The sequence below is a fragment of the Ceratotherium simum genome, chromosome X (assembly GCF_057802395.1).
Source record: "Ceratotherium simum simum isolate JZ-2026a chromosome X, ASM5780239v1, whole genome shotgun sequence".
Lineage (NCBI taxonomy): Eukaryota > Metazoa > Chordata > Mammalia > Perissodactyla > Rhinocerotidae > Ceratotherium > Ceratotherium simum.
The window spans coordinates 116,924,117-116,982,610 of NC_141940.1; the positions used below are offsets into that span (position 1 = coordinate 116,924,117).

At 39.7% G+C, this 58,494-nt stretch overlaps 1 protein-coding gene across 1 annotated transcript; it reads left to right on the top strand.

The window, feature by feature from the left end:
- Positions 1 to 32,303: 32,303 nt before the first annotated feature.
- On the top strand, positions 32,304 to 56,544 carry AP1S2 (adaptor related protein complex 1 subunit sigma 2). The gene is made up of 6 exons (XM_087426382.1): positions 32,304 to 32,439; positions 34,597 to 34,775; positions 41,532 to 41,640; positions 42,264 to 42,401; positions 46,468 to 46,562; positions 55,063 to 56,544. The coding sequence occupies exons 2-5, from the start codon at positions 34,597 to 34,599 to the stop codon at positions 46,510 to 46,512; spliced, it is 471 nt and encodes a 156-aa protein (XP_087282508.1). The 5' UTR covers positions 32,304 to 32,439; the 3' UTR covers positions 46,513 to 46,562; positions 55,063 to 56,544.
- The last annotated feature ends 1,950 nt before the right edge of the window (positions 56,545 to 58,494 follow it).

Consider the following 58,494-nt stretch of genomic DNA (forward strand, 5'->3'; position numbering starts at 1 on the left):
TTGTATAATTTCAGGTGTACATTATTATTTATCAGTTTCTGTATAGACTGCATCGTGCTCACCCCCAATAGTCTAATTTCTATCCGTCACCATACATATGTGCCCCTTTACTCCTTATGCCCACTCCCCAACCCCCTTACCCTCTGGTAACCACTAATCTGTTCTCTTTATCCATGTGTTTATCTTCCAAATATGAGTAAAATCATGTGGTCTTTGTCTTTCTCTGTCTGGCTTACTTTGCTTAACATAATACCCTCAAGGTCCACCCACATTGTTGCAGATGGGACCATTTTGTCTTTTTTATGACTGAGTAGTATTCCATTGTCTATATATACCACGTCTTCTTTACCCACTCATCAGTTGATGGGCACTTGGGTTGCTTCCACATCTTGGCTATTGTGAATAATGCTGCAATGAAGAGAGGGGTGCATAAGTCTCTTTGAATTGTTGATTCCCACTTCTTTGGATAAATACCCAGTAGTGGGATTGCTGGATCATATGGTATTTCTATTTTTAATTTTTTGAGACATTTCCATACTGTTTTCCATGAGGCTGCAGCAATTTGCATTCCTAACAGCAGTGTTTGAGGGTTCCCTTTTCTCCACGTTCTCTCCAGCACTTGTTATGTTTTGTCTTTGACCAAGGTCAAAATTTACCTCCTGTAGTTAAAGGTTAGGTGGATAGTGATGGTGCAATTTCCCTGACGCAGGGTCACCAACCGAGCTTTGAGCACAGCTTAAAGATAATTTCTGAATATTTTCAGGAGCAGCCTTGAGATTGTTTTTCTTGCTCTGGCTTATTTCTAATATGTGTGCAGCACTTACAATGCTTCACATGATCACAGGAGATAAATTTGTCCTCAAACCTTGGATCTGGAAATGTGGCATTGGAGCAAGTAATTGGCTTTCAAGATGACAAAACTATCTCTGAATTTCCACCTGCATCTCAGCTTTCATTGCATTCACACCAATTTCAGCATCTTCACTGGAGAAAAATGATAGAGGTATCTTTCCAGCAAGTCATGGAGAAAATACTTGCAGCTTCAAGGCACATCAGTCTGGTTAACCGCTTCGGCAGCTTCTAGCAAATAAACTACCTTCACAGCAAGTAACCATCGGTTGTTAATAAGCCCTGCTATGTTGGTATCATTATCTGCAAAGCACAGAATTAAGGTTCCTTTGTCCGAGTAACATTTTTTAAAAATATTTAGTGTTGCTTTTACGTCTTGCTTGACCTACAGTTTGGAGAGCACTGTCGACAGCACCTTGCACACTGTTAGGGAAGGAGTTCTTTATTAAGAGCAACGATGAGTTCAATTAGTGCTTTCTCAATTCTAGTGATCCCCAGGGATGCTGATTTGATAGTTTGGGATAGGACCCAAGAATTTACATTTCTATAGAGCTCCCAGGAGATGTAGTTGCTGGTGAGGGGCCCACACTTGGAGTAGCTCTGAGTTAAATAATAACCTTGTCCCCACCCACTCTCTTCAATTGTGGGTCTGGGTTGCTGAAAGGGTGTCCGTCTGCTTTTCTTATTTGCCAGTTTCTAAGCTTCTTTTCAAGGAAACCCTTCAGCCCTCTGTTCTTTCTTTTTTTAAACAGCTTTATTGAGAGATAATTCACGTACCATACAATTCATCCATTTCAAGTATACAATCCAATGGTTTTTAGTATGTCCACAAAGTTGTGCAACCATCACCAATATTTTAGAATATTTGCATCATCTCAAAAAGAAACTCCATATCCTTTAGTTATCACCCCCACCTCCAGCCCCTCTAGCCTGCCAGCCTCTGGCAACAGTAATCTACTCTGTCTCTATTCATTGCCTATCGCGGACATTTTATAGAAATAGAACCGTACAGTCACCATCTGTTCTTAAGTGTTTTCTTGAAGGGACAGGACACAGCAATATTTGTCATGACTGAATATGATTCGACAAACAACTCTGTCGGGCACCATTCTTTAAGAAACGAGGCTCTTAGGATGACGACTCTTCCTGAACAGGGTCAGGAACGTTATTTGGATTTTAAAGGTTTACTATTTACTGTTGTGGTGGGATCTACTTATTTTACGTGGCCACCACCCTGCCTTCTGAGAAGGACCTATAGTTTCTTTTGGGGGACTCCTCTTCACTGCTCCAGCTACAAGCACCCCCCCTTAGTCCATGTTATGGACTGAATGTGTCCCCCCAAATTCATATGTTGAAATCCTAGCCCCCAGTGTGAGGGTATTAGGAGGTGGGGCCTTTCAGAGGTAATTAAGCCATGAGGGCAGAGCCCTCATGAATGGGATTACTGCTTTTATAAGAAATCTGAGTGAGCTTGCTCTCTCGCCCTGCTCTCCGCCATGTAAGGACACAGCAAGAAGGTGGCCATCTGGAAACCAGGAAGAGGGCCCTCACAGAACCCAACAATGCTGGCACCCTAATTTTGTACTTCCCAGCCTCCAGAACTGTGAGAAATAAATGTTTGTTGCTTAAGCCACCCCGTCTACAATATTCTGTTATAGCTGCCTGAGCTGACTACGACAACCCAATTCACAGGAGAGGGAATATGACCTGAGCTTGCTCTGTCAGAGGAACTTCCCTGGACATTTTCAAATCAGCCCCAAGGGAAGGGAACTGTTTCTTTTCAGGTATCTGTGCTGGGAGGAGGTGAGCCCTTGAGCTGCCATCAACCAGGGTTTCAACATCCTGGTTGAAACCTGCAGAGAGCAACAAAGACAGGGAGGGAGGCAGAGTCTTGAGGAGAGGAGGATCCCCATCTTGTCCCCGAGGTCCCCAGGGCCACCCTGCTTCTTGCTTCCCCAAGACTTGGTTTGTTGGTTCTGGCCTCTATTCTAGAAGTACACAGTGGGCCTCAGGCAGGCCTGAAGGCTCAGACCCAGAAACTTATGGTAAGTTAACCTTTAATGTCACAAGTCTCATGGCAAATGAGGAATGTGCAAGGATTGTTTTGTGCCCATTTCTTATATTTGGTGAGCAGGCAAGCAGGTCGTCAGGCTCTCCAGTATGACTGAAAGGGGCTAAGAGAGTAATAAGACCTCAAGAGAAGAGGCGGGTGAGAGCTTCTCCCACCCAGTAAAATTCTCACTCTGTGCCCACCATCCTTAAAGGGATCTCGGAGGAATCAAGGACGCGAGCTGCATCATCTCCTGCTTTGTGAGGCTGTTGAGTGCACTAAGTTTCTGTATCTTTTGACACTAGAGAAAATATTCCTTTAACTGTGTCTTTGGGCATCCTTCCATCAATCACATCACTGTCCCACTGAGACAAACCATGGAATGAATTATCCCAAATCCTTCCAATAAATCCCTTTTTATCTAAAGTCCTTTTTGTTTGCTTTGTCATGTTTCGAAAAGTTCCAACTAATATAACTACTGAGGCTAAGAAATTTAGTCCTCATCCTGCTTATCTAAAGATAATGTACTAACTATACTTTTGGGCAAAATATGACTATATATAATTGTTGAGCAGAACATCACGCACTAGCTGTCAATCCCAGGGGAGCAGAACACTGTATACTGGTCACCAATCCCGGAGGAGGACTCCAAACACTTCTGCCCATTGCATGTTTGTGTTAGAGTTGCCAAGGAAAACACAAAACAGTCAAGCACTGGCTGAAACAATGCTTTACTCACATAGAGAAAAGACAGAGCAAGATCAGCTTCAATAGTGGGCATCAGTCCCCCATGGCCAGTGGGTCCTTGGGGCAGCCAACACAGGGCAATTGGCCTATACACACCATGCTGCAGGAGAAGGACCCTGACCCCTGCCCCTGAAGTCTAAAATACTGAAAGCTGGGGGTGTACCTGTGGGCCGTTGACATACATGCTTAAGTGTTGAGGAATACTCATTCAGCACGAAACAGGGAAAGATACTCCCACACAAGGTAATAAACCCAGCACAGGCTGTGTGGGCTCTTTATCTCTTAATGAGGAAGTGTTCCAGGCCCAAGACCCATTCTTATGTAGCTGAGGTGTTGAAAACTGGGCACACGAGACTGCCTTTCCCTACAATAACCACATCCACTTGGAAACTTTGGCTTGCAAGGTACAGAAAACCCAATTCAAACAGAATTGGCTCACATAACTGATCAAGTCCAGTCATAAGGGCACCAGCTCCATTTATTTGTGACTCTTTCCTCTGCCTTCTTACGGAATACCATCACCATTTTAAGACTGGCATTCTTTACGGAAGCCAAATGGGTGCAGATTTTGTCTCTCCTGACGTTAGACTCGCTCTAATTGAGCAAACTCAGCGTTCCTGAAACAAAGGGGAAGGGATTAAGGCAACCACTTGTTGGGAGAGGCAATCTCAAAGTCATCACATTGACCCAGGCTGTTTTGACTTCATTTAGATAACGGTTGAACTTCAATTATGTACCAGGTATTGTCGATGAATGAACACGGCTCTGCCCAAAACAAATTCAGTCTTCTAGTCAATACACAAATAGTTACTTTGATTAAACTATCAAATGCTAATTTAAAGGTAACCCAAGAAACCCAGAGGAGGGTACTTAGCCTAACCTAGAGTGTTATAAAGAGTCCCTGGTAAATATTTTCCCTGCTCTTGAAGGTATATCCACTCAGGACTTCAACTCCACACAGACACTCCAGGAGGGTAAAGCCCAACCCCACAGTATCCACTTATCCCTGGCAGGGACTGGCCCTCATGCCATTCTAAATATGTTCCAGAAGGAGCCTTTGCATAACTGTATTTTAGCCAGTTAGTGGTTTTCTTGTTTCCATTTTCAGCCACTTGTTTGTTCTCTTATTATATTCTCTTTCATTAACTTCTGACAGTGTAACAATCCTATCCTGCCCTCCTCCATTTGTTCTTACAGCTCTCCACCCTCTCCACCTACATGTGAAAACTTAATTTTCATTTTCCAATGTATGGAGACACAGTAGCACTTTTCAGAGCAAGTCAGATGGTACTGGGGAGGGAAGAACTGACATTTATTAAGCACCAACTATGTGCCAGTCACGAGAGTAGATTTCTTTTTTTGCACCCCTTTAATTCTCGAAGAAGTCTGAAACAGACATAGTATCCCTGTTTTATAAATGAGAAAAGTGAGCCCCAGAGAAGGTGTGTTACCTACAGAAAGTTATACAACTGCTTAGTGGAGTGGCAGAAATCTACACCCAAGACCATCTGATCTCAAAGTTTTTCCAAAGCTATGTTCTCTTCATTACCCAGTGATTTCAATTTTGGCTGCGACAAAAATCATCCGGTGGGGCCGACCTCGTGGTATAGTGGTTAAGTTCACGCGCTCTCAGCGGCCCAGCGTTCGCAAGTTCGGATGCCGGGCGCGCACCGCCGCACCACTTGTCAAGCCATGCTGTGGCGGCCTCCCATATAAAGTAGAGGAAGACGGGCACGATGATAGCCCAGGGCCAATCTTCCTCAGCAAAAAGAGGAGGATTGGCAACGGATGTTAGCTCAGGGTTAATCTTCTTCACACACAAAAAAATCATCTGGAAAGTTAAAACATACACATACACAGACACACACAGACACACACACACACACACACACACACACACATGAAGACCTTAGCCCCACTCCAAGAGATTCTTATTTTCAACGAGTAGGGCCAAGCCATCAGTATTTTCCTTCAAAGCTCCTTGGATGATTCTCATGAAAACCCAGGGTTAGAACAAACTGTGCTAGAATGTACTGCCTCCCAAACCATATCAATAAATTTCACGAAACATAGCAGAGGCTGGACAGCACTTCAATCTTGACATCTAAAAATAGCTAATAGTGGCACCAATACACAATATTAAAAGAAACTCAGGGTAATTTCACCTAGGATGCTTCACTCATGCAAAGTGTTTATGTTAGGCCTGGGACCAAGATAGCACAAATCAAATCCCAGAAGCCTGCTCTTGACTTTGCCTCTGAGCCTGCATAGGATGGTTGACTTCTCAGCACACGCCACACGTGCCCTGCCCCATATGCCCTTGGCCCAGCCCGGGTTCGCCCGCAGCTCCTGAGGAACACAGTCTTGTACATGCCGACAGCTCCTTATCTCAAGCAGCTACCCGTGTCTCTGCATCTCTGCCCAAGGGCTTTCTCTAGCACCTTTAGAGCTGGCTCAGCCTGGGCACAGGGTGGCTAGGAAGTGCCAGGGACTTATTACCTCCAGGGGCAGCCCTTAACCAATGAGCGACAGAAGCCTGTGGCTAAATAACTCAGCTTCCCCATCCTCAGTGGGACAATTCAGAGGCTGCTCAGTTCCCCTGAGCTTCATTTGCACATGGTTATAATTACTCATAACTCACCCTTTTCGGTGACTTCCTCCCTCACCAACAGTCCCCACTCCCTCACTTGTGCTTCCTGGGATCACCTCCTCAGTTTACTCTCTGCACCCAAATCCTAGTCTCGGGTCTGCTTTGGAGGAACCAAAGTAGAACAGCCTCCAGGTGTCTCATTTTAGCCTCAGATATAAATAAGCATTAAGCCAACAATGATACTAATTTATACATGAATACTACTTTACAGCTTACAAAGAGCTTTCACAAACACTATCATTTTGATCACTAAAGGAAGAGAACATTTCCTAACACCATCACAAGAGGGTTTTGGGATGGATGCAATGGGCTTTAATTTCTTGAGAGAAAAGTATCCATTATCATAATAAAGACAGGCATGGATTAATTTTTCCCTGTATGCACATGTTCTGCTGACTCTATTTGACTCCATTAGTGGATTCTTCACAAGAAAAATGATCTATTCAAGCAAATATTAGAAATAATTCTATTCTTTTATACAGGGGATGCTCAAGCGATTAGTGCAACAATGTTAGTGGTTTTTCTTTTTTCCTTTTTTTTGAACTTTTATCATGAATAGTCATTCATGCTTCATTATGTAAAATTATATGCTAAAAATATGTGTTGTGGAAACAGTTTTCACTGAGATAAAAACAATTTAACATGGGTCACAGACTAGGGATAACAGAAATTCAATATTTTTTCTATCCTCCTATAATTCAAGTAAAAACAAGATAAAAAGGGGGAGATCATTGGGGTTGCACCATAAAAAGTAATATATCTTTGCCATTTCTCTGCAACATACAAAAGATTCTGCTGGGTATTACAGCTTATAGCAGTCTTAGCTGTTGAAAACTTTAAATAAAATTGACTGGCTCAAGGAAAAGCTATTATTATTTTGAGAATAAGAATGAGCAAAAATGCACAGCTCTCTCTCTGAGTCTAAATCCCTAATGAAATGGATAATCCCGCAGTAGAAGAACTCAACTGAAGCTATTATTGTCCCATCTGTGCTGAGTCAGGGCTGGCCACCTTGCACTTTTCTTCTCAGAAAGTAGGGCTCCTTCTTGGTAGAACTACAATCTTTTCTCTACAGTTTGGACCTTTTTACTGCTGGTTGGATTTCTATTATTGGTATGTCAAGGAGTTTTAGAGCATTTCCTCAAAAACAAGATTAGAAGTTTTAAGTTTATATAGGAGGGTACCACATTAACTATGTAGTTAAAGTTCTTTTAGTTTTATATTTACTTTTCAAGAAAATCGAGATGATTTCTTAAAATGTCTAAGCTATAATATCCACAAATGAAGCCTTGAACTTCCAGTTTTTTCTCTTAATCCGTTGGCCCCTGACCTTAATTAAAACACACAATTTCATTAATCTTTTGGGGTCAGGATTTGGTTCCAGTGGTCATGACAAAGTGGGGTGCAAAATGGGTGTTTCCTCATAGAGATTGATAATGTAAAGAGGCAAATTGCTTCTCAGGAAAAAAATAACAAAACAGGAAAAAGTGCTGATCCTAATTGCATGACTGAGGAGGGGGCAGGCCAGATATGGAAGCAACGTCTGCCTAGGCTCATTGAACAGAAGGGCGTGCCAAATGAAGAGGTAGGAATTTGGGGACACTTAAAGAAGTTTGAGGGGAAGGAAGCAGGTGGGTAGAAAAAGACACTAGGAATCAGTGGAGCCTCCAGAGAGAAGCTAGATTTGCCAGTAACAGTATATTTGACCTCCTCAGTATAGTCATAGTTTCTAAAATACATAAACTATTCCTGTTTTAGCCATCAATTCCTACCAGAACATTCTGGGTAGGGATGGGGAGACTGGAGAGTTGGGCTTGGTCTGTAGTCTAACGTTTTTATTCCTCATAATAATAATAGGGAGACGTTCACATATTAATTAAAATGGCAGTAGTGTTCGAGATCATGATGCTAATTATTACTGCAGGCTTAAGGATAAATTGCAAAAGGGTAAAATGTAAAAAACGTATATTTTGGCCTGTTTCCCTGTGCTATTAATATGACATTACCTTCTGGAAGTGGGAAGATGTAATGCTCTTTTCAACACTTTTCTTCAGGACTTTTCATCTTTACCATTGGTTTCTGGATTGTGGATGGAAATCAATTTCTTGGAAAAATTTGAAATGCATTCCCATCTTCTTTGAGGCAGATTTTTTTTTTTTTTTTTAAAGATTTTGTTTATTTTATTTTTTCCCCCCAAAGCCCCAGTGGATAGTTGTGTGTCGTAGCTGCACATCCTTCTAGTTGCTGTATGTGGGACTCGGCCTCAGGATGAACAGAGAAGTGGTGCCTCGATGCGCACCCGGGATCCGAACCCGGGCCACCAGCATCGCAGCGCGCGCACTTAACCGCCAAGCCACAGGGCCGGCCCATGAGGCAGATTTTTATCTAAAAGAGGTGATTATTTGTTATCAGCATTCCAAAAACGTTTGTTTATTGGGATTATTGCCCTCAACTGTGCTTATTTTTATAACTTATCAAATACCAATATTCTGATCTACAAGCAACTTCAAGAGGAAAAAACGAGCTTGAAATGGATAGTACTGAGATTAACAGCCACGGCAAGTCTGATGTTTCCTTCCTGAGGACTGTTTGAGACTCAGCTTAGTTGTTTTAGAATCATCCAATAGCCCCATACGGACTTGAATTTGATGTGTGTTGCTCATGAAGATGTCATCTTATCCAGATATAGCACTTAAATTTTACCCTGGGTTTTGGAACAATTCCTGTTTTCCTCTTCGCTAGGGTAGATACATATTTTTGATATATGAATTTGTGTTTCTGAAGTTTTAAGTAATCAGTTAACTTAAGTTCAAACTCTACCACATAACGCAGATTACTCGTTTGCGTTTTCAAACACCAAATTCTACTTTAAAATCATGCCTGCTGCAACGTTCAGATTAGTTTTCTCTCAACACTTGGAAATTATAATATTCTTGGATGTTTTATTTATCACCTTTCTTTCTCCTACTGCTGTTTGCATGTTGAAGGAACAGCGCAAGCCAAAAGACTTGAGTTTAACTCATGAGAACGTTATAAATGGTGGTGATTGGAACTGGACAAGGAGCACAGATCTTCTTAGGTCACTTTATACAGATTTTTTTCTGGGTCTGTCTAAGAGTTAGGTCCTTTGATTCAGCTAAAACTGTCAAAATTAAGTCCATTGTGAAAATTCAAACCTTAGGACACATTCTTTACTTGAAAATCTGTAAGTATTATGCTACCTGTCCAGGACCCCAGGAGAAAATCTGGTGAACAAGACTTTGCAAGAGCAGATTCAAATTTTCTAACGCATGTTTCCCAGGTGGAAACAAATCACTTTTATTACCTTTTTCTTATTTTTCATTTGTAATTTGTGGACTCATAAATATTATACATAGTTAAAAATTGAATGGAATTCTATGATTTACTTTTTCATAAATTTTTAAGAAAGTAATTGGCTTGTTCTTTGGTGCTCTCATGATATTGAACGTGAAAAATATTATATAAGCATTCTGATGGATTTTGAGGTTTTAAAAAATTTATGGTGAGGAAGTTGACTTTGGAATAATATAATTTCTGATTTGGTGTCTAAATTGTACTTTTTCTACTCCCACCCCCACCCTCATATACATCCTCCATTCATTAATTGCATTCTGTATGGCACCTGGAGGGGAACATTCTTAGTGAAAGCTGCTCCTAAGAGTGGAGGAGAGATATCAGTACATCAAGCAAAATGTTTGGTAACTGGTGGTTTTTGAGTTTGCCAATTTAGAAGGAGATATATTGTTGAAATTTTAACATTCATCTGTTACGGGATGTTGGAAATAAATCCAGCACTTTTTGTGCTCTTCTTGGTAGGCCACTTGGGTAGCCTCTGGGTTCTTGTTAAGAGTGCTAGTAGCTATTTTCACATTGATTTTTCTTAAGCAGGCATTTATTCTTTCTAGGTTTTTTTACTCTTTGAGGGGAAAACTAAGCCCTTAAAATTAATCTCGGATTAATATATATATTAATGTGTTAACTCGCCTAGAAAATCTCTGAGTTTTTTCCAGAGGTGACCCATCTCACCCACTCTGAACTTATGATGTTGGAGTATTTAGACACAATTGCAAAAAAAATAAAAAGAAAAAAGAAAAAAATCACAAATAAACATCATCTGATTAGGTTTTACTCATCTTTCTGCCTTGCTTCAGTCTTTCAAAATCCTGATTCTGAATTTGGTATCCCTTCCACTCAGATGTCATCTGAAAATCTGACCAGTTTGCTGTCTCAAGAGAGATAGACAGTCTGCTGGATGGGCCTGTGCCTCCTCTCAGGGAGCCTGCAACAGGCTGTCTCACAGGAAGGACTTCAAGGTGTTCAGCTGAGAAGGGTGGTTGCTGTGTGCAAATTCCAAGTGCCTCACATCCAAGATGAGGATGATCCTCACCTTAGCAAGGCCATTCCACTGACCATTAATTCAAGTCTTCCTAATTCCTGATGACGCACTCCCGATAGGGTGCCTCTTGCCCCTCTTAACTTCTCTGCAAGCACAGAGGAGCAGAGTCCTTCTCCTGGAGCCAACCCTTGGTGCTCCTACTGTGCCCTGCTCCCAAACACTTCTCTATGGAAAGAGAAAAGTTTGGGAAGGAGGTACATACAATGTTTGTATGACATTGTCTGTCATACATTTCATTGGCCCTCCTCTGTATTTCCTCAATAAACCTGTTTTACCCCCGCATTATGTACTGTATATAATATTTGTCCCTGGGGCCAGCCCCGTGGCTTAGTGGTTAAGTGCCCGTGCTCCACTGCTGGCGGCCCGGGTTCAGATCCCGGGCACGCACGGACGCACTGCTTCTCTGGCCATGCTGAGGCCGCATCCCACATACAGCAACTAGAAGGATGTGCAACTATGACATACAACAATCTACTGGGGTTTTGGGGGAAAAAAAAAAAGGAGGATTGGCAATAGATGTTAGCTCACAGCCAGTCTTCCTCAGCAAAAAGAGGAGGATTAGCACGGATGTCAGCTCAGGGCTGATCTTCCTCACACACACACAAAAAAAATAATAATAATAATATTTGCCCCTGCCCTGGGATTTAATAGCTGGCACTCAACGTGGGGCAAACACCACTTGACCCAATGCTATGGTCTTTTGGAAAGACAGAAGTGATTACCTGGGGTGGGCTACATCTTCCCGGAGCTGTTGGCAAGTCACCTGGCTGAGTTGGAATGGTCAGTGACTAAGTGGTCACAGGGTTTATGCCCAAAGACTGCAGAAGCAATGGAGCAGGGTATCTTCAATGAAAGGAAAGCGTGGGATGATAAAGCTGCCCATAATTCATCCCCTGGTATCTTCTCAGCAGTTTGGAGACCCTCTCAAGCCTTAAAGATGACAACGAGGGTGTGGTAGACAGTATAACGGCCCCTGAAGATGTTTGTCCTAATCCCCAGAACCTGTAAATATGTCACGTTACAGGGCAAAGGGGAATTAAGGTTGCTAATCAGCTGACTTTACGATAGGGAGATTATCCTGGATTATTGCGTGAGCCTGATGTAATCACAAAGGGCCTTAAAAGTGGAAGAAGGAGGCAGAAGAGTCAGAATCAGATTGAGTTGGAAAACCACAGAGCTAAGGGAGGAGTCTGTGCCAAGGCTAATAACTCCTGCTGTCTGGTCATCACCCAAGGCCAAATCAAGCAGTCCCTGCAAGGCTTGGGAAGCAGCCAAGTGGCTCCTGATCACCTCTGGGGATATCATCTCAGGACTCGTTACCCACGTGTGCACGGAGAGCTCCACAGAGCTGCATGATTGGCTCAGTATTACTTCTTGGAGTCTGCTTATTAACACAGTGCCTTCTCTGACCTCTCACTAATTGTAGAAACCCTACTTAAGGCCAGTTAATTTCTGCTCCTGAAAGGAAGCTTGTGTTTAGAGCCCTAGGAGGAAGGTTTGCAAGGTCTGAAGAACTGAAGGCTGAATGAGTGCTAGGATGTAAACTCCCCTGGTGGGCTTCCAGCATGAAGATATTCCTCTCACCAGGAGGCCCTTCCTCTGACAGACTGCCCAAAGACTTCCAGTTCCCACTGTTACCGATAGATAGGGTGCTCCATGACCCTTCCAACTTCTCCATGAATGTGTGAGGTAACAGTGGGTAGGGTCTCTAAAACTATAAAACTCTTAGAAGAAAACCTAGGGGTAAATCATGACTTTGAATTTGGCAATGTATTCTTAGACAGGATACTAAAAGACAAGAAAAATAAGATATATCCAACTTCATCAAAATTAAAAACTTTTTTGAATTAAAGGACACTATCAAGAAAGTGAAAAAACAACCTACAGAATAGGAGAAAATATTTTTAAATCATATATTTGATAAGGGTCTAATATCTAGACTATGTAAAGAACTCTTACAATTCAACAACAAAAAGACAAACAACCCAATTTAGAAATGTGCAAAGGACTTGAATAAACCCTTTTCCAAAGAAGATGCGGAAATGGCCAACAAGCACATGAAAAGATGCTCATCATTAGTCATTAGGGAAATGCAAATCAAAACCACAATGAGATACCATTTCATATCCACTAGGATGGCTATTAAAAAAAAAAAAAGAAAAAGCCAGAAAATAACAAGTATGGGTGAAGATGCATAGAAATTGGAATCCTCGTACATTGGTGAGAATATAATATGGTATAGCTGCTGTGGAAAACAGTGTGGCAGTTCCTCAAAAGGTTAAACATAGAATTTCCATATGGCCCAGCAATTCCACTCCTGGGTATATAGTCAAAAGAGTTAAAAAGAGATGTTCAAACAAAAACTTGTCCACAATCATTCATAGCAGTACTATTCACAGCAACCAATAGGTAGACACAACCCAAATTTACATCAACCGATGAATGGATAAAAAAAAAGTCATATATCCATATAATGGAATATTATTTAGCTATAAAAAGGAATGAAGTGCTGATACATGCTACAACATGGATGAACTTTTTTTTGGTGGAGATGCTAGGGATCGAACCTGGGGCTGGATGAACTTTGAAAACATTATGTTAAGTGAAAGAAGCCGGACAAAAAAGGCCACATATTGTATGATTCCATTTATATGTACTATCAAGAGTAAGCAAATCCACAGATACAGAAAGCAGATTAGTCATTGCCAGGGACTGGGGGGAAGGGTGAATGGGGAGTGATTGCTTAAAGAATACAGAGTTTCCTTTAGGGGTGATGAAAAAGATCTGGAACTAGATAGTGGTGATGGTTGCACAACATTGTGAATGTACTTAATACCACTGAATTGTATACTTTAAAATGGTTAAAATGTTAAATTTTGTTATGTGTATTTTACCACAATAAAAAAAAAACTAATTAAAAAAAACAAAGCCATCTAACAGAGTGACATTCAGAGTGGACAGAGTGTGTCTGTCCGTCTTGTCCACGAAGATACCAAGACCTTGCCAAATACCTTGCAGAAATCTCTGTACGCTATTTGTACCACACTGCTTTGATCAACCAGCCTAACATCATTAGTGAAGGTACAAGGAAAAGGAAATCCAATGACTGACAGGAAATTCTTTGTGACCCTACCATCCCAGCTCCTACAGCTCACTAATTTCCTGTGTAGGTGCTTACAAATCATTCTTTCAATATTGTCATCAATTTCCTGGGAATAACATCAAGCATACTAGACTGTTATTTTTGGTATTGTCTCATGTTTCAGAATTAGGACCCCCACACACACTCCGATGCCCTTCCATTCCTCTGGCTTTTCTACTTTCCAATCATAGGAATTCAGGGTCTCATTTGTAAGTTTTCTGTGATGGTTTATCATATTCACCTGGGCCCCAACCCCAGTACTTATAGCCATCTTTTGTCTGTGCCTTTTTCTTCTTCTTTTTTTAATCTTACCTCTCACCACTCTCCTCTTCACTCACTTACTCCAGCCATGCTAGTTTCCTTCTGATTCCTTACATCAAATATGCCACACTTCCTCCCACCAAGCTCTAAGATTTGGCACTCTCTGTTGTCTCTGCCTGGAAAGCTTATCCCGCAGATTCTACTGTTTCATTCTCTCACTTTCTTAAGATCTGTGCTTAAATATCACTTTGCCAGGCAGGCCTTCCCAGACCACTCTATCTGAAATAGTAACCCCCACAGCCCCTCTCTGGCATTTCTCTTTCTTGCTGTTTATCACCTCCTGACCTATTTGTTTATCTGCTTATTGTTTATCTCCCACTGTCACTCCTGTCCCCTCACCTCCTGGCACTTCTCACTACCTGACATATTTATGTGTTTATTTTTGGTTTGTCTGGCTCCCCTGGGATATCATGGGCACTCAGTATTATTTATGTAATAAATCGAAGTTGGCCTTCAAGTCTCCCCTGACCCATTGAGTCAATCAACCAAGAATTATTGAGCAATCTTTATATGCCAGGCATTGTGTTAAGTCTCTGAGACACAGAAAATGAAAAGACATGATCCCTGCTTGTAAGGAGCCTCTGGACGAGTAGGAGTGGACAGACAACAATAAATCATAGGAGGGGCCATGATCTGGGGAATGTCAAGGAGGTGAAAAGGGCTGAGGTTTTCTGAAGGCTGAGTAAGGTTTCCACAGGTATGTTCAAAGTCACTGAGGTGGGAGAGAGCTCATTAAAAGAACTTTATATTCTGAGGCTGGAGCCCCAGATGCAGAGGAGAGAAGGGTAGCACTTATCATCCCCTGATTATTTGTTTACGGCTTATCTGTCCCCTTCTCTCTTTCTCCTTACTTCTTGGGCTCATCACCTCCTGAGCAAGCCCCCAGAGCTTGGCCCTGAAGGGCCACCAAGCAGAGTTTGACACCTACAAGTGATGGAGCATGTGGTCAAGAAGACAGAAAGGGGAAAACGAGGCAGGGAGCCCAGCAGCTATGCTGTTTGTACAAAGCCCTCATTATTCCTGCTTGCAGATGGCCGCAGTACTTAAGAGAGCTGCCAAGTCAGATTAAAATCAATCAAGAATGTAGAATATGGGTCTTAGGTTCAACAGACAGAACTACTGGCGAGGGAGTAGTTGCTATACAAAAGCCTCCCTGTTTCAGCATAGGTTGGAGCAGGGCAGTGTTCAGGGAAAGGCTGGTTAACCAACCCAGCATGTAATTGAGTCTGTTCTTTTCTCTGTCCTACTAATGATTCATTAAGCAGAGTGTACCGCTCACTGTGATCCAGACTCATGACTTCAAATCAAACAGAGGAGGCCAATTTCTGCAAAGTACAGGATGGAAACAATCAGTGCTCTGGGCTTAGTTAGGGTAGGCTACAGATGCAGGGACTCTGCAATTGCTTTTCTCTGTTCAAGGCATTTTGGAAAGCTATAGCTTCAGACCTAGATGCAGAATGGGTAGCAGAAAAAGTCTAGACTAATGAAAAAAACACGCCTTGGCCTTGGTTACCATCATGCCAAATTTTTTTTAACAAACCTATAAATAATTATGAAGTTAGGACATTTTAGCTGTAGTTAAATGATTAGATTAGGGAAAGAACCGGACAACCGGCACCAAATATTTTATTTTATTTTTTTTATTTTTGTGAGGAAGATCAGCCTTGTACTAACATCTGCCAATCCTCCTCTTTTTTTTTGCTGAGGAAGACTGGCCCTCAGCTAACATCCGTGCCCATCTTCCTCCACTTTATGTGGGACACCGCCACAGCATGGCCTGACAAGCGGTGCGCACCTGGGATCCGAACCCGGGCCGCCTGCAGTGGAGAGCGCGCACTTAACCGCTACGCCACGGGGCCGGCCCTGGCACCAAATATTTTAAATAGAAATATTATAGTGTTAAAAAATTAAATTTTATCTCTTACTTTAAGAAGAACTGAGAATTGTTGGAAAGTTACTGTGCGAAGAATTAATAATATTCACATGCCATTGTATATCTACTATGTACTAAGCATTATGAGAGGTGCTTGGCACACTTTTATTTCATCTTCAGAATAACTTTCTGAAATATATATTATTAACCTCATTTAACAGATGAGGAAACTGAGGTTCCAAAAGATAAAGCAAGCTGACTAAGGTACACAGAAAAGCCGAGATGTAAAGCCTGGGTCTGCCTGACTTGAAGGGCATGCTGTTTTGTATGGTGTCCTGAAAAGCTCTTTCAGGCTTTTGTGGCCCACATCAAGTATCTTCCAAAACAAAGTCCTGTTGGAGAAAGAATAAGATGAGAATGAGAAAAGTATTTTTACTTAATGTGAATTTGCAATGACGGAAATCACAGTACGGAGGTACGGTTTCCTTAGTAGTTGTGAAAACGCATGATTCTCCACTCAAATCAGGAGATATCCACAAGAAATAAGAAAGCAATTGAAGGAAAGACTTTTATTTAAGAGGAAAGAAATCACCTCAATTCAAGGTTAAATCATGAATATAAATGAAGTATAAAATAAGAAAGCATCTTCATGAGAAACACAGAGAAGCTTCAAGAAAAGAGTCCTTTTGTTGAGGGCTTGTGTGTTAGGCATTATGGGGGAGATCCAAAGGAAATTCTAGATGCTGCCCTTCTATCTCATTTGTGCCTGACTATTCTAGACTTCTGATATATACTCACGAAACATTTCATTTGTTTTGGGTGGAAAGAACACCAAAACGCACACACACAAATCCCAAAACAACAGCAGACTTGAAGTGGGCTTTGCAGGATCCCTGAATTGAAAGGAGCGTTAAGGTTCTAAGTGTTCAGCCCTTCATGTAGCAGAGGAGTCCTCTCCGCCATGTCATTTGTTTGAACATCTGCAACCACTGGGAGCTCACCTACTTTGATTCCAAACTCCTAATTATTAGTAGTACTTGTTTATATTTTATCTGAAATCTACCACCCTGTAACTTTCATCCATTGATCTTGTGTTCCTCTTGCAACTAAACAGAATTCTGTCTTATAGCCCATCTCTTTCAATGCTGTAAGAGAGCCATCCTTTTTCCCCTAAATATTTTATTCCCTGAACTAACCATCCTCACTCATTTCGGCTGTTGCTCATATGTCATGATTTATAGCACTATATGATATGACTCCTATGAAGGAGTTCAAGTTGGTCTACGTCCCTCATGAAATATGTTTCCCAGAATTGAATATAATAAATCAAAGTATGGTAAGATTGATTATCAAAAGCATAGAACAGTCAGAACACTATATTTCTACTTAAACAGCCCAAGATTACTTTTTTTTTTTCCTTTTCTTTTGTAGCCTCATCACGCTCTTGGCTCTTACTGGCCTCAGGCCACTAAAATCTCCAAGTCTTCTTTTCCACATGCTGCTATTTAACAGGGTCTCCCTGTATGTTTATATATATCCTTATATCCTCCTCCCTATATCCTCCCTATATCCTTAACTTTGGTTCTAAGGATAGAACACTAAAGCTTTAATTTCATTTTAATAGAGATGGCCATTTTTGCATTTATTTATGCGTTTATCCTGCCTTCCAAAAGATACTAGCTGAGACATCATCCCTGGGCCAATGCCAGTTTGGAACCTGCTTTGTCATCTGATTTATTCACACTCCCTCCCAGCTTCTTGTTCTCCATACACTGATAACCAGGTCCACTCAGCCTGTATCCAGGTTACTTAAAAAGGACGATGCTAGGAAAATAGCACTGTTCAATATAGACCTTTGACAAAATTTGCCAGATTTGACAAAGATATATCCATTAATCAGCATTCTTAGGAAAGTGGTTATGGTGCTAAATTATCTTATCATCCACCCAGTTTCTCCATCTTTTCTGCAAGGATGCCATGAAAGTCTTTGAAAAATGCCTTGCGGAAATACAGAAAACTCTATGTCCACAGGATTCCTTTGATCTACTAGTCTAATAAACAAATCACAAAAAAAAACCAAGGCCTGTCTATCAGGCTGTCTTTTCTTAGTAAATTCATGCTGGTTTCTTTAAGGATTGCCTTTGCTTTCTCTGGGAGTTCACACACCACACATTTGATATTCTCTTTATTTTTTTATTGAGGTAATATTGATTTATAACATTGTATAAATTTCAGGTGTACATCATATTTTGCCTTCTGTATAGACTGCATTGTGCTCTCCACCAATAGTCTAGTTGCCATCCATCACTGTACACATATGCCCCTTTACCCCTTTCACCCTCCCCCCACCCCCTTCCCCTCTGGTAACCATCGATCTATTCTCTGCATCTGTGTGTTTGTTTGTTTGTTTACCTTCCATATATGAGTGAAATCACACTGTATTTGTCTTTCTCTCTTTGACTTATTTCACTTAGCTTAATACTGTCAAGGTCCATCCATGTTGTCGCAAATGGCACAATTTTGTCTTTTTCATGGCCAAGTAGTATTCCATTGTATATGTATACCACATCTTCTTTATCCATGCATCTGTTGATGGGCACTTACATTGTTTCCAAGTCTTGGTTATTGTGAATAATGCTGCAATGGACATAGGAGTGCAGATATCTTTTCAAATTAGTGTTTTCATGTTTTTTGGATAAATACCCAGAAGTAGAATAGCTGGATCATATGGTAGTTCTGTTTTTAATTTTTTGAGTAATCTCCATACTGTTTTCCATAGTGGCTGTACCAATTTACATTCCCAGCAGCAGTGTATGAGGGTTCCATTTGATACTTTCTTTTTTTTTCTTTTGCTGAGGAAGATTCGCCCTGAGCTAACATCTGTGCCAATCTTCCTCTATTTTATATGTGGGTCACCACCACAGCATGGCTGATGAGTGGTGTAGGTCTGCACCCGGGATCTGAACCCGCAAACCTGGGCTGCCAAAGCAGAGTGCGCCAAACTTAACCACTACGCCATGGGGCCAGCCCCATCCGTTTGATATTCTTAATGGAGAATTAATACTGAAATCTCTGTTAACATTTGCATCACCTACTTCTCTCCATTTTTGAAAACCAAGACATTTGCCTATCTCCTGTCTTCAGGAAGCACTTCTATTTCCCATAGATTGCAGATGATATTTTAAGGATCTCTTTTGAAAATTGTTTTCATATTCTCAGATATGATTTGTCCAAACCTGAAGACTTGTTTTCTTTTAGTTTGCATCCTTGGAATGGGAGTGATGGTGATAGAGGGAGAGAACAGTTTCCCCGAAGAATGGGGGTACTGTTTTTAGAAGGAGTGAGGGATACTGGGCAAACAAAAGAGATTCCACTGCAGCAACGAACCTTCAAGTTCAAACATCCTTCAGCAAGGTTCAGTTCTCTCTAACTAGACTTTCTCGCGTTAGTGTTACAGGTCTCTGCTGTTCTTGCAGTTTAGTCTTTGATTGCTCTGTCCCTCCTCCCAGGTTTTTATGTGTCTCTTACAGTCTGAGCTCCTCAGAGAGCCTCAGTCCATTTCACCAGCACATTTAGTCTCTTGGATTACTTCCTCCACTATTATTAATAAGGGGCTATAGTCCCTTCATACAGACGACAGTCCCTTATGCTTATTTGTAATTGACATTTCCTGGAGGCAGATGTGTTCATTTGCTTTTATTGCTTTTAGCAGGCCCCGATCCCATTTTCACAGTGTCTGTTACTAACGTGGTTGAAAATTAGCCCAAGACCAGAGACGATGAAGCCATCAAGAGCTTCCAAGGTCAATAGGCTAGGAAATAAATTATTCCATTATCAGGCTGAAAACTGAATTCTCGTATTAACCTTCCTAATTGTTTGCTTACCTTGTTTTTATACTTTCTAAGTAAACAGGAACAAAGCCACTTGCTGCTGTTCTCATTAACACTAATGATCAATAAGTAGAAAAAATTTTTTGCTGATTCTTATGTTTCGTTCAACATTATATATGCTTAATTTAGAGCTTATTAGAGCATTGCCAGTTTTGCTCATTATCTCCTCTACAAGATGAATGTGTTTCTTAGGCAAGCAGTTGACATGAAGCAACAATGACTGACTCAGTTTTTGTAATTAAGCAAGGCTTTCAGTTATATTTACTGGTGGGGGCGGGGAGGGAAGAAGCAAGTATTAGCATTTAAGGTTGACTTATTTTAGATACTCTCAAGACAAAGAGGTACTTATAACAATTTCAGCACTGAATTTAATGACCAGAGCTGTCTTGGTGTCCAAAGGAAGTGTTTGCCTTCCATCCTCCCCTAAGCTCTTTTGAGGTTCTTTCTACCCATTAAAATCATGCTTTGAAATGAAATCCCCATACATGCTGAAACATGGACGAACCTTGAAAAACACTATGCTAAGTGAAGGAAGCCAGACACAAAGGACCACATATTGTATGCTTCCATTTATATGGAATGGCTAGAATAGGCAAATCCATAGACAGAAAGCAGATTAGTGGCTGCCGGGGGGTGGGGAGAGAGTTTGGGGGGTGACAGCTAAGGGGTGTAGGGTTTCTTTCTGGAGTGATGAAAATGTTCTGAAATTGATTGTGGTGATGCTTGCACAACTCTGTAAATATACTAAACGCCATTGAATTGTACACTACAAATGGATGAATTGTGTGGCGTGTGAATTATATCTCAATAAAGCTGATTTTTAAAAAATTACTCCCTACTCCTTCTGTTGCCATTATCTACCACTCCCTGTCTTTCTTTGGAGTCTTTAGCAACTGGCTCAGTGTCACCTTTTCCATCAGGTCCTGCTACCATCCTGAATGACTTTGACATCCACATAGATGACCCACTACTCAACACCCAGTGGAGTCCTGTCTTTGATCTTCTGCGTTCCACTGACCTTCACCTCCTTTCCACTTGGCCACCTACTCTGCCCTTATTTGTTGCATACCCTACCCAACCTCCCAACCTCCCCACCTCTTCCACCTCTGAAACAATGCATTCACATATGTCTCTCAGAACACAATGTCCAATACTTCCTGTTGTCTCACTTAGTTGCTCTAATTATAACCTGAACTTAATAGGCATAGGGTCTTCTTCCTTGACCCCAATACTTTGCCTCTTTCTGCTCTACCAGCATCCACAACCTCCCTCCCTGCCCTGAAAATCCCTGCTTTCCTTGTCTGGCTTGAATTCCATGCCTCATCACTTCAGTCTCTTATCCTTCTATCTCAACCATCTGGCAAATCGCAACCCTCCATCAATGCAACTAATTACAGAATGACCCAGTCACAGATCTCATCTCTACTGTACACTCAGTGCCCTCAGTTATCCTTTCATACTGCTCCAGAAGCCTCTCTCCAGTTCTCCAAGGTTTCTAGTAGAAATCTACTTCACACTTCTCAACCCATCTCCATCTCCCTCTTAAGCCCAGCAGATAACCTTACCTCCTCCTCTATGTCAGAGAGGAAGAAGCTCCTTCCCTACCACCAACCTATGTGCTTACCTACATCCTTTTTTCCTCCCCTACCATTCATTTCTCTGAGCAAAATGGAAGAAATCCCCCTTCTCTTATTTAGTCTCTCTACCTGTGTCCTGGCTTGCATCACCTCCTCACTACTCAGCGTCCTTGTAGTATTGAGTGTTTACTCCTTTCCCCCATATCTTCAACCTCTCTCTCTCTACTGACTCCTACCTGTCAACATGTCTTTCTATTCTTAAGCAAGAACAGCACCTCTAACTTGATGCCATGCCCCCCTCCAGCTACCTCTCTAACTTTTTCCTCCTCTTTAAATACAAACCTCCTAAAAAAGCTGTCTCTACTTCTCCCTTTCCACTTTTTCCTCTATACACTGCAACGAGCATTTCTACACATCACTTCACTCAAATCACTTTTTTGAATCCAGTGAGCCCTTTCTGTTCCTACTTGAATTCTCAGCAATATTTGGCACATTTGACAACTTTCTCCTTCTTATCAGGATCTCTTCCTTTAGCTTCATGACTCTACACACTTCTGGATCTTCTCCCCTGCTTTTGACCACTCCTTCTCAGTATTCTTTTGAGGTTTTCCCCCTGCCGGCCCCCTAAAAGTTAGTATTCCTGAGCTGCGTCCTGGGTATTTGTATAAAAGCGATCTATTAATGTGTAACAAATGAACACAAACTTAGCGGTTTAAAACAACATTCATCTATTCTCTCTCAGCTTCTGTGGGTCAGGAGTCCAGGCACTGGCTTAGCCAGATCCTCTGCTTAGGTCTCACAAACCTAAAGTCAAGGTGTTTTCTGGGGCTGTGTTCTCATCTGGAGCTCAGGTCCTCTTCCAAGCTCATTCAGGTTGTAGGCAGAATTCAGTTCCTTGTGGTTGTAGGACTGAGGTCCCTGTTTTTTTGTTGGCTGTCAGCTGGCTTCATTTTCACCTCCTAGAGGCTACTCTCAGGTCCTTCCACATAGTCCCCTCCATCTAAGCAATGAAGAAACTCCCTCTCATCAAATTCCTCTTATGCTTCAAATCTCTCTGATTTCTTCTACTAGCTGGAGAAAACTCTCTTCTTTTAAAGATTCCCATATGATTAAATTAGGCCCACTTTTATAATCTCTTTATTTTAAGGTCTACTGATTAGTAATCTTAATTACATCTGCAAATTCCCTTTGCCAGGTAACATAATTATGGGAGTAACACCAGCTGGGGAACGTCATGGGAACCATCTTATAATTCTGTCTTTCACAGTACTTTTTAAAATAATTATTATTGTTATATACATTCTTCTGAAGTGATCTCATCCTCCTACTCAGCTTCGTTTACCAGCTCTATGCTGATGACTCACAAATCTCTAGCTACAGCTCTAACCTCACTCCTGAGCCTTCAGACTTGTGTCAACAACTCCCACTGCCCATTTGGAGGCCCCACAGATATCTGATTTTGGAGGTTGAAAAATGAGTTCATCATTTCACCAGCAGTCTGCCTTCTGCCTGGGTTTCTTCTCTCAGGAATCATCCCCCAGTATCACCCTTGACTTTATGCCCACTCCCTTTGCCCCCACATCAAAGTAACCTACACCCATCAATCCTACCTCCTAAACTCTCTCCAATATATCTCCTTCTCTTTATTCCTTACTCAGGCTACCTTCACCTCTCATGTGAATTATTCAACAGCTTCCCAATTGGTCTCTTGGCCACCAGTCTTGACCTCTGCAGTGGACATTGTGGATCTGCTTGCTCAATATCTATTCCAATCTCCTTGTAGTGTTCCTTCCAGAAAGTGAAAAAGTACATTCTTTAGCTAGGCTTCTGGTTGTGATGTAGAATCCAACAATCAGGTGCACCCATGCAAGATTTGGAAGGGGGAAGTGATATATCACGAAGAGGGGGCCTTGCTTCTGCTATTTCTGCTGGCAAGCATGGTTCTGGAAGCACTCGGCTTTCAGTGGCAGTTGTAAAGGGAGTCCAGTGACCAGTCCCTAGCCACATGAGTGAAAAAAGGCAGAATCCAAGTATCCATTTTGCTGGCAACAGCTTCCTGATTTCTCAATCACAGCACAGGGAGTATAGCCTTGATGCCAGCAGTAATGGAGACAGCTTCTTAATATTCCAGCTCACTGATCATAACAGACATAGCAGCTCCCTGACGGTAAAGGTCTACAGTGTTATTCTGGAAGGTTTTCCTGGAAACTCAGCCTAGATTTGCTCTTCCAGCTCTTCCAATCATTTTTAGACTGCTTCTATTTCTATCAGGTAGAATGGTTTATTTTATCTGCAACTAAACTCTGACTACAATATACCCTGCAATTAACCACATTTCATCCAGAGTGATCTTTCTGAAACTCTGAAACTCAAATCCTATAATGGCACTGCTTTTGCTTAAAATCTTTCAATGTCCCCCAATATCCTTATATAAAGCCCAAATGTTTTAATCTTGTTTGAAAGGTCCTGCATGATCTGGTCCTCCTATCCTCCGCAGACTCGTCTTTACCCAGCTACTCTCTGGCCACGCTGACTTTCCTTTCAGGTCCCTAAGATAGTCATGCACTCATCTCTTCATCTTTGCATATGCTATTCTCCCTGTGTGGAACACTCTTGCTCTGTCTTCTCTTGGCTAACTCCTATTTTTTTTCAATCTTGGCCTAAAGGCTGCGTCCTCCAGGAAACCTTCTCTGACCCCACCACCCATCACTGCAGCCCACCAAAACTCTACATTAGGCCCTCTCTCATACACTCCCACAGCACCCTGGCCTTCCCCCTTTGAAACACTTACTCCACTGAAGTGGGACTGCCAATTGCCATATGAACCTGGTGGAAGGTTCCATGTCTAAGTTGTTCTCTATTTTATCCCCAGTACCCAGTGAGTGCCTGGCTCAGACTTAGGTGTACAAATTTAATGAAGTAATAAAGAAATTGAAGCATTTTAAGCAGAGGATCTAATCTCTATTGGACTTATGTTTTAGAAAAAACATGCAGGTGGCCATGTGCAGACAGAACTGTAACGGGATCAGGAGGAGGGAAGGGGCTGAGATAGAAGGCCCAGTTTGTTGGTCTGACCTAGTGCAATATTAGTGGGGAGGGAAAGGAAGAGGCTACTTTATATGCTATGGCAGGGGGAGGGGGCAGAAAAAACTGATAACACTCAAGTAGTAATGAGACAGGAGCTTATTAAATCTTCTTTTGGCATTCCAATTCTATTTAATTAACATTTTTTGAGTGTCTACTCTATGCAAACCATTGTATTAGGCTCTGTGACATATAGATTAGTAAGATACTAACCCAGTTCTGGAGATTACAAGGGTTTCAGTTGGCTAGTGGAGACACAAATAATTTTAATACCAGGCAGAGAGATCACAGGAGGAAGAACTGAGTTTATGTTTTGAGGGACTGTGTGTGTATGGTTTTTCAGTTTATTTGTTTGTTTGTTTTTGCTTAATGACAATGGGCTAGCAGTTGATGGGCAATAGACAGCATAGTGCGGTGGAAAAAACACTGCCTGGAGATAGAATATAGGGGTCTGAGTTCTCTTGCTCATCTGCCACTAACTAAGTAGTATGATCTTGAACAATTTGTTTAACTTCTCCAGGGCTTAATTTCCTCACTTGTAAAATGAAGTTTTTGAGTAAAATAACCTTTAAAATTCTATTATTTTGCATATTTGTTGTATTTAAAATGTGTGTGCTATTTCTAAGTATTTTTCAAATCATTCAATTAGAACACCCATGTAGGGGCCGGCCGGGTGGCGCAAGCGGTTAAGTGCACACACTCTGCTTCCGCGGCCCAGGTTTCACAGGTTCGGATCCCGGGCGCGCACCAACGCACCGCTTGTTAAGCCATGCTGTGGCGGCGTCTCATATAAAGTAGAGGAGGATGGGCACGGATGTTAGCTCAGGGCTAATCTTCCTCAAGAAAAAAGGGGAGGATTGGCATCAGATGTTAGCTCAGGGCTAGTCCTCCTCACAAAAAAAAAACACCCATGTATTCTAAATAGTGCTTTTGGATAAATGTTTTAACTTTGTCCTATAGTATTTAGAAGAGAAAGATATAACCTGGTCACAAATAAACTATAAACTTGGGTTTCTTGATTCTAAGAGATTGATGATAATACTATCTGTTTATGACAATTAGGGACAGTTTACCGGAAAGTGCCCCATGCCCCCATGTCTATTTCCTCAGCTTTTTCAGCCATATGATTTTTTTAAATTTTGCCTTATCTATTGCCTGGTACAAATGCTAGACTTTGCCAGAGGAACGTAAAGTAAAGAAAAACCTCAAATCAGTCTTTTTTGCCCCTTTGATAGATAAGTTGTTTTGAATTCTGGGCTCAGATTGTATGAGAATTCTCTTTAAATTTCAGTGGAAAGGAGGCACATGAAGGAGCAAAAAAAAAGCAGGTTTAGAATTGATAAAAAAGAGCCATCCACTTGAAAATTCACCTGTTCTTGCTATCACTATGGCTCTTTCTCTTTGTAACTATGTGTGCAAGAATGGCCAGTAATGCTAGCAGTTGTAACAGATGAACCTGGAAAAATCAGTGGCTTAATACGAAGTTATTTCTCATTCACTTAAAGTACAATTGGTGGTAGGAATGATGATGGTGGTAGGGTCTGTGTGTGTCTGCTCCATGAAGTCATTCAGGAACCCAGACCAACAGACTCGGCCATCTTCAAAGCCTGACTTTCAAGGTCACCGGGTGTTAACGTCCAGGGGGCAAAAGCAGGGTGGAGGAGGGAGGAGGAAGGAGGGAAGAGGCTTTCCTGTGGAAAGTTTTTCTGGGTCCGGCCTGATATCACTTCCATCCACATTTCATCAGCCCGATCTCAGCCCCATGGGTAGACCTAACTGCAGGGGTGGCTGAGGAAGAGGGTCTAGCTGTGTGCCAAGGAAGAGAAAGGGCAGATTTTGATTACTGCATAGTGGTTTCTGCTTATCCAGGGATATTGATTGTGTCTAGCTGTTCCCTCTCAACTCTCTCCTTTCTATCTCATGTCTGTAATTACTGACAAAACGTTTCAGAGGTGATTCCTACTTGGCATGAGTAGTAGGAAAATATTTTTAGAGTAGTGATATTCATCAAGTAAGCATCTGATTTTTATGGTGCAACCTTCAAGTTTCTCTAAGTGCTCTAATTTCTAACTTAGACTATTAGTTTGTACATTTGTACATTAGTTTGTACAGGGCATACAATGATCATATGCCACCCTGGGTTGTGCATATAGATTTCGCTTCAGGTTCATATAACCGGGAATATTATTCTCCTGATGTTATCAGACTTAATGAGATCAGCAGTAAAAAATATTCAGATCTCAGGTTCCCTTTAGATCATTTGGGAAAATTATATCACAATTGCTGGCTTTGAGAACTTTCCAGTTACATATCATAGCTTTTTTTTGGTACAGAGCAGTGGTTCTCAAAGTGTGGTCCCCACACAAGCAGCATCAGCAGCACCCGGGAATTTGTTAGAAATCCAATTCTCAGGCCTCACCTCAGACCTGCTGAAACTCTGGGGATGGGGCCCAGCAATCTGTATTTTCACAAGTCCTGTAGAGAATATCCTAGAACCACTGGCCTAGTTGAGTTAGATTACTGCTGAAACATTTCATTTCAAGGACCAGGTCAAAAGAATATTATTTGAAATTGTTTTGTTGAAAACATATCGAATCTCTCTCTTATATTGCTGTGAATTAAGAGTGCTATAGAAAACTCACAGAATGAAAAGATTGCTAAGACCCTGAGAGGTCATTAGGGCAAACAGTTTCCAAAGGTGTCAGTCATAGAAATCTAAGGTTCTATGAAGCATCTCTAGGGGTTTCCTAAAAGAGAATGCATTCATACATTTGATTGGTGACTGCTCCTCTGACCATCCAGGGTTTGTCTCCAAAAGACATGGAGTTCTGTGTCAGAAGAAATGGTTTTGGAGCTTCAGGACACAGTCAACATCTTACTCCTCTTTGCATCCTCATTACCTTCCAGAGTGCCCAGCAGAGAGTAGATACAAATAAACATTTACGTTAAATGAATGGATGGATGGAATAGTCATCTCATGGATTCAGGTTCTAAATAACTTCCACTAATATTCTGGGGTCACTTTGAAAAAAAAAATCCCATTTAGATAGTTTATTCTAGGTACTATTAAAGAATACTGACTACCTTATGTATGCGGTGAGTCTTTTCAGCAGTTAAGGATTTTATCTAATATTAAGAATGCCGGGCCGGCCCTGTGGCTTAGTGGTTAAGTGCGTGCGCTCCGCTACTGGCGGCCCAGGTTCGGATCCTGAGGGCGCACTGACGCACCGCTTCTCCGGCCATGCCGAGGCCGAGTCCCACATACAGCAACTAGAAGGATGTGCAACTATGACATACAACTATCTACTGGGGCTTTGGGGAAAAAAAGGAGGAGGATTGGCAATAGATGTTAGCTCAGAGCCAGCCTTCCTCAGCAAAAAGAGGAGGATTAGCATAGATGTTAGCTCAGGGCTGATCTCCCTCACAAAAAAAAAAAAAAAAAAAAGAATGCCTCCACCTCCTTTAAGAGAGAGAGAAAAAAACTTATATGAAGATAGTACATATTCCATTTCTTGAAATGTCTATACAAGATCTCAGTTACTGCCTGTTAACCTTTCCAATGACTAACTCAGGGTTTCTCAACCTCGGTACTACTGACATTTTGGGCTGGATAATTCTTTGTGATGGGAGCTGTCCTGTACATTGCAGTGGCATCACCACCCTCCCCCTACCCCCCCACCCCCCGCAAATGTCTCCAGACACTGCCAAGTGTCCCCTGGGGGAGGGATAAAAACGTTGAGAAACACTGCTCTAACCTAATATTAAAAGGAGAAGAGTCATTTTCCTGCATTTTATTCAAAGCTATGGAAATAGGCTTCAAGAAAGAGCATATGTTCCACATTTCTCTTTAGCTCATTGTTGAAGACTTTGGCAGTAACAGCTCTATCTATTTGAAATGATTTGGTTCACAAATCCTCATTATTTTAGGCCAGTTTTCTCCCTGGAACAACCTTATCTTTGGAGATGCAAACTCACAAACTCTAAGCATCTTTTTTTACACTAATTGTGATCTTCTATACTGATTCAGCACGGAATTCCATTACAAGGCATTTTCATTTAATAATTTCTAAATAATACATAGACTGGCTAAAGGAACACTGTGCAAGTCCATAATATAGTGTTAGCACTAACAGAAGAGTTTTTATCTACTTCATTACAATATTTTAAAAAATTATCTAAATAAAACCTGCACTAAAATAAAATGTAATAATAACCTTTATCACATCCTACCTCAAGATTCTGTCCCTAGAAAGAAAGTCATCATTGCTTCTGGAATTTACTTCCTGGTATCTAAAGAATATGCTAATAATTCTATTTCTTCATTTATGCTCAATGTTATCTATTTTTTTACCGTTAGTGTGTGAGGATTTAGCATTATTTCAACATTCCCTCACTTCTGCTCCTCCATATGCTCAATGTAAACAGATTACAATTTTTACTTAACTCGTCAGTGTTTACTGATGAGCCAGCAGTGTAGCCTGACATCCTTGTTGGCGTCCTCACACTAGTGTCCCCTCTCTTACTGCCCATGTGGATATATACTTTAAACATCCCTTTTTTTTTTTTCATTTAATGTCATTTTGAGAAGGAAAGGAGATAAAAGCATACAGCCATCACACATTTAACAGAAAACTAAAACTATTTTTGAAAACTTTTAAAAGATTACATAAAAAGTCTCAAAATTTTATTGTTAAAAGGCAGAATCCCTATTTCACCCTCACCTCTTGCATTTAGCATAAATGAAAGCTAGGCACTTTTTTTTTTTTAAACAAGTGATGTTAATTAGACTTATTGTGGTGATCACTTTGCAAAATATACAAATATCCGATCATTAAGAAGTACACCTAAAACTAATGTAATCTTATATGTCAATTATATCTCAATAAAATAAATAAATAAAAGGCAGGTTACCAGAAATACTTCATTTCTTCCCCTTCTGTACACTTGGGACACGGTTATCTTTCCTACTTAAGGATAAATCTGTTCTTCTCTCTTTTGACCTTGCCGAATTTTCCTTTATCTATCTGAGCCATTGAAACCTGGGAAACATCAGGCAGCCTTGCACCATGACACTACATGTTCTTGTTCCATGAGAAATGGTTTTGTATTAAATGTCTCCTGTACCAAAAAAAAAAAAAAGGATAAAATCTGATTTTTAATTTTTCAGAAAAAATAATTTTTGTACCATCATTAATAACCAAGAAATCAGGACCGCCCAGATGACAAAAGCAGAGGATTAAAAAAGGTACCCTATTAACATTACAGATGAAGAAGATACTAGGTGAGAAGAAACATGTATATAACAAAGCCCACAATTTGGAAATTGTGGGAATCAAAGTCAAGCAGTTAATTACCAACAAAGACAGTAAAAGTGCCTCTTTTGTCTTTCATGGTGAATGCACAATTAGCAGTTACTACTAAGACTGGGGAATAAACCATCTATAATCTACTGAAAAAGACCATCTGCTACTATAAATTTTGTTCTTATACACTTGCAAAAAGAAGAGAGCATATTAACAAAATAATGGGCCCTGCACTGTTAATTGCTAGGTTGTTTGCAGTTGTGCTGTTGCTATTAGAATTTAATAAGCCATTCCTTCTGCTAAATTAATAAGCAGCCAAGATTATGTAATAGCTGCTTTCAGCTGCTAATTATTTCTCCCATAATTCCTTTCCCTCTCTACCCCCAAACCCCCCCCCACCTTTTCTTGGCTAAGAACACCAGAGACTGCCAATATGTCATCAGCAAGTCTCCCATCCTCATATTCAGAACCACAGACCAACATTAGGAGCGTAACCAATGAGTTGAAACTTGAAGGTAGTTATCTCAGGAAGCTTGAGGATATATGTGTTTTGTACAGAAAAAGAGAAAAGCAGCATTTGGATTCAGAGGGCTAGTTTTCATTGCATAGTATTAGATCTTTCAACTGGCTAAAGGCATCTGTTTTGTGTACTAAAGGAGAAAAGGGACATTAACATGTGCCTTGGGGCATGATTGGTCAGGGAGCAGAGACATTTGAGCAGGGGACCCAAAGACCTACAGAAAGCCAGCTCTGTGCTTTGTGCCAACCACTTCTTTAATATTCCAGTATACATTAATCATACATGTTAGTAGGAAATTTTTCAAGCAGCATAGTAGTGCTTAAAAGAGAGGTATTATACAATTTTATTTTGCCAAATAAGGGCATTAAAAAATGCCCCCAAATCCTTATTATATACTATCTTAGTTTTATAGGTATTTTAACACACAAAAAAGAACACAATTTCTAATAAAGAATTCCTTTAAAATGAATAAATTTAGCTTCATGAAAAATTTAGCATTTCTTTTTCATTTTGGGCCATTAAAAAATTCTGGCGACTATATTTGGGAACCTCTGCAAAAAGGGCATAGCTCCACAAGAACAATTTTCCAGCTTCCTTTGTAAGAATCTAGGCGACTGGGGTAATGAATAGCATTCGACACGAGAAACCCGTGGCTGTTCAAGCAAGGTCACTTAATCCCGTGGGGCTCCCCTTTCCTTATCTGTAAAAGATGAGTCGTACTAGATGATTCATCCATTCTTTCATTCAAAAAAATATGGACATCCATTATGTACCAAGCACAATGCTCAGCACTATGGCTCTTAACAAATCTATCATTTTATAGTCCTTATCAGTCCACTCACATTTATTAGTTGTGTTATATACCAGGCAGTGAACTAGGATGGGATGCAAAAGGAATAAAATTCAAGATGTGCTAAATAGAGGCTAACGGGCAAGTGGGGATACAAAATGAAATAAAACTCAAGATGTGCTATAAACAGGCTAATGGGCATGTGGGTGAAAGGGATTCGTTTTTACAAGGTTTGAGGGTGAGGTTTCACAGGAGATGTGACATTTGAGAAGAAGCGCATGCCAGGCAAAGCAAGTCGTCGGCAAGGCTAAACTGGAACCCAGGCGGCTGGGGGGCGGGGGGACGACTCGCCGTGAAGGGAGCGAGATAACGTGGACGAGGTGCTGTCTGGGCTTTTCAGCAGAGAACAGACACTAACTCATCAGGTCCGCAGCACTGAGGATGGGAGAGGCAAGCCCAAGGAAGAGACACCTGCACAGCCTGGGGTGAACGGTGTCCAGGGCTGTAGCAGTGCAATGCGAAGGAGGGGCCGGATTCCGGACAGTTTTGAAGTAGAATAATTGCAAAGGGCTCGCTGAATGCGTGCACGAGCTCCACGAAAGAGCCGACTTGTTCTCCCCAGAGTGGCAGCACTCCCTCTCTACCCTCACCATCATCACCGGCTGTCACACCTCCCCGTCCCACCCTCTAAGGGCACGGAGAGTTAGCAGAGCTCGGACTTGGCTCTTTGTGGTCCAGACCTTCCCTGCCCCGCACAGCAGGGTCACCAGAGGCCACCGCGGAACCCTGTTCTCCCGCACTGAATAGCGGGGGCAACCACCCGTGCGAGTCTCGGGGGCACACGCAGGAATGCGCAGGCGGCCCCGGCCGAAGCCGCTTCCGGGTCACGTGGCCTGGCTTCCGGTTCGCACCACCCCTAGAGAGGCGGCCAATCGGCTTCCTTGGACTGCGCGGTCACCTGCGCTGCCTCCGGTGCCGTTGGCGACGGCGCAGCTGCTTCCCGCCCAGCCCGCCCCTCCGCTCGCCGCAGCCCCGGCTCCTCCCTCGTCCGGCCCCCAGGGCGGGGTCTGTCGGCTCGCCCTCCCCTCGGCGCCTAAGCCTTCCCTCCGCCGACCGAGTCCCCTCCCCACAGCAACACGGCTTCCCTTCCTCAGCTCAGCGACAGGGGTTTCCCCTCAGCCGCCGCCGCCGGCCGAGCCCCGCCGCGCCCGCGGCCCGCGGCCGCCGTAAGTCCCGAGGGGCGAGCCGGGGCGCCGAGGACGGGGATGGGGGCGGGAGGGTGAGGCGCGCCCCCCGCCGCCCCGCGCGCCCCGACGACCCCACCCCGTGCCCGCCCCGCCACTGGGCGCCGCGCCCCGCAACTCACTTCTCTCTGCGTCCGCTCCCCTCTTTCCACACCGCGCCGCGCCCTGGGATGCGGGGGCCAGTGCCGGCCGCCGCGGCGGCCCCGCGGCACCTGTGGTTCGGGAATCATCTCAAGTTTTGCGGGGCATTTTCGGGAGGGGCCCGCGGGCGGGGGCGGCGGCGGCCGAGGACCCTTGGCGCCCCCTGCGCGGCGGCGGATGCCATTGTCTGCCCCGCTCCTTGCCTGTCACCTCGCCCGGGCTTGGTCAGTGATGGAGTGCGGCCCCGTGGGGCGGCGGGGAGGCGGCGGAGACGGCCGGACCGAGGAACGCTGGCCCCGAGCCCGCCCCGCGGCCGAGCCCATTGTTTTTAATAGCAATCTCGAGGAATTGAGGTGCCCTGCGATTTGCGGCACAATCGAAGCATTGGTTGTTAATAAGAGGGAATACTTGTGCCTTGCAACCGGGTATCGTCCCATGTTAGCGCATAATTTATTTTAAAGAGAGTGAATTATTTATTTGTCCTATAAAGTGGTAGAGGGGAAATACAGGACCCTGCTACCGACAGCGTTGAGCCTATACTCCTTTCGAAAGCAAACCCCCACCCCTCCTGGTCACCGAGATCCTGGAATACGGGTCTGTTATTTTCCAAGTTCTGGTAACGGGTTTGCATTAAACGTTGTTCGGTAGATGCTTTACTTGCGGTCCCCTTCGAATGCGGCTATCTTAACAGGACTCGTATGGGAGGGACTTTGATATCACGAATATTGTTCGTTTATTTTGTACCAGTGAAGCGTTTTAAGTGAGTTGTAATAAGCCAATTTTAACTTTAATAAAGTTAAATTGCCGCATCATAAATTTCTAAGTATTTTGTTGATGCCTGTCTGGACTAGTACAAAGAGCGACAATAATTTCTTACCGAAAGGCAGGGCCCGTTGTATTCTAAATGGGTTGTGTAAATTCCCCCACCCCATGTTTAAATTCAAGATGGTGTGGTGAATGTTAAGAATCAGGCTGGGATCTTCCTTGCAGTAACGCTGTTAAAGGAACTTAGGAGAGTTAAAAGAAAAAAATACTCGTCTGAATTCTACCTTTAAATTACCTTTGTAGAAACAGTGCTTATCTGTTTGCAGTTGAGAAGACCAGTTGAATTTACAAGAACTTGCCTTAAAAATTAAATGTGTAGACTAATAACAGATTTGCAGATTCCAGATAAATATATACAAAATAGTTTGTGTAAAGTACACTAGAATTCAACATCCACTCCCATCTGTCAATGCTATTTTTTTGTTGTTTTAAATGAAGTATGTCATGTAATGTCTCTGAATATGTTTAACTCTTGTTTTGGCTTTTTAGAGGTTTATGTTCTCTTTCATAATATTACATTAACTCGTTTATTGTGTGCATATTTATATCGGTATTTTTAAAAAGTGAGATGAGAAGAGATACTTAAAAGTCATGCTTTTATTAAGAAAAATGTGCTTTTATAGGATTTTTTTTGGGGGTAATCTCTTAGATCTTTTGTTTTGCTTAAAATATGTAAGCATAAACTGAAGAAAGCATTCTAAGTGATAGCAGTCTGTCTACAGTAATTCAGCCTGGAACTAAACAGCCTCAGGGTGAAAAATAGTAGGTCTCCTGTTTCTTTTAAATGTACCTAAACCAGTTCATGTCAACAATTCTCTTTTGATGCATATAGAGAGTGTGGAATGTATAGCACAGGCAGACAGTTTCTTAAATTGCAAGAGTTATCTTTCTTTTTCCTCAAAATTTCCATTCCAGCTTATTACCTGTTTTTCTTTTTTCCCCCCCCACACGCTGCTTTCCAAACTTACGTGGAACAGGGTGGAATGGAGAGATTGCATCTGGTGGGAAGATGTTTCTACAAGAATTTCCTGCTATTTTAACTGACATAGGAATATTGATGGCTACTAATCATTTGTCAGTTGACACCCTGTCCCCTGGAGCTATGTCATCTTAATCTTAACTTTTATTGAATCAAAGTACTGCATATGATCTTGGTTTTATTTATCTTAACAGATGCAGTTTATGTTGCTTTTTAGTCGTCAGGGAAAGCTTCGACTGCAGAAATGGTATGTCCCACTATCAGACAAAGAGAAGAAAAAGATCACAAGAGAACTTGTTCAAACCGTCTTAGCACGGAAACCTAAAATGTGCAGCTTTCTTGAGTGGCGAGATCTGAAGATTGTTTACAAAAGGTATAATTTTTATTTATCAGAAAGGTGAAATAGCAGAATGAAATGTTCAGTCATCTATAATGTGGAAATTGCAGACTTTCGAGAGATTACATTTATAAATAATGATTAATAAAGATTTAGATGAAAAAGATTTAAATTAAAGCTTTGTATTTTTAAAATAACTGCTGTTCTGATTGATTACCCAGGCTAAAATGATAATAGGGAAGTCGTTTTTAATCTAATTATATAATTGTAGGCGTAAATGATTATTCATGCTTAATCATCTTTTTAGAAAAATTCAATGAATTCATTTCTTTGCAGGGAAAAATAGGATCAGTATTTTAAATTGTGTGAGTAACTCGCTGAATCTAGACAAGCGTTTTCACCCCTTTCCATTCTCCCCGAAAATCTGTAATGACTGATAATTGACATGCCTTTTATCTGACTTAGAATCTTACTCACTTATAAACACCTTGGATACATAGACCGTTTCAGTCATAGAGATGTTTAAAAACTTTGTCTTTATACAGGATCTCTTCATTAGTAGTGTTTATTAATTTGAAGTATGCTTGTTGCTGAGGTAGAGGTGTGATTAGATTTGATAATTTTGCCAAGAGTAGATTTTTAAATTTTTCATGTTGCAAAATGACTCATAGATTGGCTTTGAACACTAAGCTTTTTTTTTTTAAAAAAGCTATACATCTTTATTAATATCTGAAACTTTTAATACCTTAAAATAAATTTCTCAAGGTTGTTATAATCAGGTTAAAAGAAATACAGCTACTTTGTTTTTCCCCATTTCTTTTTTTTTTTTAATAATTTTATTTATTTATTTTTCCCCCCAAAGCCCCAGTAGATAGTTGTATGTCATAGCTGTACATCCTTCTAGTTGCTGTATGTGGGGCGCGGCCTCAGCATGGCTGGACAAGCAGTGCACCAGTGCACGCCCGGGATCCGAACCCAGGCCGCCAGCAGTGGAGCGCGCACACTTAACCGCCAAGCCACGGGGCCGGCCCCGTTTTTCCCCATTTCTGTTTCCTTATGAATAATTTTCTGTATGTAAGGGAGTTTCTGCATATAAAAACATTCTCTTTGGGGGATGAGCAGGGAGCTAACAGTGTGGGCTGCAAGGAGGGTTGAGAAGTCTGGGTTTTTTGTCTCAGTTTTCTTTTATTACACTCCCAAGTATGGATGGGGTTTTTTTTGTTGGGGAGATGGCAGAGGAAGTAATGGAGATTATAAGGACAGCGAAAATTTTTTAAATACCGCAGACTCCTCTTTACAATAGAATAAATTTAGTCATCTTTGGGTGATTTTATATCCAGTGTTTGGTTTGGTACTTGTTGAGAAAAATCATAGCATTTTAGAGCTGGGAGATGTCTTAGGATAATATAGTCAAGGGATTTTTTTTAAAAAGCTTTTTGCCCAAGGATAGAACCTTAAATGAAACCAGTGGAAGTAGAGGTGCTCTTGTGAAATCAGGACTGGGATCCTGTACCCCTGCTCACCTGGCCTCTCTACCCTCTGCATAGGAGATGGTTCCTGAGATTGAAAACCGCTAGCGTTGATCAAACTTCAATTTTGTAAAAACCAGAACTTGGGAGAAGTGACTTGTTCAAGGTCATATACCAGTTAGTGACTGACATAGGGGCTAGAACTCAAGTCTTAAGCTTGGAGGCAAAGGTTTTAAACAGGGATGAAAAAAGAGCAGATTGTATTTCGTAAAAGATCTTGTAATTGGAGAATGGGTGCGGGGAGGGCTGAGACTGGCACCTGAGGGATCTGTTAGGAGACTGCATTATAATGAGATCCTGAAGGAAGACCCCTACTGTGGACTCAGCAGGTGGAAAGGAGAACTGTTATCGAGGTAAGTTAGTTCTAAGACTTGATCACTGCTAGAAAGGGGGAGGGCACTGAAAGAAGGGGAGGAGTGGAGTGATTCCACATTTCTGGTTCAGCTGATGGGTAAACAGTGAGCCAGTAGACAAATTGACTTTGAGATGCCTGTGTGACTTCCATTTGGAGAGGCCTGATTTTCTGGGGGTGGGTATAGGCCTGGAAGTCTGGGGGAAAATTAGGCATAAAGTGTTAGATCACCAACATTCAAGCGACAGGCAAAGGGGGAGAGGGTAAGTGTAGGGTCAGTAACATCCGGGAAGGGGAGAGAGTTTCGAAAATAAGGTTACCAGCGCCAGATGTTGCATAAAAGTTCAATTAAAGTGAAGAAGGAATCAATTAGATTTTACAGTGAGCATTTCATAAAATGCCCTTGGTCAGAATATTTTCAGTGGAATAGCAGAGACAGAACTCTCGAAGAAGTGGGGTGAAGTGTGAAGAGGTAGAGAGATTTAAACAGCAAGTGTAGACTATTTGGGGAGCTTTGCTATGAAGCACAGAAGAGGTGCTAACCACCCATAGACATAGGAGTGGGGACAGGATTAAAAAAAGGTATGAGAGCCTTAAGCTTATTTCTAGATAGGGGAAGGAGTCCCCCGTGTGGAGGAGGAAAATACCAGCAAGAGAATCAATCCCACGAATGGAGATTTCTGCAGCTGAAGGAAGTGGCCTGTCAAACGGAAGGAAAGAAAGCATTAGTAGGTGGTCCTGCATACGGCATTCAGCCCACCCATGTTGGGCCACTGCTTTTTCTTTTAAAGGCTGTAAAGGGTAATCTAACCTGACTGATACTTACATCAAGCTCCTATAAATAAAAGGTGCACTTTAAAAAAACAGCTTTATTGAGATTAAATTCACATACAAAAGTTAGAATTTATAGTCAATTTTTCTGTGCATCTCCCCATTTCATACTGAAGACCTCATCTCTTGTACTTAAGGACATATATTTTGTTGATATAAATAGGTGATTTTTTTTTTTCCCTAGTCTACCTGAAAGAGAAGACCTTTTAAGCAGATTGCTGCTTAGCTCCTGAGAAATTCTGAACTAGCGCTTTTGCTGTTCATACCAGCAAGTGATCTTTTATGTCTTCTTTCCTCAAGTTGTCTCATCCACGTTCTTCATCCTGAGCATTTTGCATAACGATTCCCCCTCTTGGGGAGGGAGAGGGGAGAGTGGGGAGTAAAGATAATATAGATGAAAAAACAGACTGAAAATCTGGGACTTGAGTTCTATTCCGGTCTTGCCATTAGCTAGTTTTGTGACTTTGAACAAGTCATTTTGCCTTTGCTTCCTCGTCTTTAAAATAAATGCTCTTGAAGATCTCTTGAAGACAAAACACTATGCTTTTTTGTTTCTTATTTTGTGCAGCATGTTATAGAAGAGGCACTGGATTAAAGTCTTAAAATTAATTTAAAAATACATACATCTCCAAATCACTAGCTTGAGAATTTGTGAAGAGTGCTGTATTGATTTTCTTTACTAACAAAAGAATTTGTAATGACATACCAGTGGGGATTGAGAACAGTTTCGTTCCATTCACCCACAGTCAGCTGATATTTAGCTGACTGCGGAGAAGTCATGTGTTCTGAATATAAGAATAGGCACTTTCAGATGTTCTCTGAGTGCCAGTAATTAGAGTAAGCCTTAATCCACTCTGCTAAAAATAACCAAACATACCTTTCTTCTTACTAGTCTATTATTAATTTTACTTCAGATTTAGACTTACAAACATGCACTAAGAGAACAAAATGAGCTCATTATTGAATTTTTAAAAACCATTTGGTTCTAAAAATAGGGAGTACACTTCAGGTTCTCTTGGTAATCTTTTACTAAATAAGTATGGCAATTTTTATATCTCTTCCTCTTCAAAACTCTTAAAATGTTGCTTTGAATATGTTTTAATTTTTGCCAGGTACAGGATTACTTTATTTAATACAGTTCCTGGCTCTAGTTTTTAATATAAAGCTTGGGCTCTGGAGTCAAATCGCTGTTCCTGGGGAGGTTACTCAAGCCTGAGTCTCCTATAGATATAAGTAATAATGGTATATCTCTGGAAGGGTTGTTGTGAGGGTTAAAATGGTAAAATATGCAAAAGCCTTAGCTAACATTTATTGCCTCACTCAGAGTGAGGGCTCAATGACTGTTACCAGTTATTATGCTTGGTTCTTTCTTCCCTAAGCTTCCTGGAAAGCTTCTTATAATCCTGACAACTAGATGTTCACCTACAAGGAAGAATTCATTTAAATTTGATGGCTCTTTTTCCATTCTAAGTGAAAGCAAACATTGAGATAGTGTTACAGGGTTTTTTTAATATTACTGGTTGGTGCTTAGATAACATCAGTCCTGGTGATATTTAAATTAATATTTTCAAATGATTCTTATAAATTAGGACCTTTGACTAGTGTTCAAGTGCTGTTTGTAAGTAAAGAGGCAGTGCTTGTGGACAGGGAGTGAGGATGGCGCAAGCATTAGATTGCTTAACGGTAGCATTGAAATCAAGAGTAAAAGGAATTTTACCCGAAACTATTATTAGTAAATTTGTTCTAATGGAATTATTTAGCACTGTATTCATGTCAGCTAGTCATGTCTGGTTTTTATCTACCATTTTTAATGTCAGTCCCTTTAATCTTTGGCTTTCTTAATTTAGGGAACCTTATGTGTCATTTGTGTCATTTTCCTCAAATTGAAAATTCTGTTTAGTGAGCATGGGTTAGGGAGGATGGAGAGTTGAAATAGCCCATTGCCTTTTTTTTTTTTTTTTTTTTAAAGATTTTATTTATTTATTTTTTTCCCCCCCAAAGCCCCAGTAGATAGTTGTATGTCATAGCTGCACATCCTTCTAGTTGCTGTATGTGGGACGCGGCCTCAGCATAGCCGGAGAAGTGGCGTGTCGGTGCGCGCCCGGGATCCGAACCCGGGCCGCCAGCAGCAGAGCGCGAGCACTTAACCACTAAGCCACGGGGCCGGCCCAGCCCATTGCCTTTTAAACAGAGAAGCAAAAACATAGGGTAGCGCCGGGAAAGAGAGGAAGCACTTTGTTCAAGTTTGAGGTGGTGCCCTGTTAAGTCCTTCATGATAATAAATGAATGCATTCGAATGCCTCCTCATGAAGACTACCGGAGACCCACCATTTTAAATAACTTAATGAATGTGGAAGTCCGGTAGAACGAACATGGCAAACAGTCATGCCGTGTACGACAAGGAAGTCGGTGTGGTAGATGGAAAAAGGCCTGGAGTTAAAGTCCAAAAATCAGATTTCTTGTCCCAGTACAGCCACTTGGCAGACCCTGTACTCATGGGCCTTGTTTTTTTTTTCCTTCCATAATCAAGGATGATGGTGCCTGCTGTTGGAAAGATCAAATAAGATGAAATGTTTTTGATAATATTGAAATTAATAGAGTGTTATGTAAGTACTAGTAATTCTCATACTGAAGAGCAGGAATTCATTGAATTCCAAAACTCAGATTGTGTTTGCGCTTGTATATTATTTTGCATTAATGCTATGAGCAGTAATTGCCGATTGTGTTTTCTAAAAATCAGTTATGTGCTCCTCAGTGAAAATTACAATCTCAACTGAGGCTTGTTTAGAATGTCTTAGGTTTTTATTTTGTTTCTTTTCAAAAGCCTTAAATACACTTAACCTATTTGAAAATGCTCTTTTAATCCTCCTCAAAGGACTTGGTCATCATTTGCTTTGCCTCAGGGTTGTATATTAATAAGTTCTGGCTTCCTTGGGTCAAGTATAACCTGGTCCCATGTGCTGGAATCCTAATTTGGAGGAGAATATAAGTTTTCCAGCCTTATTCCTTCTTCAAGGGTAAAAACCTAAACTTCAGTTCAATAGTGTAGAACTTGGAAAATTTGAGGACAGTCTCAGTTTCTCCTGTTCTCTTTCCCTAACATCTGTAGTAACTTGGAACTGTTGTTCTTTTCTTGGGGTTTATTCCACAATCCTAGAGATCTCCTTTTTAAAAACAATTCTATGCTGTTAGAAGTCAACATGGTAGTTACCCTTAGGGGTGGGAGGTCGTGACCTGGAGAGGCTAGGAGAGGGGCTTCAGGGGTTCAGTAATAATTCTGTTTCTTGATCTGGGCGTTGGTACACGGGTGGGTTCCCTTTGAAAACTCATCGAGTTGTACATTTATGACTTTTGTTCTTCTCTGTGTGTATATTACACTTAAATAAAACGTTCTAGAACGTTGACTTCACATTGACAATGTCTTCAATAAGTCCTTTAAATGGGGAGTTTGCTTTCTTCTTGTTTACTTGTAGTTTTAATTAGTCACACAGTGCATTTTGTTTTAATTAAGTAAACTTCAGAACAACCTGGGGGCCGGCCCGGTGGCACAGCAGTTAAGTGCGCGAGCTCCACTTAACTGGCCCGGGGTGCGCGGGTTCGGATCCCGGGTGTGCACCAACACACTGCTTGTCAAGCCATGCTGTGGCGGCATCCCATATAAAGTAGAGGAAGAGGGGCATGGATGTTAGCCCAGGGCCAATCTTCCTCAGCAAAAAGAGGACGATTGTCATCGGATGTTAGCTCAGGGCTAATCTTCCTCACAAAAAAAAAACCCAAAACATCCTGGGTCACCTATGTTTTAGAATATTCATAGAAAGGAGCCTGAAAAGAAGAGCAAAATAAGTTATTCTTTCTAGATGGTGTGACTGAGTGGTTTTTTTCTTTTTTACTTGCCTGTGCTTTTCAAAATTTCTTTTATATGCATTTGTTACTTTTGTAGTCTAGGAGGAAAATAATCTGTATTGTTGTAAAACAGGAAATAAACTATAAGCATGAGGTCTTTCGCAATAGGATGTGAAAATATATTTAGAAAACATGATTATAGGGAAAAAGTTTTTCCACATTTGTTTTTTGTTACAGATATGCTAGTCTGTATTTCTGCTGTGCTATTGAGGATCAGGACAATGAACTAATTACCCTGGAAATAATTCATCGTTATGTGGAATTACTTGACAAGTATTTTGGCAGTGTGAGTAGTATTTTGTTTTAGGAAATTGAATGCCGTAGTATTTTTGTCTTTAATCTTTTCTGTAACAAGTTTATTATTTGATTGTCTTGAGGATTCTGACTATTTGGAAGTAACTGTGGGAAAGGGAAGGAATGACTGTTTCTTGTCAGTGTTCCTAGTCAGTTAACTGCCAGAATTGCTTGACCCCACAGACCTACTCATTTAGTTATGGTGGTGAGAATGAGGTTTAAGATAGTGAAATAGAAAGGAGTCCAACTGCAAAGGTTAATATTCTGAAAGTGCTTAGTATAGAATTTAGATTTGGTTAGCAGTTATAATCACCTTACTCAGGAAATATGTGTTTAAAAAGATCAGTTTTCACGAGTAGAAAATTATGAAGTTGCCTATGTGGGGAGCTTGCAGAGTCAGATCTCACTTAGCTTGTAGGCATTATGTTTTCAAGTACTTGAGATATGCAAATTAAGCTGACTAAATCAATGATGTTTAGTTAGCAAGATTGCCATTTTTAGAAAGAATTAAGAATGATTCACTCTGGTCAGATTTTATTTACTACCTGATAGTGGATGAGTATCTTTTCCTTTCTTCAGTTTTAACTTTTTTTTTTTTTTTTTTTTGCTTTTCAGGTGTGTGAACTTGATATCATCTTTAATTTTGAGAAAGCTTATTTTATTTTGGATGAGTTTCTTTTGGGAGGGGAAGTTCAGGAAACATCCAAGAAAAATGTCCTTAAAGCAATTGAGCAGGCTGATCTACTGCAGGAGGTAAGCTTCTCAGAGTTCTCTTGACTAGACATTAGCATGCTTTGCTCTTGCTAGGAAAGTCTCGGTCATCTTCCCTCATTCTTACAGTTTCAGAAATTACTCTGAAGCATGCTTGGCATGGAGTGTCCATGTGCAGTGTATTGATTGGAATATGTGTCAGTCACATCAACTCAGTTCTCTCTAGATGGATCATTTACTTTGGAGATGGTCTGTCGTATTGATGGCCCATTTTTGGACCCCAAAACACTAGAGTCTAAACCTTTAGAGGACAGACTACTTTAAGAAGGGAAAAGATTCATCAAAAGTAATAGTAATTTGAGAACTCTGCATCCATTGTTCTGAATTACTTAAGATAACCCCTTTCCTCATTAGTGTGGATAATCAGGAGTTGACTGTGAGATTATGGCATTTTCATTCCAAATTGGTTCATACTTTCCCCTCATGTCCATTAAGTGCAAATGTAGCCAAGCAAATGATAGTGTTATAATTACACTTTTTGTAGACCCTTCTGGTTTTGTGTTAGCAAAACTAACTAAAAAGACTTGGTACTTCTCTTTGCTCTTAAATAACGAACCATGTTCTATCAAATGACTGCATTCTTGTCTTGCCTTGATATCACCAGAACCATTAATAAACTCCCTTCCTTTTCTAATTTCCACAGTTGTCCTGGGTTAATTGTATATTTGATGCTTCTGTACCTTCGATTTCTGAAGTTTAAAATTTCATAGATAAGGCTACCTTTTTCTAAAAACTTGATACCTTAATTCAGGTACCAACTTGAATTATGCTTTAGCCATAATTATGGCTAAAAATAGAAAATTTATAGCATGAGGAGAAGGGGCTAGTCAATATAAAAAATGCAGTGTGTTTTCATTAAGGTAAATGTCTTTTTTTAATTATTAAAGGAGGCTTTAAATCCAATTTTTTAGCATTTCTGTTACAACAGAAATGTGAACTAAGGGAAGAAGAGTAAATCTCTTTTTCTCCATTATAACTTCTTAACCACTGGCCTCTATAGGGAAGGAGGTGCTCTCGGTAATCCCTGTGCATCAGTCACTGACTGGGTCAGTTGTGGGGATTGCTCCAACTGGGGATGGCATCATCCGGAACATACAGAGATTAAATGTGAGACAACACATTGTACATTTAATGATCTTGAGTTACCAAAACAGTGGTTAAGGTGCCTACCGAAGTGAAGTGTTTTGTTGGCAGCCCTGGTGTTCAGTAGTGAAATGAGCACAGCCCCTTTTCTGTGTGTGTACAGTTTGCCACGGTTGTTTATTAATTGATTGCAAACATGTCATTGGGGAGATTTTTTTTTTAACATTAGGTATGCCGACTACAAGCTCATATTCTACTGTTGTAAAATTGGTTTTAAAGTTAGCACCTCCTTATTTTGCTGTTCACTAATCAGACTTTTCTAAAAATTAGGTTAAAACCAGGATCAGGAATTGGGAATTTTTCATATTTGTCCCTTTCCTTGATCACTTTTATATTTCATTATTATGGAACTATATTCTGTTCTGTCAGTTCCTGGTAGTTCCTCCAAGTTCTTCATCATTTCCTGATTAATTACATTTGCCTTAAAACATTTCTAAAGTTCCTGAAGTTCAGCTTTTCATTTTAATATGTTTTTTCTGGAGAGTAATGTTTAGGGCACTGATAACTCCTTGTGTCTTGATTGGTATTTGAACTCTACTGGGAAATTGCTATAGACTTTACAATATGACCAATATGCTAAGTTTAATTGATAGCATGTAATGAGTATTTAATGTACTAGGGGATAAAAAAGTTATTACAGGTCCATATTTATTTCAGTGTGTGCATATCTCCCCTATTGAAGTCTTTTCATAGTAAGTAGTGTCTCCCATTTTGAAGCAGTATTTTTGTATCTTTAAATGGGGAAAGTAGAATGGAGAGAGAAGCATAGGATGTCTGTGGTCCCATGTAAAATTCTCCTTGCCCTGTCTTAACCTAGCTTAAAAAAAAAAAAAAGGTGACTACTGTTAATTACAGTTCCTTGTCTTTAGAAGAGAACTTTGGCCCTATTTCTCATCTGTGACTACCTTTACATTGTTTTGTACATAAACCAAAGAGATAGTACATTATGACATTTTCTACTCAGTGGTCTGAGTGAACCATTTTTCTTAATTTAGCCATTTAGATCTTGAGGCAGAAGGTGGCTGGTCCATTCTGAATATAGAGTGAGTTATAATAGATTGCAGGTTAAGGCCTTTAAGAAGCTAAGCTAAAGACTATATGGGGCAGTAAGGCTTCAGATTATTCTGTTCAGGTTAACAGGTTAACCTGTTATTCAGGTTATTCACCAACATACTGTCACAAGAAATCCGGGGATGACAAGATGCTTGATTCCTAATATAGATTCATTTGTGTGTTGATACATGATACACGTTTACATCTCTGGGAGAGTGTTTGAATATTATGTTCATAAAATAGATAGTGGAATAAGATGAGAAAAAGCATTCCACAAACTGCTAAAAATGTTTTTGTCTGGACACCCTGACAACAAAAAGGAACTATGGTGATACCTAATGCTTATTGAGCAGTTAGATGTGAGACCTCCTGTGGAAACCCCCAGGACGCCCTGAGAAAGGGTCATGAGAGCCTTTTTAACAAATGAAGTAGAGGCTCAGTGAGGCTCCAGTGACCAGTCCTAGATCTGCTAGGCTCCAAAGCTGTGTGAAATTTTAACCACTGTGCTCTGTCTGTCCTCCCCCCGCCTAAAACATTCTGTTTTAGATACCAACTTCTTTGTTTCTCAGTAATGCAGTAAAGAAATTCGTAATTTTCCTGGAGGTTTTTCTGTATTGAACAGAGTAGAATTTCCTAAGGCTGATGCCATCTTTTACTTTTTAGACTGGAAATTTTCATTGTCCAAATTATCAATAGTTGGAACTTTTAAACTGGATATATAAGTATAAATGATATTTTTCAAATCATTTCTTATTGGATTTATCAAAATGCCTGGATCTATAATAGCTTTTTTGGTCTTATAATTTGGGGTATAGTATTCACTTAGTCTATGTCATGAAATGATTTTGTTTGCTTCTAAAATTGTAGATAGAGCTGTAAAGACACTTATCTAAATGGAGCCTTAAATTTGTAGGAGTCCTAATTAATTGATATTAATCTAGTTTTTCATGTATTGTGAGTTTTCTGTTTGGTGTCAGGTCTTTTATTTGAGTGGATTATTTCTAAACACCAAAGATGACTTTTAATTTATAATGAAAATATCTGTTGGCTTAAAGATATATGCAGATCACGAAATAATTTTGATTTTAGTCCTTTTTTAATTTGTGTAATATATGTTTCTATCCTTATGAATGTTTATTTTCTTCAGAAAAATTTCTTTAAAATTTCCCTTTTACCCAATTTGTATAAACGTCGTGTAGTTTGTTTAGGTAGTCCTTCATTTTATAGGCAAACAAGGCAGACAGTTGGTAGATAAAGTAGATTTTCTATTAGCATATTATAGTCAGTAATGAGAACATAACATAAATGTATATTCAAATAATAATTGCTAAAATATCAGACTGTGATTAAATAATAAAGATATCTTTTTTGTGTTACTTAATCACTTGGTAAACAAGGGTTCAGTTTGGACATTTCTAGACTGAACTCTACGTTTATTCCTTTTGATATTTGGTTGTATGAATACAGAATTTGGGATATAGTATTCACTTAGTCTGTGTCACCATTTGGGGGTAAAGCCCAGAAAAGTTGGTCTATTATCCAATTTTTAATGTTTGACTATTGGAATTTAAAACATGTTTTCTTAACATGCCACTGATACTTAACTTGATTCCTGAATTATTAAGGTGCAACATGCTGAGATGACTAAATTGACATTCTTTGCAGTACTTGGAACATTTTCCTCCACCACCAATTAAATACCTATTTTAAGCTACATTTTTTTGGGAGGGAGGGTGTGGGGGAGTGGTGCAGTGGATTTATTTTATAAACATAATGACAAAGGAAATATAGAGTGCATTTTTCTCTGCAAAATCAGGCACTTACCATTTTTCTCTGCTCCTTAATTTTATAGAGCCAGAATGAAGAATGGGGAGGTTTGTCTGAGGATATCTTATGATAAAGAGCAGTCTAAGGCTTTAGTCCCTTTGACCCCCAACTTATTTATTGGTAACTACTAAATTTACCATTTTTGTGGCATGGATAAAGTGGGGTGTTATGCAAAGACTGTTGCACGTGAGATGATTTTAAGTCCTTGCTTGATCCGTGAAGATCAAATGGTTAAATACTGGGCTTTGGGCTTTAACCCTCAGCAGTAGATGCATGATGGTGTTGATCAGCGCTTTGAGATGTGTCACCCTTTATTTTTTATACTAACAGCATCATTTTGAAATTTGTGGGGGTTTTCCTTTTGAGCTTTGTTTGCTGTTGGTATTGTTTCTCACTGAAGTAATCTGAGAAATGAAAAATAAGTGAGATACCAAAAGCAAACATTATGCTCATGAATTTGCTTCTACTTCGAGATGATCCACTTTATGAATAGATTTAATGGATTCGCAGTTGTTAATCTGCCTCGTCTAGAAAGTGGTGCTCTATGGAGAATTAGTGCTGCTGAAATTGATTTGTTTTAGTGCTGGGCCTGCATGATATATCTTAGTACTCTGGAACATTTTGTGGAAGTAAAAATTAATAAATCTGTTGGACTTCATAAAAATGGAAAGGTAAGACTCTTAGGAGAAAAAGTGATTTCTTTAAAAAATGATCTTTTGTAACAAAATTATTTTAAGCAAATAAGTACTTGAGGTATTTAATAACATGCCTTTTAATATAAAGTTTTTGGGTTTTTTTTTTAAATAAAATCTTGCTGACTAAGAATATTTGGGCATGCTAGTCAAGCTCAAGAATATCTTACATTGTTTTAAAACAGATGCTTTCAGCTATATACAATATCATTTAACGGCAAAAAGCATTGATATAAATCCTCTTAGGATTTGCTTTAATAAGACAAATTACTGTAATTCCTTTATAATTACCACTGTTTATGTTAAAACCTTTAAGCCTAAACCTTTTTCTTTTATTTATTTGTTTTTTTCTGTGAGGAAGATCAGCCCTGAGCTAACATCCATGCCAATCCTCCTCTTTTTTTGCTGAGGAAGACCGGCTCTGAGCTAACATCTATTGCCAATCCTCCTCCTTTTTCTCCCCAAAGCCCCAGTAGATAGTTGTATGTCACAGTTGCACATCCTTCTAGTTGCTGTATGTGGGATGCCACCTCAGCATGGCCGGAGAAGCGCTGCGTTGGTGCACGCCCGGGCTCCAGACCAGGGCCGCCAGTAGCGGAGCGCACACACTTAACCGCCAAGCCACGGGGCTGGCCCCTATTTATTTTTATTATTTTTGTGTGTATGTGAGGAGGATCGGCCCTGAGCTAACATCTGCCAATCCTCTTCTTTTTGCTGAGGAAGACTGGCCCTGGGCTAACATCCATGCCCATCTTCCTCCATTTTATATGGGACACCGCCACAGCATGGCTTGCCAAGCAGTGCGTTGGTGCGCGCCCGGGATCTGAACCGGCGAACCCCAGGCCGCCGCAGCGGAGCACACACACTTAATTAACTGCTTGCGCCACCGGGCCGACCCCTAAACCTTTTTCTTTTAAATTGGGTTAAAAGTTAGCAAAGCTGTAGTCTTTTATGACAGCATATTTTAATTTTTTATAGGTAAACTTGATTGGGGTGTGCTAGACCAAATTCTGGCTAAGTGAGGTTTGGTTACATTAATGCTTGAAATGGAAAATACAGAATGGCAGATACAGAAAAAACAGAAGGCAGAACAAATCTTGCCTTTCATTTTACATTTAATAAGAAACAATTTGTCCAATGTCCTTGGTCACTGGTTTTCAGGTTGTAATCATTTTGCTGTATGTTTATGTGTTTTTTTGAGCTCTTTTTATTTGTCTGCTTTAAAGAATTTTGAGAATTTCCCCCCTTGCTGTTTCATTTTAGCTCATTTTGAGCCAACTCTTCCTACTCTGGGCTATTTGTAATAATGAAAATTTGAGATAACTTGAAATATACAGTAATTGTAAATCTGATTTTCAAAAGTATTTGACAAGAACCCACAGTAATAAATACATTTAAATCACAATAGTTACATACACATAAACCAAAAAAATATGTTGTTAACTAATACTTACTCTTATTTTTTGTTTTGCAGTCTCACATTTTCTATTCTATTCTTTTTTTCAATGCTGATTCTGATCTACTAAATTGGTTGCATGAGCCCTGGGATTGGGACCTGCAAAGAGCATATTCCTAGCTGTTGGTGGTGATTTTTTTCTTTAAAAAGTACTTTCAGAAAAATTTCAGGGTTTGAGTTCTTTTCCCCCCACTGACATATTCTTTTTTATTTTCTTTTATTGTTTCCTCTGTTGCCTTTTTTTTAAAATAAAAATTCCCATTATAGAAAAATTAACAAATATAGGCAAGCCACTAGAACATAATCTTACCCACGGAACAGGGGCAATTAGATTAACTCAGTGGTTCTCAGCTAGGGTGGGGGGTGGGGCAGTTGTGCCTCCTCAGGGGGCATTGGGCAATGTCTGGACGCACTTTTGATTGTCACAACTGACGTTGGAGTGCTACTGGCATCTAGTAGGTAAAGACCAGGGATGCTGCTAAACATCCAACAGTGCCCAGGACAGCCCTCCCAGAACAAGGAATTATCCAGCCTCGAGTGTCAATAGTGCCAGGTAGAGAAACCTTGGTTTAATGTAACACCATGGAATGGAATATATAAAGATTCCATTTATAAATTCCACTTACATTTATAGACTGCTACATCTTTTCAATTTAATGTACCGTCCAGAGTATAAATGACTGGCTGAAAATGAATCAGAAGTAGGAGGGGGTAAAAAAACCCTAAAAATTGTGAAAGAAGCACAGATGTGCTTAAGAACACGTAAATGGTTATAAAAATCACCTCTGTCATTCACTGAAATTACCTTTACTTGATACCCAGTGCCTGGGGAGATAATCTGTGGTTGACTTGAATACCTAACCCACAGCAAAGCTTGTGGGATGTCACTAGATAATTTTCCTCAACAACAACCAAATCTGTTAATGTCTATTAAGGTAATTGAGTTTTTACCGGGAAGCAGAATTGGATACACCATGCAGGCAGTTAGAACACTTTAGAATTTTCTGCTGATTTCCCTATCCACCCTAGGGATTTGATGATTCCTTAAAGGAGGAATAGTTTAAATGACCAGATTTTGCATATATAGACTTTTATTGTACATATAGACTTTATTTTTATTCTTTTGTACTCTATTAGCCTTAGAGAATTTACTTAGTAAAGATATTTAGAGTTTGAATATTTGGAATTCAATGATTCCAATAAATCTTTTATGTTTGGAAAACCCTGATTAAGTTTAGGGCATTTCAAGTTATGATCCAAGTGGAAGACCAAGGCAAATATAATACAATTACCCTAAAATATGCTTAAAACTATTTCTTTACAGTCTAAAGTTATATTTGCTAAGTTAATTATTCTGATTTTTTTATTTAAAAAGTACAATTAACTGCCAGAGAAAGTAATTTGTCCTTAGTATTTTATCACTAATGGGTTTTAGAGGAGGGTTTATAAGATGTAGTTATCCCCATCACTATTTTTAAGACAAATTTATAAGACAAGTGTAATAGAAATAGATCAACAGCACAATAGAAAAAGACAGCAGTAGATATGAATAAGTAATTCACAGAAGAAAGAAAAAACTAATGGTCCTTTTACTAAAGGAATGTAAATTAAAATATCAGGGGTTGGTCCCGTGGCATAGCAGCTAAGTGTGCGCTCTCTGCTGCTGGTGGCCCGGGTTTGGAACCCCGGGCACACACCAATACACTGCTTGTCAGGCCGTGCTGTGGCGGCGTTCCACATAAAGTGGAGGAAGATCAGCATGGATGTTAGCTCAAGGCCAGTCTTCCTCAGCAAAAAGAGGAGGATTGGCATAGATGTTAGCTCAGGGCTGATCTTCCTCACCAAAAAAATAAATAAATAAATAAAATATCAATTAGACCTTTTTTTGGTTTGTTTCTTCTTCGGTTGGCAAAGATGAGAGACCCTCTTGTTTGCTGCTTGTGAGCACTTAAACTTGTATTCCATTTTGGAGGATTAATTTGGCAATATCTATTAACCATTAAATGTGTACACCTTTTGACCATCAGTTACACTTCAAGGAATTTTATCCACCAGAAATATACAGCCACACAAAGACACATGTTCAGTATAACATTAAGCCATTGGAACTCACCCAAACGCCCATCAGTGAGAAATAGGTTAAGAAAATTACAGTACAGCCATACATGAAACTGTTCCCTGGCTGTAAAAGAACTGAGATGAATTTCTATGTAATGATATGGAAAGATACTCAAGGATATCAAGTGAGAAAAGATCTAGGAGCAGGACATTAACAGTATTACCTCTGAAAATGTTTGAGGTCCCCCCTCCTTTCTAGAAATATAAAACAAACGTGTACTATAAGTATATAAGTATACAGGGGCCGGCCCCGTGGCTTAGCGGTTAAGTGCGCACGCTCCGCTGCTGGTGGCCCGGGTTCGGATCCTGGGCACACACCGACACACCGCTTCTCCGGCCATGCTGAGGCCGCGTCCCACATACAGCAGCTAGAAGGATGTGCAACTATGACATACAACTACCTACTGGGGCTTTGGCGGGGGGGAGTATATAAGTATACAAATTTTTTAAATTTATAAGTTTTTTTAAATGACAAAATGCTGCTGTGTGAATGGAAGAGTATACATTGTGTTGCTCCATTAGGTAAAACTAGAGTAGAATTTGCTAAAAAAGTTTCAACATGTAAGGTAAAACACTCGTGTGCTCTTGGCCATTTTAGACACTAACCATCTGGAGCAACCATATTGCTCTTGCCACTCATTGCTAACTTAATATAAAAAAATCACTCAACTTTCCTAGTGCCTCACAGTTGCTCATGCAATAAGACTGACACCGTGAGCCCTGTCATCTAAAAGATACCTTATAAATTGCTTTCAGCTCTTCTCTCTTTTTATTCATTGCTAAAAATAGATCTTAGTGAGTTTGGATACTCGCCAGCCGTTTGGTCTTTAGCACAAGGAATAGGGTTCCAGAGTTGAGAGTAAGGACTTTGCCACAGAATTCAGTAGGGGGCAATAAAAAGTACCATCGTATTCTAGAACGTGAAGGACAAAGGATACTACTTTATAGCACAAGGAATAAGTGAAGCCCCTTTACAAGAAAAACTGGAGTAGAGCAGTAACTTCAAATTACACTTATTATTTTTATTTTTCATTAAATGTAAATTATTTTCTCTTTGACTACGTTGTGTACTAGAAAGAGAAAATCAGGAGACTAGGTTTTCAATTTTGGATGCAATACCACTAGTTTACTTAAGCCTTCAGATAATTGCTAGCTTACCAGTTTTCCTTCTAGTTTCCCAGATCGTTTTACTTTTGTGTCATCAGCCTGGTATGGTGAATATCTGGGAATTTTTAAGGTTTGTCTTTTCTTAGGAACGTAGGCGGTTTTGAGAGCAGGTGTAACTTAATTCCTCTCTGCTGTGTTTAGTTGTTATCCTATACTCTCCACATCTGGCCCTTTTTGTAGGGGATTGAGAAAAAGATGATTCTTAGTATGGAGGACACTTGCGCACACATGTACACTAAGAAGAAGGAGCTAATGCAGACAGCGGTGAAAAACAGGAATAGAATCAAGGGAAAAGGGTATTGCGGGGTGAATGGGAATGGAATCAAAAGCATTGGTCTTGGGCAAGACGAGTCGTCTTCTTCCTTTGTTATGAGGGGATAATGGGGTAAGGCTGTAGATTTTTTTTTCTCTTGAGTTGGATGAGCGAAATTGAGAAACTTGTCATTTTCTTGGCTTTGAGAAACTACATCATCTAGGGGAGAGCTGCTGGGGACTGAGGAGAAAGAGGAGAGGTAGATAACTTGAGGAAAAGGTTGAGGGTTTGGAATAGACTTAATGGAGAGCAAATCAGTGATGAGCAAAAGGATTGCCCAGGATTGAGGGCCCATTTTAGATTGGAAATAATAAACGTCTAATCTTTATTCAAAAAATAGGTCTCCAATGAAGCTGTACTGAGAGCAACTTGTGGTTTGTATTTGTGTAACACAGCTGGATTAATTTTTTTCTCACTATTTTCATTCTGGCCTTTATTCCCACATAATCTAAATCGCTGACGTTTTAGTGTATTCAGCAACTCGGTTTGCTGAGTAGTCTAGTTCTGCCCCTTGTGTGTTATGACAGACTTGACTCTCACTCTCCCCAATTCTTAATTAATATAATTATTCCGTGACTCATAAGATGTACTGGTGGTATGAGAGCCCAGAATAATGGAGTTACATATAATCCACTATAGTATCTTCTTTGTAAGAGAAAAAATAACTTGGTTAATTATGGGCATATCTATCATTTAGTTAAAAATCAACCTTAAATGTTAAGTGGTCATTAAGGCATTTATTTATAGCACATCTTTTTCAAACCCTAGCAGTCTAAACTGGGAAATTATTTAAAACATGTTATAGCAACTTAAAAGTGGTAAAAGAATACATTTATTTTTGTGCATTTTAGAGTTTCTTTTCTTCTCAAAGGATGTTTTTCCAATGAAGAGAGTTTTCTCCCTGTAAAGAGTATTCTTTGCAATTGATAGATGCTAATTCCTTGTTTAAGTACAGTAATATGGATCATTGGCTGTAAAAAATAGTTTGGCTTATCATCAACCCTTCCCTTTCCTAAAGGCAGTCAGAGGTCTGTTAGAAATGCCCAGGTGGTCACAGTTGAGAATTGCTCCTATAGAAGTGTTTCTTTATCGTAGTAAGTCTCCTATGGGGACAAATGGCTCTGGACTCAACACTGTTGGGGAAACTACCTTTCTGTCTTCTTTTAATGGGCGTAAGCTCTCCATGGTTGGTTTTTACATGGTGTGATATAAAATTAAGAGAAAACAAAAAGATTAAAAGCTGTAATATAAGGGCTTAAAGAACTGGTATTATTTAGGTGAAAGGTTGACAGACTTAAACTTTTCTTGTTCTCTCTCCAGAAAACAGAGAATATGTATCATAGCAGGAGTTTCATTGGATGTAAAAAAAGCATACTGGAGTACTGACATGCCTCAAAATGTACTAGGATATATGAATTCAGTTTGTAATATAATGTTGTCGTTTGTTATTTATATTTTAACATCTGAAAAGTCTAATTATATTAAATCCCAAAGGATAGTCTCGGTTATTTCATTTAATTGATATTTTCATAGAGAATTTTGCTCTGATAGTGATCCATCATTGGGGCTTATAATTTATTTTTTTACACAAAGAATATTGAAATAGGTTCAGAGGTTCATTAACAAAGAAGTATTAAGTACTGTGAATCAGTAATGCCATTGATACAGAAATAGAATTCCTCTATGAAAATGAGAGCTTCTATAAGAAGATGAAGCATTTGAAGGTTTAATTTATTGTTAATATTATTATTGTAACTTGCTGCTTCATTCCACTAAAATCTATTCTGAGTGAGAAAAAAGGACAACTATCTCTTTAAACTGTTTAGGAATTATCTGAGAATTAAAATTTAACTGGCTTTTCTCCTCAGATTTTGTATTTAATGGTTATTATATAAGTATAAAGGATCTGTTACATATTTTATTGAGACAGTTTGCATGACTTTGTAGCCTAACATTTCAAAGTGCCGAGTTGAATGAATATTAAAATTGAAGATATTTTAAAAGCACTCAAATAAGCAGTTGTAAACTTTGTTGAGTCACAAGCCTTTTGGCGGGAGTTATATTCCCTTCGAGAGTCTGAAGGGCCATGCCCTCTTCTCAGGAAAATCTGGACAGAATTTTACCTCTAGTTTCAGGGGGTTCTTGGAGTCCCTAGAAATCCATCTCTGGGCACTCTAGGGTCAATTGAAAACCTCACCTCAGGTTATCTCATTGATGTGAGAAACATCTTTTTAGATACGTTTGTAGGCATAGGCATTTAACAGATATGTTTGGAGAGTTCTTTAAAATCTATCTTGAGGATTATTTAAAAAGAAATATCCTTAGTCTCAAAGGCATAGTCTTTAGATTTTTTTTTTTAAGCTAAGTGAACTGTAAAAACCTCCATTGCTACTTAAAATGGGTGACTACTTTTTGGCTTTTCTTGGGAAAGATTTTCCTTTAGGATCTGTAAGTGAGTTTATGGTCACCTTAGGATGTAATGCTTTTCATTAAGGGATTAAATTCCTTTACTTCGTGTAATAAAATCCTGATGAACACTGGTGGGAGGGAGTATTCTAATTGAATTTTCAGTTAACTCAGTATTGACCAGACGACTTACACTGAAAATCTTTTCAGTGCATTCTTAGTAAATACTGTGCTTTAGGATTTTGTAGGACATAGGTCATCATTTTGATTATCATTATATACAGTAAAATTATAAAAGATGAATCTCAACTCCTGGGCATTGTTTAGAAGTTAAATATTCAGCCATAAACCAAAGAACAAAAACAGAAATTTAAGTTTTCTTTACTGTGCACTAAACATTCTAGAAATCTGATTGTGTCTATGTCGGTTTGTATACTGTGTGTAAGAATATATGCATTTCTTTTGTAGCCACGTCATGAATATTTTAATGTCCCTGTGTACTAAATGACTACTCATCGTGTATGCAGAATTTCACAGAGGAAATAGAGAGCTGATATACTTATGAAAGAAAATATCCTCAGCTTGGTGACTGATTATCTTGTATAATAATAATAGAACATTTCAGAACCAACACCTTTACGTTGTAATTTTTTTCCTGTTCTTATTCCTCTTTTCTGTTTTATTTTCATTCTATGTGTGATCTTCATACAGCTTATGCCTGCTCGCAGCTGGTTTAATTTCTTCTTGAAAAAATATGACTTATGAGTGTTTTGAGTAATATTTCATCTTAAACACATAAATGTCATCATTTATGAACCATCTGTGATTAATCTTGTAAGAGGAAAACCTAGCAATCATTAAAATGTTTACCAAAGAAAATACAGCTGAAATGCTAGGTCAAAATAAGGAGTGCCATAATATATAGTGTGGTTTGGTCTTCAAATGTTGGGGGAAAAAACCCAAACTATAGTTATTGAGTGTGATTATATTACATTACAGTCTATATGAGCCTAATGTGTTCTAATGTATCACATAAGTGTATTTGGAAATAATACAAGAAAGTAAAATCTGTACTATTATATAATATTTAAGGTAAAACATTCACAGTTTCTAGGTAATTCGTAGTGCCACATTTATTGAATCACATTTGTGCTGTATAATATTGAACAATCCCTTTAAGAACTATCAGAAAGCTATGTCAAAAGTCTCTTCGGCAGTATCTATTGTTCAATAGTAAGTAACTCTTTCAAAGTATTGATACTGAGTTTATTTATATAGTTAAAATTCTAATATTCGATTTAAATACTATTTGACTAGTTATGGTTTTATATTAAGTCTTCATTTAAATACTTAATGATTTGTTAATTACGGTTTTATCTTTCTAGTAAAACCTTTAATATTATTATTTTGTATACTTTAATAAAACATGCAACATATTTTATAAAAGGAAAAGTACCAAATAATTCATTGTTTATATCTAGAGTGGTTAAAGCCTGAGTTAACTAGGCTATCATTAAACAACGAATTCAAAAGATGCTCAAACTGGTTGACCACTGAAAGAAGACCCATGGAAGTGTGTATTAGGCAGGTGTGCAGATCAGTTATTTCCACTCTGACCATTCTCGCTTGTATGGCATTACATGTGAAGCACCTGGATGGGCTGTCAAATGAGAAATTTAGCATCAAACATTGAAAGCACTCGGAAACATTGGTCTTTCATTTCCATTTTTTCCTCCATCCCTCGCCTTGCCGTGCAGTATGTTATTCATCTGGTTTTAATGATGCATAAATATGCACTGTCTCATGCCTGTTTGCTTTGGATGCCGTGTGCTGAGCTGTAACAAGATGTTGCTTCTTTTGTTATCTGTATAACAGCTGCTTGCTTTAAATTAGTAGATTCTGAAATAGCTTGCCTTGCATGTCTAAAATAAAAGTATTGCATGTACTTTGTCTCATGTGAATGACTTTTTTCTTCATCCCTTTGATGATGTATTTTATATTTTAGTTTTTATAAGTCATGGTAAAAAACACGTAACAGAATTTACCAGCTTAACCATTTTTAAGTGTACAGTTCAGTAGTGTTAAGTATATTCGCATTGTTATGCAACAGATCTCCAAAAGTTGTTCATCTTGCAAGACTGAAACTCTGTACCCATTAAACAACTCCCCATTTTCCTTTCCCCTCAGCTCTTGGCAACCACCATTCTACTTTCTGTTTCTATGAATTTGACCACTTTAGATAATAGTTTTTCTAGGTAATTTTGAGCTACAATTTCAGTGTGAGCATGTGAAAATTACATTTTATAGTATAAACACAATTTGTAAAAAAAAAAACTCTAATGTACTATTTGTACAAGTCTCAAAGGAATAGAATGTGAAAATGATCCTTTGAAACCAGGCCTTTTAGAAAGTACAAATATTTTAAACAATGTATATTTGATAAACAACATGGTTCTCTTCAAGAAATGCTGTATAAGATTGCAGGCAGTGAGCACACGGGGGAGCATCCGACCAGCTCTGGGCGATAGGATGGGAAGCATTTTTACATGGATAAGCTAATAACGTTAACTGTATAGGATTCAATGTAGGCATCCTTAAATACATTAGAGGTTGTATGATGTTTTTAAAAATTAACATCAGATGAAAATGATTATTTTTAAATTGTTTCCTTTAATATCTATGTGATTCAGATGTCAGTGTTTCGGTATATTTAATGCTTAAAGCTTAACATTATAAATGAAAGAGATTGTCTTACATCACTCTTGGGAGTGCTGCATCATTTCCATTAGACTTTCTTTAAAAACTGTATCACGAAAACTCCAAGACATGCAAATAGAAGAGTATAAGGCACCCTCGCCTATGCATCCCTCAGCTTCAGCAGCCATCGACTCAATGCTCTTCATACTAACTTGTTTCATCCACCATCGCCCTCCCGTTTTTGCCTCAGCATTTTAGAGCAGGCCCTAGACAGGCTATCATTGCACCTTTAATACTTCAGTATGGATCCCTAAGACAAGTACCACACCCAAAAACTAACAACAATTCCTACTATCTTATTCCTGGTTCAGTTTCCTAATTGTCTGAAAAATGCATTTTTATAATTGGTTCATTAGAATCAGATCCCAAACAAGGCTCACATTGTACCTGGTTGATGTCTCTTAAGTCTCTTTTAATCTTTAACAACTCCTCTGCGTTTTTCCCCTTTGCCATTTTTTTTTAACTGAGTCACCTATGCTGTGGAATTTCCTCTCTTCTGTGTGTGGCTGGTTGTAATCTTGTGGTGATGTTTAACTTGTTTTCAGATCCTCCATGTATATTTAGATCTGTAGCCTGGTAGGTTGAGGTTCAATTTTGGGGGGCAAGAATACTTCATAAAAAATAGCCTTTTTTCACCAAAGCTGATTTTTACCCACTTTTCATTAATACACAAACATGCTAAAAGGTCATCATATGAACTTTATATAGAGACTTGGTTTATGGTACTTCATTTAGTACTCAGTGCTAAATGGCTTCATTTCGATTTCAGTTGTGTAGCAATAGCAGCTAACATTCCTTGAGCACTCTCTCTAAGTCAGGCGCTAAGCCTTATCTCCCTTAATCTCTACACAGGAAGGTAAGTACTATGATCCTTGTTTTCTAAAAAAAGGAAACAGACCCGAGAGTTTAGTCATTACTTAAGATTATTCCATGTAGTGCTTTACATACAATGAAATCTAATGTGTGGATTTATGGTTTAATATAATTTTTCTTTTCCTTGTTTTGTGCTGTACCACAATTAGGATGCAAAAGTAAGTTAATTTATTATTGGATACTAAAAATTACATTGTTTTCCTCCATTAAAATATAGTATTCCTTTTAATTACAAAATTGTTGCTACTAATACCTGAAATTTGACCCACT

Bases quoted from the DNA above. Each gene is read 5' to 3' on its own strand.
- AP1S2 (XM_087426382.1), top strand. From the start codon at position 34,597: ATGCAGTTTATGTTGCTTTTTAGTCGTCAGGGAAAGCTTCGACTGCAG. The intron at 41,641-42,263 runs GTGAGTAGTATT...TTTGCTTTTCAG, and splicing joins TTGACAAGTATTTTGGCAGT to GTGTGTGAACTTGATATCAT. The intron at 42,402-46,467 runs GTAAGCTTCTCA...TTAATTTTATAG, and splicing joins AGGCTGATCTACTGCAGGAG to AGCCAGAATGAAGAATGGGG.